The 68843-nt window shown below is 44.0% G+C and overlaps 5 protein-coding genes and 1 pseudogene across 12 annotated transcripts; 2 read left to right on the forward strand and 4 right to left on the reverse strand.

The window, feature by feature from the left end:
- Nucleotides 1-2962: 2962 nt before the first annotated feature.
- On the forward strand, nt 2963-12325 carry APOBEC2 (apolipoprotein B mRNA editing enzyme catalytic subunit 2). Its single transcript, XM_009818346.2, has 3 exons — nt 2963-3340; nt 10562-11109; nt 11692-12325. Exons 1-2 carry the CDS (start codon nt 3213-3215, stop codon nt 11100-11102), a joined length of 669 nt encoding a protein of 222 aa, XP_009816648.1. The 5' UTR covers nt 2963-3212; the 3' UTR covers nt 11103-11109; nt 11692-12325.
- Nucleotides 12326-13694: 1369 nt separating this feature from the next.
- On the reverse strand, nt 13695-16608 carry OARD1 (O-acyl-ADP-ribose deacylase 1). Of its 3 annotated transcripts, none has more exons than XM_059831112.1 (6): nt 16480-16608; nt 16092-16153; nt 15400-15544; nt 15189-15247; nt 14720-14832; nt 13695-14382 (listed from the first exon to the last, which is right to left on the reverse strand). In XM_059831112.1, the coding sequence occupies exons 1-6, from the start codon at nt 16553-16555 to the stop codon at nt 14280-14282; spliced, it is 558 nt and encodes a 185-aa protein (XP_059687095.1). In that variant the 5' UTR covers nt 16556-16608; the 3' UTR covers nt 13695-14279. The 3 variants fall into 3 exon arrangements, with proteins under 3 accessions (XP_059687095.1, XP_009816649.1, XP_059687096.1); XM_009818347.2 differs by having other exon boundaries at nt 16092-16159; XM_059831113.1 differs by lacking the exon at nt 16480-16608 and adding an exon at nt 16251-16337 and having other exon boundaries at nt 16092-16159.
- Nucleotides 16609-17053: 445 nt separating this feature from the next.
- Nucleotides 17054-30043, forward strand: NFYA (nuclear transcription factor Y subunit alpha). 6 transcript variants are annotated; one of them, XM_059831106.1, is made up of 10 exons: nt 17054-17081; nt 20243-20364; nt 22076-22162; nt 24504-24650; nt 25945-26076; nt 26737-26842; nt 27365-27531; nt 28343-28516; nt 28858-28959; nt 29752-30043. In XM_059831106.1, exons 2-10 carry the CDS (start codon nt 20290-20292, stop codon nt 29803-29805), a joined length of 1044 nt encoding a protein of 347 aa, XP_059687089.1. In that variant the 5' UTR covers nt 17054-17081; nt 20243-20289; the 3' UTR covers nt 29806-30043. The 6 variants fall into 6 exon arrangements, with proteins under 6 accessions (XP_059687089.1, XP_059687088.1, XP_059687093.1 ...); XM_059831105.1 differs by having other exon boundaries at nt 22079-22162; XM_059831110.1 differs by lacking the exon at nt 25945-26076 and having other exon boundaries at nt 22079-22162.
- A 9160-nt stretch (nt 30044-39203) lies between these two features.
- On the reverse strand, nt 39204-44995 carry LOC104262219 (uncharacterized; annotated as a pseudogene).
- Nucleotides 44996-47231: 2236 nt separating this feature from the next.
- LOC104262217 (triggering receptor expressed on myeloid cells 2) lies at nt 47232-51307 on the reverse strand. The gene is made up of 4 exons (XM_009818504.2): nt 51241-51307; nt 48288-48632; nt 47878-47932; nt 47232-47448 (listed from the first exon to the last, which is right to left on the reverse strand). Exons 1-4 carry the CDS (start codon nt 51281-51283, stop codon nt 47232-47234), a joined length of 660 nt encoding a protein of 219 aa, XP_009816806.1. The 5' UTR covers nt 51284-51307.
- Nucleotides 51308-54851: 3544 nt separating this feature from the next.
- On the reverse strand, nt 54852-65575 carry TREM1 (triggering receptor expressed on myeloid cells 1). Its single transcript, XM_059831033.1, has 10 exons — nt 65533-65575; nt 64142-64492; nt 60358-60438; nt 58964-59317; nt 58406-58585; nt 57417-57770; nt 56921-56996; nt 55990-56105; nt 55523-55572; nt 54852-55058 (listed from the first exon to the last, which is right to left on the reverse strand). The coding sequence occupies exons 1-10, from the start codon at nt 65573-65575 to the stop codon at nt 54852-54854; spliced, it is 1812 nt and encodes a 603-aa protein (XP_059687016.1).
- Nucleotides 65576-68843: the final 3268 nt, after the last annotated feature.

Consider the following 68843-nt stretch of genomic DNA (forward strand, 5'->3'; position numbering starts at 1 on the left):
CACGGGGAGAGGCCACGGGGCTCTGCTGGAAACGAGCATGGTTTAGCCCTTCCCATGGGGCAGCGAACGGGGAGAGGCAATGCGCTGATTCTCATTCTCCCTGTGCGAGACCTGACATGCATGCGAATCTCTTGTGCCTCTTCAGTGGCTGAACAGCGATTACACTGCACAGGGCTCTTCAAGCAGAACAAAATTCATAGTCAACTAAATAAACCATTAAATCAGTGGGGAGAGGGGCAGGGTGGAGGGAAACCTCAATAAAAATGCTGTTTGGCAAGTGCAATGATTTTAGTTAACCGAAGCACCATCAGGAGGTTCTTACATGAGGCTAGTCGCATCCCTGGCACCTCTCAGCACCTGTGCCCCAGCTCCTTCTCTGAACTAGCTGATGGAAAAGAATTTCCATCACTGGCTTCAGTCATTAGGCCCATGCATGCACGCTCTTGTACACAGGCACGCACTTCGGGGGAACTAGGGTCACTTAAAAACAACCAAACAAAACTGATCAAAGCTTTCATTCCTATGGCTCTACCACAAAATGTCAGATTGACAGCAACTCGGTGGTGTCCCTTTATATTTTTGGCGCAGGCAGACACTGCAGGGGGGTGGATCATGACTATTTAGTGCACTGCCCTAGATGGAGCTGTGAAGCAGCTGGGGAAGGGCTGGATAGAGGTAGCGTCTCAGCGCCGCATTCCCGAGATTAGATTAGAGCTCAGCAGAGTGGCCAGGCCAGTGAAAGCTAAAGGCTGCAGGAAAGATGGGACCCTAGCCATCAAGAGCTTCCAAAAATAAAGAGAAGTGGGTCAGAGGGACTGAAGAGGGGCTGGAATGCTTCTTTAAAGTAGAAGGGTAAGAAGGAAACAAGCTGTCACTCATTAAGAGAGGATTCCCATCCCCAAAAACACTGCCTGAAATGTCAAAGGTGAGAGTAATTGGACGGGGGAGTTGGAATTTGAGCATAGTTACCATGCAAGAGGAAAAACTGGCCCTCCAGGAAAGTATTTGAAGCTTAAAAATAAATAAAATTCTGCACCATGAAAATGAATGATACATGTTCCATGGATAGGATGTCTTGGAACTTGTCAAATCCTTGATTGCGCTGTTGTCACAATACTCTCCATGCCAGCTGTGTCAGTCATCAAATAAACAACTTCTCATCACTAGCAAACAGTGTGGGAGTAAAAGGGGGGGGGGGTGCTCTATCCCCAGAATGACTGCATTTCAATGGTGTTACTAATGAAAAGCTACAAAGGATATTATAGCACAGAAAGGCAGGATGTTGTTAGCAAGGGGGCTTGAAAGACCAGCCAGAACAAATTATCTATGATAATATATTATTTATGATCTCTGATAATAAATTATCTGCCCAATGGCACAAATTTATTTCACTTTGTGATAGCGCAGACCCCTCTAAAGCTGTAAAGAGCTGACTATAACAGTATCACAAAGACTGAGTTTGGCCTGAAAGCAGGTATTCACACCTATTTGATTTCTACGGAATACAGTTTATCCTCCTCAACCCAAGAGCAGGTTTTCCACTAAGTACAGACTGAATACTCAATCAAATATAGCTTAATATTTCATATTTATTCAAATCTTGATGATGGTGGGTTCTGAACGAAGTGCAGAACCCAAGATACTGGAGATTTGATTTCCAATATGCTTTGGCTAAGACATGAATTCTGCACAGCTACACATTTTCCATTTACTTTCACCCTCATGGCATAGCAGGATTAGCCTCTGAGAAAAATCTTACTCAGGTTTTCATTAGGCTTGGCTCACATGGGATTTATACAAAGTTTAAATTATTTAAATGTAGAGTGAGAAATTGGAAGAATTTCACATAATCCTGAAAGAAAAAAAAAAAAAAAGACACAATGCCCCCCAACCCAAACATAAAACCCTCTTTTTAGACCTCATGTGAAAGCTACATTACCCCTGAGTATCCTCCTAAGTTACCAAAGCCTCTTCAAGAAACCTGCTTGATATAGTGCCAAGCAAACCAAACATCCCGAACTGGCGTCAATAAAATCTTTATAGTCTTTCTCGTTTCTCTTTGTATGACAGGCAGATTCCACACCCACCCAGTTCAGGCAAATCCCAGTAAGTAACTTACCAGAACGTCTCCAGTACTCTGTCCTTGGCACACTGCTGACACCAGTCCCAGTTATTACTGCATAACCACACACACTTCACTCTCATCACACCTCCACCACAGGCTCTCATCTGTCCGATTCTTTGGCTCCAGTGCAATCACTCATTCAACATCTGCATCCTCCACTGCAGCAAAGGGGAAAGAAAGAAAGAAATACTGCAAGAATCGCTACGCCCAGGAGTTTTCAAATGCTTACTCTTACCTAGCTATGTTATCGCTTCCAGTATGCTGGGCACTTTTCAAACATTCAGGCAACAGAGAGAAAAAATACAGACCGATGGGCAGATGCTCAGGGCATGCACTTGGAAGTGCCCTGCACCAAAAATACTGCCTCACTGTGAATTACAAGGCTGACTTTGAAACATCTGGGAGAAGGTTCTGATTTGCATTTACATGAGTATGGTCTGACACCAACTTCAACAAGCAGGATTTCACCCTGTTCAGCTCTTGTTTTCAGTGTCCCTGCATGGATAAGCAGGGTGGAAGAAAAGTTAGGTCTCCTGCTGTCATGTTCCAGGTGGCCCATGAGGCCAAATCCACCACCAACGGGGGGTTTTCAGCAAACTAAATGGGGACTGCCCCTTTCCCCTCTTGCCTGAGCCAAAACAGCGGTCCTTCAAGGTCAGCAATATAACAAATTGGCAAAAGAAGATAGATGGAGAAGCTGCCAGCTCTGCATCTTGCCAGCTATCTGTCACACTAATGGATAAATAGATACTTATGCTTCCAGGATTTTCCATCCGTTGCTTAACCCGCCCACAGTGAAGTCGTCACTTAATTTTAAATTAAAAGGGGAGCAGGGGGGATTGTTAAAAAGACCTAGAGAAAGCAAGGGAAGGAGGTGACATCTGAGAGCCCTGGGTCATCCTACCCCATCCAGCCTCTATCATTGCTGCTTTGTTCCGTATTTAGCTCCTGACAACTGTGCCTAGTGCAGGAACTCCCAGCTCTGTTTTTCCTTCCTCCCTCCGCTGTCTCCTCTCCCTTAGAGCTCTCAGAAATTGCTCTTTCTTTTTACCAGTGGCCATAACTTAATACCCCTATACTCAAGAAGATGGCAGAAAAGCAGGAGGAGCCCAGCAACACACAGAATGGTGAACCTGACAACACAGAAGAAGGTGAGGAAAAAAAGAAGAAGAAGTTGAAGCGGGAAGACCTGCCACCATTTGAAATTGTGACAGGGTAAGAGGTTTAGATATAAATATGAGGGTGCAAGAGAACGAAGTGGGGATATTCAAAGGTCTCTGCCTCAGCTCGTATGTTGGGTAATGAAAGATGGCATCTTCAGCCAGTGCACTTCTGAGTATTCTTAAATGGTTTAAGTATGGCTTTCATTATTGTGGGATTTTGTTAAAAGTTTCACCGAGTTTTATAGAGAATGGATTCACACCAGGCAGGCAGATGAATGTTTTATACAAGCACGTCTGTTTCTATAGTGTTAACTGATTCCCTTACGGTTCAAGTAGTCCCACTGACTGTAATGGGATCACTTGCCTGATGATATTGGGATGGAAGGTATTGGCCCTTGATGAGCACTGAATATTGATTTCTTGGTGTGATCAATGGCTCTTGTCTGAAAGTTTCTCTATCTGTGGATTAGGAAAAATACCCCTGCTATGGCTGATTTGCTTTATGGACCTAAGGGATAGATTTTTCAAGGGAGCTAAAAGTCCACATTTTCAAGGGCTCCACACCCACAGCTAGAACTTGACTTTCAAAGAAGCCTAACTCCCAGAAAGGCACCAAAACAATAAGCAGTTTTCAAGACAGCAAAGCAGCAAGCAGCTCCTTTTGCTCCAGTGAGCCTGGCCTTTGAAAAAGGCAGATATAACAGAGATCTACTAGGAAGCTGAACTCTGTCAGACATAATTGACAGCTGCAACTAGGAAAACAACTCTGTAATCTGCTATCTCTAAGCATTTCAAAATGCTCATTGTAGTAGTAGCAAGATGCCCTATGTCGTTCTTCCCTCTGGTCTCCCTTAGCAGTCACCAAGGCAGTGTTCCCAGCGCATAAACCAAAACCATGATTTATTCCAGCTGCTTGAATGTAAAGCTCAGGCCAGACTCTTAAAATCCCACTTGGAATCCTTCTGCCTGTGACATGGTCACTGGTAAGAAAAATTCTGCAAAGAAAATTTGGCTGGCATTTCTGAAAACAATGCATGAAGCAGCACAGCCTATGTCTGATCTCACACAAAGGGGTTACATCTCTGCACAGGGGTGACAAAAACATTTTCTTCTTAAAATATGTCTGCACTGAAAATCACTTCTTGGGCTGGGGTTGTTCACAGCCTTTAGTCTCTGTCAAACACAATCATGGAAATAATACGTGTCTGCTAGAGCAGTGACTTTTAATAAAAGCACATCCCTCTGCTAGGAACTGAGCTAAGACACTAAAAATTGTTTATAATAAACCATTGGACCAACGACACATACGGTAACAACTTCTAGAAACTTAAGACGTGTACTAAAATGAATCTCAATGAGGAAATTAGATTTGTCAGCCTTAGAGCACTCAACTTGCAATTAGAAATTGCTAAGGAATTGGGCAGTGTCTTCAAACTTCCTTGCTAATCCCAACGACCTGGATAGAAATTGATGTGCTAATCATGGATGAAAAATACTTTCTTAGTGTCATCCTGCAGTGAAATTATTTGATGAAATGACAAGGGTGTTGCAGAACTTGACAGGACTTTCCACTCTGGAAAGGCAGCAGCAAGAATGCGAGGGGTGACGTGTGGTTGCAAAAAGGGATAACAATAGGAAAACTTAACCTGCTGAGGCTTAGGAGTGAGCTGTGCTGCTGGAACTGCACTGGGGCAGAGGTACTAGAGTAAAAGCGGCAGGTGATGCAAGGAAGCCTCAAGTTAAAGTCTGTGCTATGATCTACATATGTTAAGCTGGTACCAGCTGATTTTCACATTCTATACACTGATAGCAAGCAAGACAGGAGTTTAAGTTTCTGAAATGAAAGTACTCAGACATTTGGTGAGGGACCATAGAGCTGTCAGCATGCGAGTATTTATACGGTCCTCATCACAATACTATTTGGAAAGTGCTTATAAATATCTGGTGAGTTCCTGTAGGAATCATGACCAAATCTCCTCTGATTATTAGTTTATGACTAATACGCTGGCTACTAAAGGTGAGAATGAGGAAGTAAAGCAGAAATCCTAAAGGACCCTGAAAGAGGTACAGAAAAATCCAGCAATTTTTACTTTCATTTTAAGAAGTACCCTGTGAGTTTAAACTGTGCCTCAACCTCATATGATCACTGTTTGGATTTTTCTAATTATTTACAAATTTTCAGCCAATAAAGCCAGTTATGTGAATTATGAGAAAACACATAACTGCAACTGTGGAAGCACTTAAATTCAATTACACTGCATGTCAGTTTTAGCCCTTGGATTAGGGGCATCTTAAGACACAGAGTCAAGTTTTCAAGCTGTTGCTTATAGCTCTAAGGAGTCTGGCTTACCCAGAAAATACTGGGAACCTAATCACTCTGTTTAAGAATATTAACACCTTTTTTGTCAACATTTGGCTCAACACAGTCATGGATAAATATAAGCCCCATCTGTGTACGTTTCATGACATTTAAGTAGACACTTTTATTTACACTTTCCTCAGTGTGTAAATGAGGCTACTTCTAGCAGTGATAAATCCTTGGTTCCTGTTACAGTTGATCATTACAGACTTTCTGTAATCAATGAACCCAGCAGGAGTGTGTTTCTTTACGAATAGTTGTCAAAGAGCAAGCAAAAGGGCACTGTTTTATCAGCTCAAATAACTTAAGACCATAGTAGAAATAGTCATTGAACAAATATTTAAATCTAAAGAATATGTCCTACTAGTTTACAGCATCTTTTAGAGAATCCTGCATTTTTATTCTCTCATTAGACATTCTAATTCACTTCTCCTACCCAGCGTGCAACAGCACTGGGATCATGCTGGGCAGCTGCTGTATTCCTCCAGCCTACCTTATTTCAGCAAACTTAAAAGCACATTATCTGTTCAGTCCAGTACCATTCTTAGAGATTGAGGTTTCTGCCTCAATGGATCAATTAGGGATAATATTAACATTTGTACACCACCCCTCATTCAAACATGGGGAAATAGGCTTGCCAAGAATTATTCATTTACTCAGGAACAGTCAGGAAGCTATTCAAAGCTAGACCTGAGTTTCCAAAGAAGTTGGCTTAGTTTTTTTGTAGTAGTTGACACAGCTATTTCAGGGTTGTATTTTGATGCTCAGTTGTTTGGAAATTAATCTATCCAAATAAACAATACAATTACAATACTTCACTTTGCAATAAATTATGAGGGTCATCTGCCAAGCATGCTGTAACTCAAAGGTAAGATTATGCAGCATACGGCATTTAAGTATGTATGCAGTCTTATGGCACGTACGGTTTGTTCTTGCCCATTCTTTCACTGCTGAATCACTCGCTACGGGGCTTTCCAATTACTCAGAGGACCAGAGACACCTTGCCCAAATGCCCACTGCTTGGAAGAGTCACATAGCAAGGACTCAGCTAAGGCCTGTTAGGACAGATGTTTACAATTCACACTTGTGCTGAAACATCCTCCCTGCTCTGGTTTACATGGGATTAAGCAGATTCTTTCTAACTAGCACACACAGCTCGTTGGTTGCCTATGTATCCATGACCAGCAAATTTTCCAAGCTCTCCACCAGCTATTTACAGACTTGGAAAATGCCCTCGGCTTTGTTTATATTCTTTATCGGAAACTTACTAATTAAACTGATGCATATTCCACATAGCTAGAAGAACAGATTTAGGTGAACATCCCAGATAATCTTAGATGCCAAGATGATAAGCAATAAAATCCATCTAGAAGGCCTGACTAAATACACCTCTGAGTCAACACATCCTGGAACAGATCACTGCTGTTTCAACAGTTCATCAAAACCTACAGACCCAATCTCATCACTGATGTAACCGCTGTGCAGTCAAGAGAGTTAAATCAGGAATGAACTCCCATGTGACTCTGATGTGCTACATTTAAATACATGATGTTATCTTAAAACAACTTATTGTAGCCTCACAAACTTAGCTCAGGAAGAAGGCAATGGGTAGCTTATGTCAGACCCAACATAGCTGGACTTCAAAGAATCATTAATTAAAGAATTATTAAATCATTAACCAAAGAACCATTCATTATCTAGGATATAAAGCAGGAAAAGCAGTATTCTCAGAAGCACGTGGGGTTTTTTTGCCTCAAAGAACAAGAGAAAGGAGTTCCGGGAATAAGAGGCGCTATGCTAAATTAGAGTCTGATAACAGTCTTTAATAAAAATCAGTAGCAGTCTTTCAATTCATCTTAAAGAAAATGAGACTCGCTCCAACAGGTAACTTTAAGTCATCTAACATAAGGGAACAGAAGTCAAAATGCTACGAAAGGGAAGTTAAAGCAGTCTTTCTGGGTACTTTAGAACTTGTGCAGCCAGCGCAAGTTTCCCTTATCCAGGCTTGTGCAAACTCCAATGCAAATGAGAGAACCATAGACCAAATCATACCAAAACAGCATGATTTATTTGCTCATTAATCAAAATGCTTCCCATCCCTCATTAATACACTGCCAGCTAAAACAGTAACAGCATGGAAGGCTCCCAAACAGGCTTTTCTACTGTTTAAGTCCTGTCTTGTGCAGCTCTCATCGAAGCATAATTGAACAATGTTAAGGGTTTAATTATATCATTTAAGAAGCAGCTGAAAACCTGCTTCTAGCAAAATTTCTAAAGCCAAACTCATACTCTAAACTTCCACTGCCACAAATCAATGATATGTGAAAAGAATTATGGTGCTTCTTCGACTGACAGCAATAGTAGATATTCCCAGTGTAGATGCAATTCTATGAACAAAATTGTTCCGACTCGTACATCTTGTTGCATTTGGAAGACTAATGATCTTCCTCTCTCAGTACAAAGTACAACTGCGCCAACGTAACCACATCAACTCCCACAGCATTTCGTTGGTATAGTACACTGATATTCCCAGTGAAGTTGTTCATCTGTAAAATCATGCTGCTGGGAAATCCAAAACAGAAGTGGGAACTATAACTCAGGCCTTCTGCTGCAAATCTGTGTAGCAGGCCCAAATGGACCCTGGATACTACTGTAGTATCATAAAAAATTAAATAGAGAGGGTGTTCTTTTGAGTTTTAACTTTCTCAAAAGCCAAAAATGCCACAGGACTTTGTCAGCAAGAAAATTCCTGGCTGCATTAAGACAAGTCTGAAATACACACATACCAAAGAGAAATTTCTGAAACTTTGTAAGTGGAATTAAACATTTATGGAAAATTGTATTTAAACTTTTAAAATAACACAGCTAAAGAGCTTGACAATAGCTATGATTTACTTTATGTATTTAGACAGGATACTATTTCCAAATCTTATCTAAGCAAAAAGCCATTTGCTTACAGTACGTAATGTAATATTTGCAGCCAGGTATTAAATGAAGAACTCCTAAGTGCCTGTTCCGTGGTCCTTCTGCTCAGACATTCCCGTTCCAATCCCTCCGATTTGCATAGAATATCATGCTATTTGGGGTGCTTCATGCAGTCCTAGCAAAACCTTATCCATTGCACTCTACAGGAACTCTATAGGACATCCACTGATTTTAAAAGGCATCAGATGCAGCTCTTCATGAACAGTCCTTATTCCTGACCTGCACCCATCCCACATTTTCACTGTGGCCCATACCGGCATTTCCCACCAGCAAACTGACAGTACGTCCACTTGTGGTCCCCGCATTACTAAGCAAGTGTAACATACTGATTTTGATTCTCTTTGCTCTTTTCCATACCCTTCACTTCCACTGTCTCTGGAGACATGTTGTGAGATGTTGCATCACAAATTGTTCTTTCCTCTCAGCAGAACGACACTTTGCCACTTACTCCTGCAGCCTCCTTCCTCTCCCCAATTAAGATTTCCAAGGGTCTGAGAATCTCTCCTGACCTTTGCTCAGTGTACTCCCTGGAGAGGCCTGACATTATAATCTGACTATAGATGAGACAGGGATGAATAAAACACTTACTGTTTTACAAAGATTCATTATTGCCTCACTGGCAATATCAAGGTTATAGGTGCACCTAAAGCTCAGATTAGAGGAGTATAACATGCCAGAAGATTACTAGCGTGTAATAAATGAAATGTTGTGCTACTACTTTTCATTATTTCACTTTGGCTACTCTGTGGAGTCTTTACTCCCATCCTTTGTAGCATTTAGCAGGTCACAAGGCGTGTTGTCAGCAATACCTTTTTCATCCTTCCACTTAACACCCTTCAAGTACTAGTTCTTGTACTGATGTACTCCACAGTTAGATGCTACGGGGGGCAATCAGGAAAGCCTGGTACTCCATTAGAAAGTAGCAGGTACTATGAGATGATGCAGCTTTCCTTGTTCACCTCTTCAGTCAGCAATGCATAAAAGCTATACACAGTATTTTAAGGGACTAATTTTAACTTCCCTAAATAAGAGCAGACTAGCTTATTTGGGTGAAAGAGGACTGCAAACACATTACTCACTGCGATGATTCACTTTGGATTATGCTCATTTAGAAACCCAGAATGGAAGAGGTGCACAACATTAAAAAAAAGTATCTGAAGCTTATCAGTAGTATCCATGAGACAGCAATCAAATTTCAGTGGGAAATACACTTTTTTCATAGCGAAGTGAGATTTGATCTCGGATACTGTATTAAACCAAAGTCACAACATAATTCTACTGAATATTAGTATTCAACTGACACTGGAAGAGCAAAACTACAACACTTAAAAACTGCAACTAGCCAGTCACGCTTGCCTCTACTCAGAGGAAATCCAGACTGCAAAAGCACTGGGGATAAAACACTGATTAGCAATGCCAGAGTTATTATCCTAACGATTTAGGACAACAGATCCTGCAGATTAATATTGCAACACCACACTGAAAGAACTATATTAATGGCCTAGAAAACTGTAGAAGAACAGTTCAGCCTACTGGTGTATTAAGAGTGGGAAAAGGCCAATTGCTGTCCCTCCTTACCAACAGTAAATATCATAGTCTCAAGAAATACATTTCAGAAGCAAGTTCCTCTTCAAATACCTCAATGTAGATACCAGAAATTCGCAGTACAAGTTTGTTAAAATGAAGTGAAAAACACTAGGTAGTGAGAACAGGCCTGGAAGCCTCACCACACAGCAAAACTAGCTGAATTTCTTGTAATTTTTAATGTATTTTTTTATCCTCCTATTAAAAGGCATCTCCTTTTAATACACAAAGAAATACAGCCATTATAGTGCAGCGACTTGTCCAAGACCACACAGGAACTAAACCAATGCTATAACCCTTTATTATCTGCCTCTGAGATGCTTCTCTCCTCTCTACTCTTTATAGGGAGCGCCTCCCAGCCATATTTTTCAAATTCCAGTTCAGGAACGTGGAATACAGCTCAGGCAGGAACAAAACCTTCCTGTGTTATGTTGTCGAGACCCAAGGCAAAGAGTCAGTGACTTCTCGGGGTTACCTGGAAGACGAGCATGCAGCTGCCCACGCAGAAATGGCTTTCTTCAACACAATTTTACCGAAGTGTGAATCAAGCCTCCGCTACAACATCACCTGGTACGTCTCCTCCAGTCCCTGTGTGACCTGTGCCGATCGGATAACCGAGACCCTAAAGAAGAACAAGAACCTGCGTCTGACAATCATGGTAGGGCGCCTCTTCATGTGGGAAGAACCAGAAATGCAGGCTGCCCTGAAAAAAATGAAGTCAGCTGGCTGCAAGCTGAGGATTATGAAGCCTCAAGACTTTGAGTATGTCTGGCAGAACTTTGTGGAACAGGAGGAAGGAGAGGAAGCAAAGGCTTTCGTGCCATGGGAGGACATTCAAGAGAACTTCCAGTATTATGAGGAAAAGTTGGCTGAGATTTTGCACTGAAGCTCACGTGAGTGAGGATTTCCACTTGGTCACCTAGCTCCTTGTATTAGTATTACAGACTCCTCTTTTTTCTTCAGGTTTTTCAAAGGGTACCCCAGAGCCAATTTCAGTTACTGTTACTCTCGTATGTACCTGGCTCGGTTTGCCTGTACCTGAATATTGAAAATAATCCCAGGCAGCAACTCAGCCCTTCAAGGGTAGTAACACTACAGTGAGCTCCTCCACAGGAGACACGTAAGTGATTTAGAGCTTCCCCCCCCCCACCCCCCCGAGTAAACACCTCCAGGAATAAAGAATAAAACGGTACTAGGGTCACTAGATGCAACAAGAATACCTCATTGTTCCCTACATGTATGATATTCAGGACACATGTGGAAACAGTGAGAGGAGTGCAGAGAAAAGGGGATTTCCCCCAACCCCCGAAGTCTAGCCCTCTATAACACAAAGTAACTGTGATTTCCTTTAGCAGTTACCATTGCAGAATTCCCTTCTTTCTTCTTTTTAAGGGATACTAAAGATTCACCTATTTAAGCCATAAAACACAAAAGCATTTGAAGCTTCTAACACATCTCTCTTTTGCCTTCCCCAGGACCAATTCAGAAAAGATCTATGAAGAGAGATGAGACAGACTTGGACATCTGGGACACTCCTGCTTTCCAAAGCTTTGATTCCAGCAGGATGGAGTAGAAACTTCTGGAAGACAAGGCCCTGATGGACTACAAATACATATACAACACAGATCTTTGGTGTCTGGGATTTTTTTTTTTGGTTTATTTTGTTCCTCCCCGCCCTGCCCCAAACAAACCCATGCTGCCTCTGCTGGTAGGAAAAAAGAAGGCAACATACTGTGTGGTTAAAGTCTTGAATGGATTGCAGTGGACCTACAGGAAAGTCTGCAGGCCTCACGTACTGGGACTACTTTACAAGGAAAGATCTTAGAACAAAGCTGCCAATTAGAGAAATGCATTTAGAAAGTAAATACTTCATAAATGTTGAAAAGAAAGGGATTTAACATGAAAAAAAGGTTTTCTTCCTCTGTCCTCCTCAATAATTAAGAGCTGTGATTTAAATTAGGAGTGACTGGTCTATTCCAAATTATGATGGAGCCCTAAGTACTTGATTTCAAATACATCAAACACCTTCTCCCCTTATTCAATGATGTTTGTGATATAAAACTGGGAAAAGCAAACTGAAATAAAATTGGAAATCACTGCAAAAACCTACAGCACTGTTTATTCCTTCTTCTCTATTTGCAAGAGGTCCTAAATTTAATCTGACAAGTGAGACATCCTGGGACACCCACGTATGAAATACTTCATCGCTGAAGTGCAGCATGATGAGAAGGGAGAATTACTGTATGCCAAAAAAATTTCAAGAGTATGTACAAGTGTTGGAGACAGAGAAAGAGAGAGAATATGGGCATATTACTCTCCATGTAAAACAAGGGTCACAGGGATGCTCATCAGCTAAGAAACTGAGTCAGGTAGGGTTTGTTCTTCCCATCAGTTCTTCATATTGGTTTCTCCAGCACCGTCACAAGCTGGAACTGTATTAGACACACACACACACAAAACTGCTGACCACACCCATCTCTTACCTTAGTCAATTGCACTAAATTCTGGCATAAATTTTCAAGGCAGAAAAAACAAGCAGCAATGAGAACACCTTTGTAGAGCCACTGTGGATTTCATCTCTTTGCCACTAGATTTAAAAAACAAACATAAATAAGCATTAAGGACTAAATCAATGAGCAGTCTTGATAGCCACTCTCGATCAGCTCAATATTCCAAGTCCCTATTTGTCTTACTGAGTTGGTTTTTTTTCCAGTTGTGTATTTAGCTACAGCAATTATCCACCAAAAACAAGTTTACAAAGGATGGTCAACCAACAGAGAAGAGTAATAATACGAAGCTCTTAAAGACACAAACAGGATTTGAAGATCTGCATCAACAAAGAAACCACACAATACAGATTAATCCACAATGCTAAGAACAGAAAACGCTCCACCCATTCAATTAATAGTGAAAACCAATTAAGAACCTTACGTTATGCTGAAAACTTCTCAACCGTTATGTCCCATCTTTTAGGTCTATTCAACGTATCTGGCATTTTTCTGGGCATTCCGTATGAGAGAAGTCAAAAAGATTTGTTAATATGGGAGGGTGGGAAAAACCAAACATAAAGGAAATGTGGAGTATATGATAGTTCTTCAGTACTGGAACCAAACTTTCAGAAATCAAGTGTTTACCAATGGGCTGATGAATTAAGTGTGTTACTGATTTGCTTTTGCTATTGGTGACATCAAACACCGACCTACACGTAACAGCTAAACTACAAACGCAGTACAAAATAAATAGGAGTAACAAACCTTAAACTCCCTACTACAACTTTTTACAGCACATCAGTCATTCATACGTGTGGATTGTTAGAAAACAGAGTTCTGCAGACTATACCAATTACGCAGTATAAAACGCACCCATGAGGTTTCTTTACCCGTCTCCAGCATTCCCCTTCAAAACGCAGCTTTCCTCCGGAATACAGCCACAACACATACAGACATAGGTATGTTTTTCAAAAGGACCGTGCTCTGACAGCAGAGAACTGAAGAGCTATTTATTTCAATGACAGCATGATTCTTACTGAGTACAATCTCGTAACAAAAAAATCATATTTGTGGCCAGAAGGTACAAATTAAATTTTTAATCCTATAACAGTAAGTAAACCGTATGCCAGATATGAACATTGCAAAACTTTTTAAAAAAAAGTGACAGGGCTCCACAGCTCATCATCAACAGTAACTACAAACCAACAAATACCTAAGCAACAGACAGCTCCAATTTCACTCTGCACAGGAACTGTCAGCTTTAAGTAGCTCTAATGCAGGCAGGTGCTCCATGGAGGACGAGGGACATCTGGTGGCTTGTTGGGACAGACCAGGGACTCCCCGAGGGTTACAACATCCCTGCCTTCTTCACAGGCTCCCCAAACACTACATCCCAAATTAGCTGTTCTGGAGCTTTTTTTTTTATTGTTGTTGTTGCTAAAAGCCACTGACAACACAAGAGTGAGCTACGCTCAGATGAAGAAAGTGCTCAGCATGCAGTCTCCCCCCTCATCAGTTAACAGGTTTCCACTCCTGAAAGCAAGGGAAATGGGACTCTCTTTAAACTCTTTCGCTCACAGAGTGTAAACTGTGATCTTTATATCTGTGTCTTCAAACACTTCCCCAAGTATCGCTGAAACTTTATTCCACTCCAGGCGGTCAAGTCCACATCCAATCCTGGAAAATAAGACATCAAAACAGCTGTAATGGCCTCTCTTGGAGCATGCTACGAACAACTAGCCCTTCAAGCAGCTACAATTTTATGTGGCACTAACTCAGCTCACCATAAATCAACATAATGCAGTTAAAATAAGGAAACAACCAAGCCTGTATGTTTCACTATCATTTAAACACACTGGGAAATGCAAACTTTATTTGCACAATTGAACAGAGGAGTTGAATAGAAGAGAAGCGGATACTTGAACTTTTACTTCACAGCAGGGGATCATCTCTCAAACATCCTTCTACGCAAGAAACGCTTCTGTACTTACACCGCAGTAACTAATTTTCTTACCTAGGCATGGAAATGTCAGTAACTCCATTGTTTAGACAGTGAGCTTTCATGGCTTCTAAACTCTTTCGCATATTCTCGTATGTCGGTTTGTGAGAAACTTTCTTCTTTGTAATCTAAGTATAAATGTAAAAGGTCAGTTGTGCCTTTGGCATAATCACTGCAAACTACTTTCTTTTTTAAAAAACGCATTCCACCACGCTCTGGAAGTCCACACCCAGACTTGCTACTGTGAAGGGAAAAAGCCCCAAGTTTCACAGCTTAAAATTTAGCAGCTAGTTCTGTCAATTTGAAGTTTAAATATACATACACAAGAGAGCTTGGCGTCTCTTCAACTAGCAGTATTTGAGCAATACATCTCACACATCTTATTTAGAAGAAACTCAAAAAACCCACAACTATTAAAGCCCTCATCATCATATCCAATCCAGTTTAGTTACAGGGAAGTGCCTGAGTAACGTCCCGCTCTTACCAGGTAGTAAATGTATCGGTCCTCTCTTTGGAGAACTGCCACCTCCCCAGTCTTCTTTTCTAAAGTGAAGAAACGAAGAAGGTATTTTTAAAACAGTTACACTCCACTACGTAATAACCCCTGCACCCCAAGTAGCTTGGAATACCCTTACTGCTGGAAATCAAGGTTTTCCCTTCAGCTCCTGCATGTCCACCCCACGTGTATCACTCACGTTGATCCAACAGCTCTTGTACGCCTCCAAACTTTTTCTTAAAAAGAACAGCTATGCCTGCACCCATGCGACAGTCCTCGCTGATGCAATGAGCCAATGAGTCCGTCTGGGGGCACGAGAAAAGGTCCCCCTTAACACACTTGATCTGGAAAGCAACACAACAGAAGGGTAAATAAAAATAAGCTAAGAGTGCAGACTGAGATAATAGAATACTCAGGCAACAGGGAATCTGGCAAGCCTGTTCAGTAAAGAGTAGCAGGCATGAAGTTTAACATGCAGTTCACAAGTAAATGAGTTGGCGTGGATTATGAACCCAACATACAGGTAACTATCTTTTCTACAACATCAGTTACGAGTATCATATGCCAGCTCAGCAGCTAATTTTACAGTATCAGCGCTTAAAAACTATGTAAGAGAGAGTACAACTAGATGAGTGCACGCTTTCAGCACACTATCAGTGTGTCAGTGCTGGATATCCCCAAACATTTAGTTAACCAGGTAAGCTCTGTGCTGCAGTACAGTATCTGCATCACTGACATAAGCACAAAAGCACAAGAAATTTAGCAGCATCGGCCACTTTCCTCCAAAAGCTACATGGTACAGGCAGCTGCCATGTTATTAGGGGGACAGGAAGGTCTCTTTACAGAGACAGGCATCACAGCAGTAGCCCAGATAACCCATTTTCTACGCACTCTCTCCTCCTGATCCCTGGAGAAGTGGGTGGCCATGGTAACGTGGGCTATGGTGAAGACTCCTGCAGCTGGAAAGATGACAGAGAGAAAAAGACAGTTATTAGGAACCCCAAGCAAGGCAATAAGCTGGCGTGCCAGAAGGTGCAAGGCTTAACCTACTTTATCTATCGGACATCTAAGACAATAGATACCCCCTGAAAACAGAAAAGGAGGAGGCCAGTAACCCCAAATAGTGTGATGCAATCTTTCCTGCTGCAGCCCCACAGCTCCAGCCCATGAGATGCAAGGAGGCCCCAGTCCAGGGTCACCACACAAATGGCACCCACAGGCCTTCCATCCTCCTCCAAGTCACCCCTGCCCCTTCAGGAAACCCTTCAGCAGGCCACACCCGCGGACACGGTGTGAAGAACGATCCGCCGGGCCGGGGCTTGCGCAACGAAGACCCTCCCCAGCGCTGCCCACATCGGTCAACCCAACCCTTCCTCTGCTCCACCACTGCAGCCTTAGCGTCACACAAAATGGCCGCCGTCGCGCGCCTCTCTAGGCGGGCAGGAGGAACGCCCTCTCTATGATACTCACCGAGAACATTCCGAGAGCCAACCTACCGTCGCCCCAGCGCATGCGCAAAACGCTCAGAGGCGGAGTCTGGAGTCACGCTAGAAAGGGGTGGTGCCGTAGCCGGCGCTTGCGCATTGCTGGCCACGGCGGCCGTGAGAGGCGCGCGCACTGCCTGGGGCGCAGGCGCAGTAGCCGCGACTGGGCAGGGCGCAGGTGGGTGGTGCCCGGCGCTAAGGGCCGCGACGAGGGAGGCGGGGCCATCCGGGGCGGGCGCCGCCGTGCGCCTGCGCCGCCCGTGCCCGCCCCCTCCCTTGCCTTTGTTCGGGGTTGGGCGCCATTTTGCGCGGCGGCTGAGTGGAGGCGCTGATTGGGTTTCGGGGACCGGTAGCGGAGCCAATCAGCGCGGGACCCGAACCGGGGGAGCGAGGCACGGTGAGTGCGAGCAGCCAATATGGAGCCCCCGAGCGCCGGCCCCAGCGCCGGGATTGGCGGGGCCGAGTGACCAGTCAGGAGGCCGCTCGCAGGGCCGGGGCCGGCCGGCCGGGCACTGGGAGAGGCGAGGGGACGGGGCCCGGCTCCTCCGGGCGCGGGGGGGAACACCGGGAGGAGAGGGCCCGGGGGCGCCGGGTCCCGGGAGGAGAGGGCCCGGGACGGGGGCGGGCGGAGCGTACCAGGAGGTGCGGGCGCGGGGCCGAGGGCGGCAGCGGTGAAGGAGAAGGCGCGGCCGCGGCTGGGGCCGCGGAGGGGAGGCGCGCGGCGGGCCCGGCCTCCCTTGGCGGGGACAGGCCTTGCCCGTGCGGGGCCGCTGGGACGGGAGCCGGCAGGGCCCCGCCCTCCACCGGCCGGGCGGGGGGAGCGGAGCGGGCGAGCCTTCCCGCCGGCCCTGCTGACAGATGGGGCGCGGGCAGCCCGGGCTGCCCCTCCTCCTCCCCCCCCCCCTCCTCCCCGCCTTGCCTGGGGGAGGTGGGGGGAAGCCGCCGCGTGTGTGCCGAGGGCGGGTCGCTGCCCCCCTTTCTCTTCCCCGGGGCTGTCGGCGTGCCGGGGAAGCGGGTGTGCAGACTCCCCCTCCCGCCTCCCTTAAACGCACCTGGACGCCAAATGTCGCCAGCCACGTGCTCCTCTGTGAGGAGAAACTGCCCCTTTTGCGGGAGCGAGGGGCCCCGGTGCTGCCTTGCTTTCCCCTCCGTGAGCTGCAGGGCATTGCCTCGTCCGCCCCAGCACGGCGCGGCGTGCCCTGCCCGCCGAGAAAATCCCCGGGTCTGAGGCTTTCGGCAAGAAAATAAACACGTCCCTGGGTGAACACCCTGACTTGCATGTTTGATAAGGAGGTCGGAAGCAAAACGTGGGTACCACATGTTTTATTTTGACGAACAGCGGGAGATAAGACTGTGGCCTGTCTCTGCTGTTAGTTAAATCCTGACTTCGGCTTCGCGTGGGTGTCTGCTCCGCTGGTGTCCTTAGAGGACAACGATCGTATGGGTAGATTGACAGGGTCTGCCCTAGAAACTTCTGCCAATTTAGTAATGTTGCCTCAGGGTACAACACGTTTTAAAATGATGCTTTCACATGAGCTCAAGTCTTAGCACAGTTTATCGCACTAGTTCGTTCTTAGCGTAGCTTATTTGCCAGGGGAACTGTTGTTGATGTAGCTTCTATAGCCTCATATATGTGTATATATATATGTATATGAGTATATGCTGATAGAACTAGAACACTAAGTCATTTTCAGTGCAGACAAGGGCCTAGTGAGGAGGAGCCGGCTGGTGAGATCAGCCGTGGGAGGAACATGCCATTGAAGTAGATCACTGATCTTTAAAATTTAACTTTGATACAGTAACGTGGGTGCTCTGTGCTTCAATGAAGGGAATGAAGTAATCCCGCGGAGGACTATGATCCAGCGCATGTAAAATCTTCTGATTGTGATTTTGGCTCGCCGCAGCTGGTGCAGAGAGTTAGGATTACAATGCTGATAGTATTTTAAGTAAACAAGTCAGGGGCTTGGTAAGGGGGTCTGCGAAGAAGCATTCCCAAGTAGAAGTACGCTTGGGCTTGATTATTGGTTGTGTCGTTAAGGCAGCCAGAGAAGTTTTTGCAAATACGGTTTACTGGCATCCTCTGCTTGCTATGGAAATACTTCCCTGAAGAGTGAAATGTGGGAACTGTTTTCTGACAGGCCCACAGGCATTTAGGGCAGAAATTAAGTATGCAGTGCAAAATTGAAATGAGAACCTGGGCAGACAGCATCATCTTCAGGAGGAATATTTATCTTCTTTTATGCTGGCAGGCTGTGAAAAACTGGTGCTAAATGGGCCAAGGATAGAGTTAAAATTGCAGCAAAATGTAGTGCTGTGACTCAGACGATCTTCTTGATCTCCAGGGTTAGCAGCATTACATCCTTATTCTGAACAAAAGATCTGGTAGGGACTGAGAAGGTTCTTACATTATTTTGGCTGAGTATTATGGCCCCTATAATGAACATGCTTCTGGTCTGTCATGATACATACCGGTTAATCATTTATTTTTGTAGGTAAGTGACATTTGGCATTAACGTACAAGAAAACAATAAAATGTAAAATCATCGCGTGTTTTCTTAGGTCATGGTGAGGAGTAAGTTGATGAAAAAATGAAGTGTTCTCAAGATAAATGCAAGACACTGAAATACAAAGGATATTTTAAAGTTAAAGAGCAGGAAATGTGAGAGCTGTCATTACAGTAGTAACCACAGCAACTGTTGCAATTAGTTTAAGTTGTGACTAAATTTTGTCTGCATTTCTGTGAAAACGGAAGGAGCCTGGTTTTTTGTTGCTTTAGACTTCAAAGATTAAAGTTATGGGTTGCTTTTTCACTAATGTAGCAGGTACCTGTTCAGTTGTAGGATAAATCTAATTCCTCATTAAAAGTAATAGTAAGAATTCTTCCATTGCTGATCAACTGAAAAGAGATGTGAGGGAGGAGGTGGTAATGGAACTGAGTATTTTATTTCAACAGTGTGTTCTTCATATGTGTAGGCAAGTGTCCAAGAAATGAGAGGCAGTGAAAGGATGTAAGCAGTGAGAAGTCTGCTGGCTGTTTTCAAAATATATGAAAGTAGGAAGAGGAGAAAGATATGAGGAGGGAGTGCCGCGTAGCTGGGGAAGGAGAGACAGTTCCACTTAGCTTTGTTGAATTCTTGAAATGTAGTTTGGTTTTACACCTAAACTTTCTGTTTTATTTTGTGAGGTTTCTTAGCATTATCACCCCTCTCCTCCAGCAATACATAGTGTAGGCAACTGTCTGTAGCCCAGAATATGCAGACTCGAGGGGTGAAAAAGGAAGAGAAACAGGTTCATAGCTACTATTTGATTCACTGAAGATAATGACAGGATTGAGATTGAGATACTTTTTGCTTGTCAGTCAAGGTGTTCTTGAAATTACAATTCTAGTTTTGTTACTTAACGTTATGAAAGAGGTGGGTGCTTGATTAAACAGTGGCTCTTACTGTGCGATTCTGCCCTCAGTGTCAGCAGATGGTTTGCTTTTCAGCTACTGTAAGATAATACCGATCTTCAAACCTTGGGACAATAATCACATGCTTTTTTAACTTGTCTTGCCAGATACACAGACTGAGGTGTGCCGTTTACCGTACTGGAACTGAAGCACTATGGAGCAGTACACAGCGAATAGTAACAGTTCCACAGAGCAGATCGTTGTGCAGGCTGGACAGATTCAGCAGCAGGTATGGAAAGGGGTGATGGGTGAGCTGGCATTGCCAGTGCTGAGTTACAAATCTGTTTGTACTTTCCAGAGTTTCACAGAACCAGCAAGATGCTTCATGATACTGTCTGGATATGTGTTTACCTGACTTCTGTCACCTGATCAGTGGTCAGTGATCTGACTTGACTTGAAGTCAGAGTAAATAAGTTTTCAAAAAAATACTTATTATAAAATGAAATTAATAAAATTGCAGGTATACAAGTTACCAAACATCGGTGTAGTAGGGAGTTTGCAAACTGGTAGTGACGTGAAGAAAGCAACAAATCCTCTCTGAAAATGGAGGAAACAGAATATTAATAGAAACAGTCAGTTGTCCACAAGGAACAATGTAGATTCCCCCCAAAATTGAAATAGGTTTTGTTCAAGCCCATAGAGGCTTTTTCCAGCTTTCTCCAAAGAAATATTCATTGACATCCTTTGTTTTAGAACTACAGGTAGATCAAAATGAATACACAATACAGGAATTGCAACAAAACATGTAGCTTTGGATGAATTCATTCATTCCAGAAGTTTCTAGTTCATGTTATAATGTGCAGATGAGTAGGGCTGGGTTTTTTTAAGGGCTTTTAGATTTGTACTGTTGTTAAGCTTCACCCATTCAGATATAGTAATATATTTTCTGATGAGCTGTGCTGGTGCTGAATTTTTGTTGCATCATAATGTTTGTTATAGTTCAAGGCAAGAGGAGTTTCTTAGTTTGTCATGCAGATGAATGAGCTGCTGGATTATGTTTTCAGTGAGATATGCTTTGCTTTGTCATCAAGCTATTTGAGTGTTTGATAAGTGGCGACCAGCTTCTTCCATTGAATTTAGTTGAAGTTGACTTTTTCAGTCAAAACGAGATTGTACTTGAGGTTAAAAAATTATATATTAAAATTATGAAAAATATGTGCTTCCAGCAGCTAACCAAAGTTATATTTGGTTTTATTGACACTTTATAGGTAAAAGGGAGATAAAAACACACCTTGGCTTGTTTCATTTTTAGTGCGTGCTCTTAAAGTCTGCGTTGTATTTGACATGAAATGTTTTTCTAAAATAAATTTTTTTAACAGGCCTGTTGTAATAGAGCGTTTAATAGAGAGATGTCCTTCATCTCCCAAATGCTAACACAGTTAACACAGATTATTTTGGGACTCTTACTAAAGAGGCTAAAGATAGAGAAGGTTTTTAGATTTAACTGCTCTTGCAACCTCTCAAGATTGTCCTTCAAGGTCAGTGGTGGGAAGACATTGATGCAGGGGTGACATAGATGAAGCTTAGACTGTAGTCATCTGTGCTGCTGTTCTGTGCAGAAAGGAATTTATGGCCTTTATTGTAACTAACAAGTCTGTCAAAAATCTGGAACCCCTTCACATTAAGAAACCTGGGCAGTGAAAGGAAACATTAAGCAGAAAGGTAGCAGTCTAAAACACTGAAGCTGAGATTTTAAATTCTGCAAAATAATCTCTCATGTTCTTTGTAAGTGATTTTTGTTTGGGATATTGAAGCCCGTCAGTATCATATGCAGTTTTGTTGGTGTTCCATTCTTAGGTCTGCTAAATGTATTCACATGCCTTATGTTCCAAGAGCAGTGTGTATGAATTTGAAATTCACCCTCTTCCAGCAAAGTGTCATCGTCTCTTGTCAGAGCTGTGCATTTCCATGTTTCAAGCTATTCCTGTTCCTATTCCCAGCAGCAGGGTGGTGTCACTGCTGTCCAGTTGCAGACTGAGGCCCAGGTGGCATCCGCCTCAGGCCAGCAAGTCCAGACCCTCCAGGTAGTGGTGATCTCTCTAATTGTGTTTGTGAGCACTGCATGACTCTCACCATCGCCACATATCTAATGCTGTGTTTTTTCCAGGGTTTGAAATAGGAACAGGAAGATTTGTTAGCAGTAGTATCTGTGTTTTATGCCAGCTGTAGGATTCTCCATGAAGAGCGTGGGATTATAGCTTTTCATCGGATCTCAGGTTTATGCCAGAAACCCCCAATTCATTCGTGAATTCCTGCTGCTGTAATTCTGAAAGTGAATAGTGGTTGAAATGGGATGTAAAAGGAAAAAACGCTACGATGAGGAAGTAACAGTCAAGAGGTATAACCCAAAGATTTCTTGTGGTTTCAAGGAGATTAGATTTCTGATATCCACTGTGAGTAGTTCTGTGTCTTCACTAGATGAAAGAGAGAGAGGTGGTGGTTGACCCATGAGCTTGAAGAGTGAAACTTTTTCATCTGTGATTAAAAAGGGCACCTGGGGACAATATTGGCTTCTGGGGGATTGAGAGGTCCAATTTCTTATTTACATGTGAATAACACAGGGAAACCCAGGAGAAATATGTATCCTAACAGCAAATACATCACAAATTGGAAAGAAATGCAAGGTTGTTTCAAACCTTGATTTGTTTCAATGTGAATTGTTTTCTGTCTCGCAAATTCATTTCATTAGCTCACGTAGGAGGCTTTTAAAGGAATTGATAAACCCTGGACAGCTGTAGCAGTTCAGTAGTGCATTTTTCACTCAGTGTTTTGTTTGTTTTTTAATTCTTCAGAGGAGGAGAGTTCCAAGAGGCTAGAATGGTCTTGCCAGGTGTAAAGTTGAACACAGCATTTTTTATGTTCGTTGTTTAAAATATGACAAGCTGGCTGACTTGAATTGCTTGGGTCACTGTGGCCTTCTGGTCATTGTTATGTGCCCCTCCCTTCTTTTTTTTTTTTTTTTTTTTTTTTTTTTGGCTTGCTCTAATACATTAACAAGAATCCTGGAATGTATTATTTTTCTTTCTGCTTATTGGATATTGTACTGCTGACTGTGCTTCTCTGTGGCTGACATGAGCATGCTTATCTCTCTCTTTCTCTGTGTTGTAATTCAAAACAAATACTACTGTTTTTTGTTACGGACTTGTTAATGCAATAGTTACAAGGTTGAGGAACAGAACAGTGTTGCAAGGGTATTAGGTGACCTGTAAAGTCACGCTAGTCTATGTAGGGTGTTGATCACTGAGGTACAACTGTGGTTGTTTCTGTGGATGTGTTAGCATATAATTCAGCAAGGTATTTGAACCAGGCAAAGTGAAGCTTTTTTAGGTAGTTCAGTATGTGCTGAAAATCCGTACATCTGTACTGATGTTTAGCCTGGTATTCTACAGCGGTTGAAGCATAAGCATTCGCTGGGGCATATTCTTGAAATTTACAAGTAGAAAACCCAAGAACTCAGTGACCTTTATCATGTTGTGTGCCTCTTTATTTCTAAACAACTCAGAGCATGGTAAAGAGTGATTACCTAGTTCATAAGACTCATTTCGCATTTAAGCTGTGGAGGTGTGGTATTTTCAAAGATATATTTTGGGGAGTTTGGGGATTTAGGGGGTAAGGGTTTTTAAACAGAGAGTTTTTTCCCCTTGCTTTTCGTTTCATTGGCCTTTTTTCTAGTGACCAGAGACATACCTGGTCCAAGAGTCCAGAGATCTTATGCTGTATTTATAAATCTGCTGTAAACCTTGTTGGGCCAAGAAGTGGCTGCTGCTGCTCATTTTCTTCTACTCTTCCTTACTGAACTACATTTTGTGTTGTTACATTTATAATTTCACTTAATAACCATGAAAAGGTTCTCTAAGAACATCACATGCTGTATATCAGTTAGGAAATGGAAATGTTGTAAGCATGTAATTGGAGAGAGTTGAAGCTACCTCAGAATCTCTCTGTCAGAATAGCTTATTTAGAGCTTTCTCATTAGGAACCCCAATTAAAGATTAGTAATAGCGATGTGGATAATGAAGTTTCTTTTATTACGCTTTGCTCTTGGGCTGTGCATGAAGGTAGTTACGGTGTTTGGAAAATTTAGCCATGCTTTTCGTGCTTTATTGCAATTAGACTTGCAAGTTTTGGTTAGACTGCAACAGAAGAAGGTAATTTATTAAATCCAGTAGCACATCACGGAAAAAGTTTTTAGAAATTAAAGGTACGTGATGCTGATTATGAACCCAAGTTAGTGACTGTTGCTCAGTTTCTCTGGTCATCGCATTAAAATAGGTAAGCATTTAGCCTTATGTGGTAGCCACTTTAGTTTCTGGTTTCCTGTCACCAGATTTTTTCATTGTTCTGTTTGTTTTTTCTCCTGTTTCCTAGGTCCAGGGTCAGCCACTAATGGTACAAGTAAGCGGAGGTCAGCTGATCACATCAACTGGCCAGCCGATCATGGTGCAGGCTGTGCCCGGGGGTCAGGGCCAGACAATCATGCAAGTCCCGGTTTCTGGAACACAGGGACTGCAGCAGGTGAGATAACCCTAATTTTATTTAAGATAAATTGCAGAGAATGAACTGTCATGTTCTCACCTTGTCAGATAGTACGTTTGCCTCGGCACTCTTAAAATAAACTGGGCAGAGACGGTTGTTCTCCAGCTATGGATCTGGCAGTGAGCTGCGTGTTAAGAATGCAGTGAAAATTCTTTGTGTATTTGATTTTTGTATTTCATGGGATGGTGCAAACCTTTTAAATGAAGGCCATTAAAATACAGCTGGAGTTGATTTGGGGATTTTTGTTTGGTTTTTTAATTATGATTTTTATTTTAACTGGCCCTTGCAGTATAGTTGGTGATCTGATGCCTGCTCAATTTATGGCTCAGAAAGAGGATTTTTTTTTTCCTATTATTTATTTAAGAAAGCTTCTTGAAAATAACTCTTGTGCTTGAGTTCATCTAATATGTGATGGCTGAAGGTGAATTTAAACATTTCCATTGCACAGAAGGTAATACTGTAGAAGGTATAGAAGATGGATTTTATTAGAAGCAATTACTTTGAAATATTTGTCTAAAAGACAGTTTTTAAATTTAAACAGGTGCTCTAAGTGGGTTTCTCAAAAGCAAAGGGAAGAACTGTAAGAGTGGCATAATGAAAGTGTTCTAGTGATTCGAGAATGGGATTTAGGAATCAAGTTCAGCACAGTCCAGGAAGGCATATGATGCCTCAGTGTTTTGAGAGATTTATTTAAAATTTCTTTTGTTCAAAACCAATATATTTTGTGTTAGGTTCTTTACAGTCTGGTTGTTGGAGGAAAATCCATAACTGGGTTTTTAAGCACAAGCCTCAAACCATATTCCAGTTCCTCTGTTTTAATCTAAGAACTGTTCCACATCGGTGGAAAGACTTCTCTGCAAAGCTGAAGATAACTTTTATATATATCCAGGAGTACTTCTGTATGCTGGATAATTAACACTCTACAGATATCTTAAATCTTAGTCCTCTTTCTTTTACCCGAGTATTACTATTCGTAGCTTCATGTGAATAATTTATTTCTTTTGACCGTTTTATTGTGTAAGCAGTGGAGAACTGCTAGGGCATAATGACACTAGCATGTTATGTTTCCTCTATTCTGTATGGTTGTGACTGCTGTGTCACAGGGAGGAATAAATTAAAACTCTTCATTTTAAAATGGAAAAAGAGAAGCATCAGTGCTTTCTTTTTCTTTGGAACAGTAAATCATCCTCAGAGATGATTTGGTAATGCTGAGGCCAAGGAGGGAGAAATAAGAGGCATAGTTAATGTTCCTTTCTGACTCTTTCTTCCACAGATTCAGTTGGTCCAGCCAGGTCAGATTCAGATTCAAGGTGGGCAGGCTGTGCAGGTACAGGGGCAGCAGGGCCAGACCCAGCAGATCATTATACAGCAGCCACAGACTGCAGTTACTGCTGGCCAGACACAGGTAACTGCACCAGCATGAAAGGGTTTTCTTGAGAGAAATAGGAAGAGAAACTTGACAAATGACTTAAGGTGTGGTTAAGTAAAAAAAGGGAAAAAAAAAAAAAAAAGAGGAATTATTAATATTGAGGAGAACTTGAGAGTAAATTTCATATTTTTGTAGTGCTTTCATACATAACTCTGGGGCAGAATAAATAGATTGCATGTTTTTATCCATTGTGTTTCTGTATTTTATTGGTTCATGGTTGTTTTTGTCTGTCTGTTGAAATTTGAAAACATGAAGTATTGCTAATTTCATACTTGCCTCATTTTGTGAAGTAGTCTAGTCATACCTGGGTTTTCTGCTGATTCTTTTGATTAGGGCCAAAATTAAATTTCTGAGCAGAATAGTTCTTCCTTTAACACACTCATAGTGAGACAGGAAATCTAGAACTTGTTTCTTTCAATATTAAATACTACGCTATTAGAAAAAGTATGTTACATGTGCTTTAGGTATTTTATCTACAGTTCAATCGGTTTGTGCTCCATCCTATTTCTTGATGCTGGTAATAAAGCAAAAGAAATAGATGCTTGAAACACGTTAAGCACCATGTGTTAATTCAGGAATTGTAAAATTTGAAAAATAAGCAATTTGTAAAGTTACTGTGTTCTTTGTTTTGTTTAGACCCAGCAACAAATAGCAGTTCAAGGACAACAGGTAGCACAAGCAGCTGAAGGCCAGACCATAGTCTATCAGCCAGTTAATGCTGATGGAACCATTCTCCAACAAGGTATGAGCTTGGGTGCAAAAAGAGTCAGGACTTCTCAATATCCCTTTGATAGGTTTTTCCTACCTTGTAATTATTGTCAAAGCAAAGATGGAGTTGCAATGCTGGTAGTGTTGTGAGTGCTGTGGTATGAATTGTTGGCATAGTGAATGGAAGAAGAGAGGTTTATGTTGTCATACAGGAATTCAGCCTGTGGTTCTTTCCCCAGAAAAATTAAAAATGGCTCTTTTCTTTGGCAAAGGCTATTAGAATAGGAACACCTAAGTTTGCTTTTACACCTTAGAGTACATGATCTCTTCTCTGATACTGGGATTACTGTGCAGATACAAATGCAAAAAATAGGAAGTATGAGGACCGGGTGATGGAATTTAGTTAATAACTTGCAGTGTTCTTCTGAATCTTTTTGCATGTTATGGAAGGATGAATGAGTAAAAAACAGAAGTGGGACTAACGGTGTTCCCTTCTTTTTGTGTGCGTGTTTTTGGTTTGTTTTTTTTTTTTCTTTTGTGTTTTATTTTCTTAAAGTTACAGTCCCTGTTACAGGCATGATCACCATTCCAGCAGCCAGTTTGGCTGGAGCGCAAATTGTCCAAACGGGAGCCAACACCAATACAACCAGTAGTGGACAAGGGACTGTCACAGTGACGCTGCCAGTTGCTGGAAATGTTGTCAATTCAGGTGGAATGGTTATGGTATGTATTTAACTTCCCATTGATATTTTTAAGGGTTGAGGTTTAAGATGTCTGTACACAAACTGTTGTCTGAGATTCATGTCACCTTAATATGGTCAGTCTTCTCAGTAGCTACCATTAGTTTAAAGTTTAAACAATGTAAGTTTTCAGTTTTAATGGCCTTTGTCCTATTGTGATCTATGTATTCTGTATTTTCTTTCTCCCACAGCAGATTAGAGTTCAGAAATCTAGAAACTGAAATTCAAAATAAGCTGTTAACTGATAAGCAGAGGTTTAAAAGGATTGAATCAACTATTGCTTTTCTTGAGGATCCCTTAGTATTAGTTTCTCTGATTCATAAGAGGGCTTTTTCTGCCAATTCTTATTTCTTTGTAGTGTGACGCCTTTTAACTTGAATTTTATGGTTCGTCCCCACTAGATGTCAGCAGATCTACAAGTAATACTTGCTTAAGAAATGCTCTGAAATTATCATATAAATTAAATAAGTGATAACCAAAAAGAGAGGGAAGCAGTGGGCATGTCCTGTATGCTTAATTGTACAAGAAGCAGTAACATAGTCATAGAATTATATACTGTCTTGAAATTTTACCATAATCAGAAAAAAACCAAGCATGACTGATACGTAATTGATTTGTTTAAATTTGTTCTGCAGTTTGAGAACAACTTTATTACTCCTTTAATGCACCTAGTAGGTGCATTATCTGAACAAAACCCAAACACTTTCCATTTTAACATTTTTTTAAAACTCCTTTTTTGCGTTCACTTTGTGTTCTGAGCTACAAGTACTGAAAACATATTCTTCTCTGTACAGATGGTACCGGGAGCTGGGTCAGTACCAGCTATCCAGAGAATACCTTTGCCTGGAGCAGAAATGCTGGAAGAAGAGCCCCTCTATGTAAATGCCAAGCAGTATCACCGGATCCTTAAGAGGAGGCAGGCACGTGCTAAGCTTGAAGCGGAGGGAAAAATTCCCAAAGAAAGAAGGGTGAGAATATAACTCCGATGTAATACAGTGTTGCTCTATGAGGAAGGCACAGAAAACCACCTGTGCTGGAAAATGAGGACTGGAATCTTAGTATTCTTCAGTTTTGGGTTTTTTTTTAAAGTCCCTTGGTGGCAGTCCTGCTTCCTTTGCATGTTTTTAATTATTGAATGTGTATGTATCTGTATTGCAAATGGACATTTACTGTAAACACTTCCTTTTTGGGGAAGGGGGAAGGATGAGGACTGGGTAGGCTTTTCTAGCAGTCAGGAATTCCCCCTACAGAAAGTACTGAACTAGAAATACTAGCCTGGTCTCTCATTACCTCTTTCATATTGTTGCAGAAATACTTGCATGAATCTCGGCATCGTCATGCCATGGCTAGGAAGCGGGGAGAAGGTGGACGTTTCTTCTCACCAAAGGAAAAAGACAGCCCTCATATGCAGGTAAGTAGGATTTTGTCTGTTCTTTGGACAACTGCCACTTTCAGTTCTTCAGAATACACTTTAAGGGTATCTTTTTGTACTGTTTTGTTTGTTCTTTTTTGGGCTAGGCTGCTGACCTTTGTCCCTCTCTGCCTTTGAGTTTATGTTTCAGGCATTGTAAAGAAACCTTCTGTCTCACTTCTTGTAGAGAGCAAGTGTCTATTTGCCTTGAGTAATTAAATTGTAGTAATATTGATAGAAATGTATTCACTTTATTTTACAAACAGAGAATGCTTGTATTTGTTTCTCCTAAGAAATATAGTCTTCGCAGCCTTACTGGTTGCATACCAGAAGTATTTTTTAGGACATGAATTAAAAGATAGAGACACCTTATTTTACATCTGATGGAAAATTTAAAAATGTGAATATCTGATTCTTAGCTGCATACTGATTTGCATAAAAAGCACAAGACAGGTTTTCAAAGGAAGGGACACAATAGTGTAGAACTAGCCAATTCTGTTGTCGATGAGTGCTTTAAAGCAGTCCTGTGGCTTTAGTGGAGTGGAATCCTTCCCAAATACTAGACCAGTGCTAGGTCTTCCCTATTACCAGAAACCACACATTACTAGGAACTGTTAAGATTTATATATCCCATTCTCTTACACTGGCTTGTAAAACCCAGGAAAAAATATGAAATGTTTAGAGATCAAGGGAGGGGGCAGGAGTATCTCCTCTTGATAGTTGTGCGTGATTCTCTCTGCTGTTATGGAAGAATGTTGAAGTTACAACATGGTATGTATTTTGTATCTGTAGGATCCAACTCAGGCCAATGAAGAAGCAATGACACAGATGATCAGAGTCTCCTAACCACTGCTTAAAGAAAAAAAATAACTGAGTAGAATTCCCGTCCCTTCTGCAAGTCTGTCCTACCTTTCCAGTGTATCAAGCGAGTCTTTCAATGGGACAATCGCCGTATCACAGCCTATCCTTTTCTACAGAACAAGCACCACATTTTCAGTATGTGGTTGAGATTTTAACTGCAGTTGACTCAACAAATAGAAACTTAACAACTTTCTTGGTATACTCTTCCGATCCAGCACAGGGATTTCAGAGTGGCTGCTCATGCCTTTTTTTTTTTTTTTTTTTTTCTTTTTAAAGATCTCTTGCATTGAGATTGGCCATGGGTAAGAGTGTGCCACTGACTCGGTAATCAGCAATAACTCTGGCATGCTGAAGCAGGGCCAGCAAAGACCTCTTGGACTTACGGCCCTTCTGTACAGAGACATAATCCAGTTTATAGCAACCAGCGCTGAAGTGGCTACACCACAGTACTTTGTTTTCCCAGCAGAGACTTGTTATTTACATCCCTTCCTGACACCTTTGGACTTCATCATCAACTGAACTGTTGTTCCCTGTTGTTGCATCTGCACTTCTGAAACTGGCAGAAACTGAAGAGGGTTCTTTTAAGTTCCACCTTGTAAAATACGTAAACAGCAAGCTCTACTTTGGGAAAAGTTCTGCCATCCAGTCACAATGATAGAAATACTTCAAGGTGATTATTTGACTTGATATATTGTGTATCCGTTCCAAGAAGTAAGAGGGGAGAGGGTGATGCGGGGTAAGGATTTAATTAGTAAAAGCAATCTCTGGGTGGTTTTGCTGTGTTTATTGCCAGTAGTTGTTGCTTTGGAAGAAAAGTGGATGCTCGTATAAAAAGGATTAAAACTTCTAAGTGAGTCTCTTCCAAAGGATATTTTTTTTTAATCTTCCTTCTAATCTTCCAGTGCAGTGCATGGTTCCTCCAAAAGACATAAAATCTGCAATCTCAGAGTGATAGCACTTGACCATCTTTGTGATGGTGTTTCTTGATGTCTGTTGTAAATCAGTTCTACAATTCTCTCATTCTACACAGAGTGAGGGATTGTTTCATGACAGCAGAAGTATAGGGCAACTCAACTCAGCTCATCCTGATGTAACTGAAGGACTGTTAAACAAATGAAGGCAGATATTGATGAACCTTTCAGGCTTTTTATAGACTATCCTCTTCAAATAATAAAAAAAAAAGTGGCACTTAATGAAGGAGGAGTACTTACAATTTAAAAAAAGGATTTTTCATGACCTAAAGCTGGCTTCTGGCTGAGTAATTTGACAAAACATATCTTTATCTTTAATTCCATAGCTCATTACAGATTTTAAGCTTACTCCATTCTTACTGATTTGAAATTTGGTGATGGAAGTTGTAGTTCATAAGCATTTTAACAGGTGATACTTGCATCTTACCATGCCCGTCTCTTCCCATCTTGAATGAGTTTTACAGGCTCTCTGTGTATCACCTGCATGCTGTAGTCCCATTTCTTCCAATTTTTGTGCTCTGTAAAACATAAAACTGCATCACGGCAGTTAAGCATGGGATTGGAAATATAGCCAGGCATTGTCATTGGGGAGGTGATTATGAACCTGAATAGGTAAAGTAGCAGAGGGTACAGTGTTTTTGAGGAAAGCATCCAAGGACAGGAGAGACTGATATAAATTCAGTGAAGTCTGTTTTCAAGTGACAAAAAAAGTAAATGAAACTTGAAAAATACAATCCATGTTATCTCCCTCCTGTCTTTTTCCCATTTTCTGAAAGTGTATGACTAAATGCAAAATGGAGGACAAATTAGCAAGTTGTAGAAGACTGGGAGGATACAAAAAGACAGAGCCTTGAAAATTCTATTTACTTTGGATAAAAGAGAAAAATACTAGACCTAAGAGTATGAGAAGATGGGAAGGAATGCAAGAGGAGGGAGCAGAAATGTTAGATTCTACATTGCCAGCAGGCAATCTTGGAGGAAGAGTATGCCTGTCTAGATACTAAGGACGACAATGTTTAGGTCAGCCATCTGAGGAGATACATAGCCAGTGAAAGAACAAAGAAGAAATGCAGATTTGGTATTTGTAGTTAGGCAGCTGGATTTTCCAAATGGAGTTCAGTTCATTTTCTTTCTGAATTTTTAGTTCCATGTTCTTATCCTTACCACAGCTGACATGGTGAACTGAAGCTGAGAAAGAATCTGTTCGACACAGTGACATCTGCAGCTATGGGTGGAGATGGCCTAATTCTTGACATGCAAATAAATCTTCATTGTTTCGATTTTGTCTTATATTAGTAATCGAACGCTCTGCTAACAAATCTAACATTAGGATTTTTTTTTCTAATGATTCAAACGGCATTTGTTTACCTCCATTGCATTGATGGCATCTTTGGTGCCTTTGGTTGCTCCCGCCTTAAATAATTGGCCAATTAGAGCACGGTGCTTATTTTCTTCAGTTGGCGACTATGAAATCCTCACCTAGCATTTCGTGTGAGGTCACCCATTTCAGGAAATATGTAGCTCTTTTAGTGAAGGAATAACAATTTGCTTTAGTTGAATTCGCAGCATTATTGTAAATATTCTTTTAGAGCATCTGTACATTTTGTCAGTGGAGTATTCACGCGCTGGAGGAATATTTCTGTGTTGGAGTAAGACAGCCTCTCCATAACGTTTCTGCTCTTCAACTGATGTCTAATCTCTGTCCTGGAGAACTCCCTCTTGAGAGTTGGAACTTAGGGAAGCAAGATCATTGCTCTGACTTAGGTATTTTTTCAATGAGCAATTACTTCTTTTCTTAAAGAACTTGTAAACTTCTGCAAAACAGCTAGAACTTTTTTTCCAATAAGCCCTTCATATATAGGTTCTCTGATCCATTGTTGTAGAATGTGTAGTAAGACGTATGGATTTGTGTTATATAGGAAGTCTTATTGTTAATACCTTAAATAGTGATGTGAAAGCCTGAGTGCTACTGTCATATTTTTCATTTGCTTTGGGTTATGTGTATTCACTTCTAAAAGTAGTTGTTTGCTTGGTGAGATTGGAGTTATTGGTCAACACCATGTTACCAAAAAAGTCTGCTTTCTTTTCCTGGGTAAATTTGTTAAATTGGAGATGTCATCAAGTTCAAACCTCTCTAGTAATTAAATGAGAATTCTTTGTGGATTGGCTACACTTGGGCAAAAACGCCACTTTGGGAGTGCATAAAAGAGTGGATGAGGGTAAAGGAAGAGGCGTGGGGAGAATGAGAAACGTCGTCGATTGACCCAGAGAGCACTGGAGCAGTGAACTGATCAAAAAACAGTTTTATACAAGCGTAAAGAATGGGATGTGGAAAATGGTCGTCAAGTGATGCTAAATGGCTTTAAGGCCTTGCATGTTAAAAAGGGGGGGGGGGGGGGGAGAAAATCTTTTCTTTGTGAATGGGTGTGGGAGGGTACCAAGATTAACGTAATGTAAGGCAAAGTTTGTATATAGTTAAAAGTTTATAATTTTTTTTATATGATGCATTTTTTCAAGTGTATTTTGGTCTTTAATAGATGCAATTGTAAGTACTGTGTACACTATCCAGCTAATAAAAATTTATAAACCGAGAACAAGCTTTGGCTCTGTTTTTAAGACCTTTGGCTCTGTTTTTAAGACCTTTGGCTCTTTTCAGTCAAGTGGCAGCAGTGACACAGAGTGGTGAGGAGGGAGGGGTGAGGGCAGGCGGCGGTTTTAGCACTGCTGAGAAACACCTAGGCGGCCAGCAAGCTTTCCTGCCCTCCGTGAGGGCAGCTCGGCCTCTACCCTGGGGGATGGCTGGGTGCACCTGCTGCTCTTCTGCCCTGTGGGGAAGGGCCTGGACATCTTGGTGTTCATCTCCATCCCCATCCTGCCATCTTGCCTGAGGGGACTGCTCTGCCCACCCTTCAGGCCTGGCTGCTGCTGAGTGCTGGAAACCGATTGGCTGAGGGAAGCTGGTTTGTCCCACCTTGGGTGCTCATTGGACAGGTGTTGCTCTGGGACACCTCTGATTGGCTGGTGAAGAGGGCCTCCATCTTGCCCTGCTGCTCTTCCTCACAGGCTTGAGGTAGTGCCTCAAGATGGCGGCTGTAGGGCAGTTTGCATGCAGCAGCTGGATTGTTTGAGGAAGGGCTGCAGGAAGCATGGAACGAGGCCTTGCTTCTCGGCTCTGAGCCCAGGGAAGCTGCTGTGACCCTCTTGGAGTTGTGAAATGGCCTCACTGAGCTGGGGGAAGGAAGGAAGGCTGCTCCAAGCTGGCCAGTGTTGCTTTTGTGTGTCCTTCAAGTGTGGGGAAAATGCTCGGTGTGTGTGGGCTGGGAGGAACGAGGATGCACGGTAATTGTTTGAAAGAAAAATTACCATTCTAATCATTAGGGGAAATATGCGTCGTAGTCACACTATGTCCCTTCTATAGCTAGCCAGCTCCTGGATACCTGTTGGCATAATGCTCTGCATGCCTTGGTGACATTTCAGTGTCTTTGCATGCTTGCCGCAGGATTCATTGCATTGAATAATTATCCCTGAAAGGCCATGCAGAAGAATCCAGTGATTATACAGAAGCTGCCTTGGAGCACAGGGGGTGTCCTATGGGTGCAGCGATGGAATCTGTACAGAGTTGCGTAAGCGATGACAATCCAACTTCACGTTACCCAAATGCTCTTCTAAGACATTCATTCCTTTATATTCTTGGTTACCTTCCAGGAAGGCAGTTTCTTCTTGTCCTCAAATTCCCAAGTATCATGCCATTATCTTTTTTGGCCAAATATGACTGAATGGACACCCTTAGAAAGAGCTTATTTCTTGTGTTTTGGCACAAAAGGAAGTTTTCCTCTTAAGAGGATTGGGCAGGTTTTGAAAGGTTTAAGAGATAGTCAAGTTTCCATGCCTGCCTGCTAATCCCTCTCGGGCATGCTGTTTCTTCCACGCCTGCTGCTCAGGATCTCTCAGCAGTATTGTAACTTAAACATTCACTACGATAACATAAATACTACGATAACATAAATACTTTTATCAAGGCTGAGGTCCAGCACTCTTAGGCAATCTTTGTGTGGTATCAAGTAGTTGTATGTTATAGCATTGTTGAAACAGTTCCTGTGTATGTACAGTTTGCAAAACTCTTTGGGTTAAAAGCAGCCATATAAAAAAGCAGAACATTATGTTCTGCCTATTTTTTTTCCCCTGTGTTCTTGGGATGTGCACCCTTTTAGAAGGAAGACACTGAACTTCACAGGTGTTTGTAGCTATACGCTATGTTCTCGAAAGAACAGTAGGCACTACTGCAGTTCCGGGGGCTTGGTTTTGCCCTTGCTGGTGCAAAAGCATCTCTCTGCTAGCAGAGATTGAAAGCACACAGGAATATCACTAGGTGGTAACAAACAGAACAAAAAAGGCAAGTTTTACCCCAAACATGATTGTGTTTCTTTCTCCTGCAGTGGATGCCTTAATGGTGTTTTCCAAGTGAACCGACAGTGAGTGAAATCTTTACACTATCTGTAAAACAGCTTGGAAATACTGGATGAGATGTATTTAGCTACACTGAAGTGGTCCCAGAGCTCCAATGAAAAAGTGGTGTGTACTTCTAATGCTAGTTATAATGGGGTATAACCTTACTGCCTATGCTGTGTCGAAATGAGAAGGATGGTGTACCCATAGGTGAGGTAGAAGTTCCTCCAGCAGGCAGTTCAGAGCATCCAGTTAGGTCCTGCTGTTTGGACATACCATGAAGATGCGTTTTTCCCCTTGCTGCTGAATGTACAGGATCTGGCCTCCTAACTCAGACTCCATTGTTATGTGCTGAAAAGCCCCCCCAGGCTGGCAGGCAGTGTGGGTCCTAAAGAAAGCTGGCCTGGTTTTCTGTCACTGCATTGCTGGCAGCTCTGCAATCATGATGAAATGCAGAGATGCTGGAAGTGTGATTGTTGGCAAATAGAGCAGAATAAATCCTCAAGGACCTCACAGCTGAAGATTCGTGAATGCAGAAGACCATGAAGGGCAGTGGCCCAAGGGAGTAAGCAGGCATTGTAGGTCTGGAGGGAATGCCCTCAGCCCATAATAGGTTATCTGATTACAAAGCCACTCAGATATTGATTTTTTTACAGCTTTTTGCTTTATTCTTAATTTGAAATTCTTTTCAGTTCCATAACAAGAACAGGAGCAGACTAATTTAAAGCAATCCCTCACTTTGTAGAGAAGTTCTTCTATCTGCTTATCTTGGGCTAGTCACAGTTGCCAGGATCTTGTCCTTTATTGCTTAGTTTTCCTTTCTGGTAATCAGTATTTTGCAATTGCTAGGCATGGGAGAGAAGTTAGGCAGGAAGTTGAGAACAATTGAACAGGTATTCTAAAGTGAATAGAATGAATAAAATTTTGTACTATTAATGTGAAGGGTTGGTTAGCTGGGTTTTCTCTTTCTTTAGGTTCCTCATGCAACAACACTTTGCTGATTCTTTGTACTTGGAGGAGTTGAACACAATCATTTGTTCCAAAAATGTTCTCATGTTTCAGTGACTTCCAGAGGAAGAGGAAAGGTATGGATGAGTCAACTTCATTTTGTCTAGCAGGAGACTCCTTGGTCTCTATAGTGTGTAGTATATCCAAAATTCAGTTTACTTTCCCATTTTGCTTTCTGTGAGTCTTTCAAGACATGGAGCAGAACTGGATGGTTTACGTAGTGGCTAATAAAACACTGTCCTTTTCGACTCTGCCTTTTGCTCAATTCTCCCTGGCTTCTTAGGCATATGGCAAATTTTACCATATTTGCAAAACTGCTGCTGGAAGGCACTTAGATGGCATAGTACTATGATGACTTTAGCAGAATGTCTAGAGTATAACTCATTATATGATTGTTATATTCTTATAGCAGACTTAGGGCAAGAGCTCTTGGCAGGGAACAGCAGGTAACAGATGAAGGTGCCCAGCCATCAGTCATAGGGATATTCATTTACTCCCTCTTAAGAGATGAAAAGGGTCCTCTTTGTCTCACTTCAAAAGCAGTAAACACTAAGAAGAAACAAATAACTATTTCAGCATAGGCTGCAGAGAATGTTAGATTTGGAGTGAGTTTTAACTAGACATCCTGTAGAAGGACAGAGGAGATGTCTGGAGGCGCTGGAACGGAATATATTGACTAATAGCCTCAGTCTTAGAAAAAACTCCTGTCCTCTGACATCCTGTCAGCTGTGCCCTGCCCATCTGATGTGCCCAGCTCCTAGAATGCTGCAACTTTATTTCCTGCTACTATCAAATGAAAGATAAGCTGGGAGGATGTGTGAGACATTAGCCAGATACACGTCTACACCACTATTCAACAGCCAGTATAGAACTAGGTCACTAACTAGCTGTCTCTGTCAGGCTTATCTGAAGACATGGCCAGGTTTGTAACGTCCCAGATGTCCGGAGGCTGCTCGTACGTAAGTTAGACCATTCCTGAATGTGGTTCCACAGCTGAGCACAACAGAAGTAGACTGGATGGGCTGCTGATGCTTTCCAAACTTAACTACCAATCATGCCAATCTAAACTGGGTCTTACAATAATTCTTCCTTCATTGTAGGCAGTTCAGGTTACTAGCAAATCTCCATCATTTGCAGGGAAGGAAAATACCTGTAAGATGTTACAAATTTAGAAAGATTTGAGAATAATTCTTGTATCTTTATTTTAAATCAGGCAGTTACATTTTTACATTTTGTGACAGAGGACTGATGCCGTCCATAGAGATAAAGTGTCCCTAGAAATGCCCTCAAATTCATCTTATGATAGTAGGTCATCTTCAGCTTTGTAGGCAGAAAGAAGTGTATACCAGTAAGCCTCTCTCTTAAGTTAGTTATTTAACTTCTATTACTTTAGGATCTGAGGCCCCCAGAGCTTTCGTTGTGCATGCCATTCCACCCAGATGAGGAATTTAGGCATACAAAGCTTTAGGTGGTTTCAAAGAGTCAAACAGGCTAAATAAGGAGTTGAATTTGTATATTGAAGCCTATTACGTTAACCATTTGCCTTTCCTGATGTGTATCATTTCAGACCTTAATGGTATGGTCCCCACACCAACACTTTTGACATCTCAAAAATGACCCAAAGCACAAGGGTGTCAGTCATTAATTCTTTCCAGAGTTCGACAATGCATTGATGATTAAAAAACTTTTAAAAAAAAGGAAAAAGAAAAAAAGGAAATAACAGTATGCCAGAACAGAAAATGGGAACTTGGGACGGGAAGTGAAGAATGCAATCATGCAAGCCTGTTTAGGAAGCCAGAAATTGCTTTCTTCAGCTATTATTAGAGGTTTTTTCTAGCTTTATTTTCAGAGAATTTGTAACAGAGGGACAAAATTATCTCAGGTATAATGGCAAAAAGCCTGCTATCATGTAGCCACATCAGACCAGTCAACAGAATTTCCTTCTTCTCTCCCCTCTCTCTCTCTGTCCCCCCCCCCCCTTCAGAATTGTACAAGCACTCACAGGCAGAGTAGAATTTATATGATTCATGGATGTATCTGTGCCTTTTCATATTCCTTTCCTCCCATGCCACCCACTACCTAGGTTGGAGTCTTCTTGCAATCTTAATACCAAAAAATTAAAACCATTTTTTTATCATATTCAGGATCCTTGGGCTCCAACTCACGGAATTCAGTTTAAAATTAAATTTTGGGTTTTATCCATAATCCCTAATGGATGTTTGCACATATCACCATTGTAACAGGATTCAGTAGTTTGATCAAAATATGTGTAATTTATAATAAAGTCAAGCTAGATTTATACTGTAGCATGGGTGTGGCATTAATAAACAACAAGCACCAAAGGCAAGGGAATACAAAGTTATTTCTTTCTAAAAATAAATAAATAACTTTGGGTGTAAATTCTACCCCCATGTGTTCAAGCTGAAGACATTTTATACTATAACATAGACAAATACTTTTGAACAAGACCCTTGTTTACTAAAACATGTCAAGTGCATTACTTGTCTCTCTGAAGTCCATGAAACAGCTTGTATGTTTAAAATAAAGCAGATTCTTTACCACTTTGCTGATTTGGATCTTATCAGAGTGGGCAATAATTAACATTCTATATATGAGTATTTAAGCGAGCTGTTGAAGTTGAAAGTCTAAAAGGAAGCATCGCATTACCGTATCTCACAGCCCTTTGTTGACTGCGCCGCTGTTATCAGTCGCTACCAGAGAGAACCAGTTTCCTGTATTTGCGTTTATAGTTGCCTGTCATTTAAAAATACAGCATATTTGGAAAAAACAAATACACCATAGCCTTCTGCTAGATTTGCTTACCAATAGCTGAATTGTGATGCTGTACTATTAGAAAAGTGCAGTTATTTTTTCAGGGAAGGTTTGTGCATCCATATGCCTCATCCTTTCAGCTGCTTTCTGCCTCGCACCCCACATGCATCCAACTTCAGCAGTTGGTTACAAATGGATTGTTTCTAAGTGTAGTTCAGCAAAATTCTGTGAATAAGGCCAAGGCTTTGTGCTGCTTTGTTTAGGTGGACTTGGTTTTCTTTTTTCAGTTCCAGAAAGTGGAGTTGTGGCTCTGAAGATAACAGTAGCATATTCCACAGGCTCTGAGGAAACTGAATTGCCTGGTGGTCCTTGAACGTGGAAGAAAGCTTTTGCTGATGGCTGTATGTTGACATATACAACATCTTCAGGCTCCGGCTGAGGTTGGTGCCTTATGACAGCATACATTGTACTATCATTCATTTCCCCATCTGACATTCTGCTTGCTTTGTTTCTTCCATCCTTCTGAGAAACCATGAAGAATGAGAAGTTAAAAAGAACTTCAGCACTTTTTGCTTCTGAGTATTAGTCTTAGTTCATCTACAACCACAAATATTTTCTCCTTGTACCATGAAACTGGGGAAGAGGGGAGGGGATGCACAGGAAAAGGAAATGTGTGCTCAGAGAAGTTTAGAAAACTTCTCTTACGCAAAACTCTACTTCCTCAGATTTAAGGGACTGGGTGGAAAGGTGCAGCAACAGTTAACACACTAAATATTTAGGGCGATTGCAACTAGCACAGTTTTCCTTTGATGAGAACCTTTGGTGATGATACTGAATCACAGAATCACTAAGGTTGGAAAAGACCTGTAAGATCATCAAGTCCAACCATCAACCCAACCCCACCATGCCCACTAAACCATGTCCCACAGTGCCACATCCACACGTTCCTTGAACCCCTCCAGGGATGGTGACTCCACCACTTCCCTGGGCAGCTTATTCCCGTGTCTCACCACTCTCTCAGTAAAGAAATTTTTCCTAATATCCAGATTCAAAGCCAGTTAATTATCAGAGTTATATATTTGTTACTACATTTATTTTTCTGAGTACTATAAACAAAAATATGCAGAAGGGCTATGACTTACTCAAATATCTGAGATTGTGTCTGCTTTGCAACAAGATGTCAGACAATCAACAAACACAGACAGCCAGCTTTAGTCTGCTAGCTTGAGTAGATGCTACGCATCCACTGTAGGATGCATGGCACTGCATGCTTTATAACACCCACGAGTGGTGAACACAGAGCCAGTGTCTGCATGACAGGGATCAAACAAAGCACCAGGAATGTGGGATTTCTGATGATGTCTTACCCGCAGTGCTGCTTGTCCGAAAGAAGGATGTCTGCCGAAGTCCATCCCTTTTCCTGCCGTGAAGGACAGAATTTCCTTTGAGTGTAAAAGCACACCTTTACCTTTTCATTTTAAAAATCACTACCCACACTATCCCTTCCCTGTGATTTAACTCACATCTTGCATTTCACTCTCAGGTCAGTCTCATTGCCTCTCTGGACAACGATTGCTATGAACAGACCTTAATTACATTCAGGGTGGTGGGGCAACAAGCTGTAGGGGCAGGAAAACTAGACAAGAGGATTAGGGAGCTTTACCTGCCCTTTTTCTTCTGATGTAAGTGGTGACGAGGAGTGTAACAGTAGCAATCAGGGCAGCTGTAGGCAGAAAGGAACTCAGCACCAAGAGAGCATAGTGTGTCCTGCAGGGAAAAGCACGATATCTCCATTACTATTTACAGCACCAGAGGCGACTAGGTTAATTTGGGAGGGGATTTTGTGTGTTTGAAAATGGATTATGGTTCCAGGATAAAAATTCAGCATGCAAATATTACCCCTGCTGTCTCTAAACAAGCGTGGTTCCATGAGGTCAGTACTGATCTAGAGCCACAGAGGATCCATCCCAGCTGTATTTTCTTTGGCGCTTGGCAAGCCTGGGGAATACTCAGGAGTTTGAATTCTCTTCCTGCAGTCATTTGCAGTGCTACCAGAGTTCAAAGGCATCCCTCATCAGGATGCAGTAGCCCTTCTCATGGTCTGTCTTTGATCAGGATCATTAATAGGGTCACCTTTGATCAGGCCTGGTAATAACTCTGACATACCATGTGGTTTAGCTGGGATTGGTCTTAGGCTGGTCTGCTTGTACAAAAGGCAGAGTCATTGTAGCATTGCATGGGCCATATAGTTGTCCCTTTTTAACCAGGTAGAAAGGAAGAACACAGTCAAATTGAGCATCTTCAGTAGAAGCCTCACCTAGTGCTCCTGAAACTGATAGGAACCTTCTACAGCTTTTCATGGGACTTGGGGAGGTTGGACCAAACTCTATAGGGGAGAAAGGGAAGCCTGTTTGTGTGTGTACGTGTGTGTGTGCACATGCTTCAGTTGTTTGTCACACCACTCCTCAAATCCTGCAGTGCATCCAGAATGCTATACTTTGAGTCTGGGAGTCTTTGTTTTTTACCTCTGATCCTTATTGCTGTCATCTGTGGGGTTGGCAACATCCCCCTTCTTAGTGGGAAATGAAATGGTGTCTAAATCTCCATCCTGATTCCAATTTTCCCCTTGAAAAAAAAACAAGAGCAGATGATTTTCCCACATCAATCCATCCCTGGTGACTTTTTCTTACGCTAAAAAATCCTGCTTTGCAGATTTGTAGAATGGTCCAGAGTTACTGCTTGCTTGTCAGCTATGAAATTGTGAAGTTGCATAAGAATATCCATCCTGTGCTATTTACCAGTAAAAGAGGATTTATTAATGCAGCTGAATCACCAGTATGGGACCAACCAGTTCCTCAGGAAAGAGCTGGGAGTTTTGTTTAGGTTGTTGGATAGTACCTGTTCTCAATGTATCTAAATGAAAACCTCAACTGTAGGCCCAGCCAGAGAGGTAGGAGTAAGTAGCTAGTAGGACAAGAGCAGACATACTGTGATTCCAGTTTTCTTCCCTTTTGGTTGTTTCTTCCCTGGTGTTTTTTCATTCTTGCAAAATATTTGATACTTGATTGCATGATGCCTTGGAAAACCTACTTATTCAATGATTATATCGTGTGCAGAGGGAAAAATGAGATTTGGTTTTTGCTTTCCTTACAAGTTTGGGTCCTGTGACAGATCAAAGGGAAAGGGCAGCTCCTGCAGGAGACAAGTTTTGTAGAAGGTATAGGTCAGCCATGAAAATTCATACCATTTTAGAGAATTATATGAAAACTGAATTGCCTATTTGAGCACTTGAATGCTCTTAGGAAGGAAGCATCTTAGAAAAAAGATGCATCGTGATTCCCATACACATTTTTCTGTCTCACCAGAAAAATCAAAGAATAGCTTCCACTACGTATCTTCTGTTTTTCTGCCTCTTGTGCTGGCTAAAAGCAGAAAAGGAAGTAAAGTGTTAAATACAGAGGTTTACTAATGAGCAGTGGCAAAGAGATAAACTCAGGTGGAAATTCAAGCAAAGATTCAGATTGCTTGGAGTCTGTTTCATCTGCTGGTGTAAATGTAAAATTTCATTAGTCAATGAAGCCAAGCCAGACTCCCCTCACCAGTTGGCTGCAATTTGTTTATACCATTAATATATATCAAAAATCTGTTTAAAAAAAAAGAAATTCAGGAATTTTCTGTGTCTCAGGAAATCTCCAGGCTCAGAAGAGAGCTCTTTAACATTGGCCTGTAATCTTTCTTGTCAAGTGGTAAGAAATTGCTGACTTTTAGAAGATCATTAATTCTTTGATTAACTCACCCAAAACTTCCAGCCTGATTCTATTCAGTAGTTTGTTTCTCTCTTGGAAATGGCTCTCAAGATGATACTCTCCTGAGTCATTAAGTCAGAGCTTTTTCAGCCACACTCTAATCATTTTCCATGAGAAGTCATTCATCATTTCAGTCCTTCCTACTTTAACAATAGCGTGATCAGAGTTACCTCTGATAATAGGTTGACATCTAATTTGGGACACCATTTTGCACCAAAGAAAATGTTGAAGTTTCCTGATGGTGGCTATCACAGAATAGGAGCAACGGAGGGACAGGGAGTTCTTTTTTTTTTTGCAATTAGCCTTACAGGTTCTAAAGAAAATAGAGTGGTGATTCATTAGAGGGAGAAAAGACAGGAAAAAACAATCTCAGTGGCAATGTACATCTCGCCCAACAAAGGAGCAGAGCTGACATCAGCACAAAGAGAACTTGCAGAAGACAAGGAAATAACCAGCCCCACTCACTGGAGATGAGTTGGGGTGGCAAACGGGAAATTTGGATTACTGCTGCCCTTTCTGAACAGGGCTGTTCTTGCTGTCAAATTCCCCAGGTGCTGGGACATGGAGCCACCTCAGCATATTTCTTATGCCTCATACATGCGTTCAAGTTTAAGATGGTGTTGCTCCATCTCATGAGTCTTCTACGTGAGTTATCAAAGCTTTATGTGTGAAAGGTTTCTGTGACTGTAAACCACTTTTAACAGAATGGGAAATTTTGTGCAAAAGGAAGTATTGTTTTTTATTTTTCATCAATTTACTTGAAATATTTCTGTCCCAAACCCATATGTTTTTGATTAATACAAGCCTACAAAATTGTATTAATGGTTTTTGATGGTAATATATAAAATATTGACTATTTTCTTTTTTTTCCTTTGAAACATTTTGATGATTTCATATGGCAAAAATAATTTCCTGGCCACTTCTGCCTCTAGATACATATAGGTACATATTGTGGTTCTATACTGAGCTATGGAATAGAGTTTTACCCTGTCCTTGATAACCTCTAGTGGGATCTCTGTGTCTAGATACACCATGTTTTGCTGTGAAACAAAGATGGAAATGACACATCATTCTTGATTTATTTTGGCTGTCGCCCACCCAGTGCACTGTTGACCTCGTAGCTCACCCTCAAGTGAAACCACCATCTGTATTCTTTGCAGCAGAATATTCTTCAGATCACCCCACACTGATATGTGCCAGAATTCTCTCTTCAAAGTGCTGTCATGATCACAGAAAACCAGCCTCATCCAAAGTCTATCAGGTCAACTGAACGATGCAGTGCACAGTTAAGGTTAATCCTTTCTTTTAAAGGGGACCTCAAGGCTAAGACGGGACAAGATTTTTCTGACAGCTCCTTGCACCAAAATTTCTTCGCATGTAAATTCTTGTGCACGTCATATGAGCAGTTAGCTCTGGAGGACTCTCTCTCTTTATGCAGAAACACGTGCGTGTCCTCTCCTGCCATGCACGATTCTTCCAAAGAAAGAAGAAAATGATGCTACAACTACTCACAGCTTAGTATGCCGGTTTTTCTTGCATTATACCACTGGGATTCTCACGCTGGGCCTCTGAGAAGAGTAATTGAACTCTGCAGGTTTGCCTAAATAAACATCTATGCTTAGCCTTAGTGCCACTACCTTTTTTCCATTTTTATTGCTATTGTTCCTCTCTGCGGACTCAGTATTTATTTGCAGTAAGAAAGCAAACAGCAGCTAGCCTGTCTATGACAATACCTGATCCATGACGTATCAAGAGAGAGCAAAAACCACAGATTTTCCTCCCCATATGCTAGGTGATTACAGTCTGAGAACTTCACAATAGCGGAAGAGAAAGGTCTCTGAAGGGCAAAAATTGCCATATGTCCCACCATGAAGTTCAGTTTCTGGACAAAATACAGAACTACTATAAACACAAATGAGAACCCAAAAGCTTGTATAATTAAAATAAGCTCATCTCAGGCTGAACATTTCCTTCCCTCATTGACTTCCGGGAATCTCATTCTATGCCTGGCTGTAGATGGCCTGAATAAAAAGTGCTCAAGCAAGTAACAGTGTGCAATGCATGTAACAGCACAGAGAATGTCCTGTTCCTAGGAGAAATGAAGAGTCTCTGAGCCTTACCTGGTAGCGCCAGCAAGAGCAGCAGGGCTGGAAAACCCCCCATCCTCAAGTAGAAAGTGTTTTAGGGCCTAGAGGAAAAAAAATTATCCCAGAGCTTCTTTATCACTGAGCAATTCTCCGTGGCAGAGGAAGCTAACTTGCTCTGTCACTTGCAGTTGTCTGCTGCCTAGAGTGATGATGCCAGTTTGGAATTGCTGAGAATATCTTTTAACCACAATCTTAATATTACTTCTTGGGTAGGAAGGCTGCATAATGTTTAGTGGCTGGTTTTTTGCTTTAAATATATTGTTGTCTAGATAGCCATATTTAGCAATCAGGCTGTGTGGCTGGAAAAGAAATAGGCGTTTTCAGTCTCTAGTGCTACCTTGATATATTACAGAGCAGCTTTCAGTTGGATGTGTTCATCCTTACTGCTGCTTTGCACTTACATGCAAGTTTTACATCCCTCATTCCCAAAGCCCTTGTATAGTGGTGGAGAACCATCACTGGGCCATCACAGAGGCAGTGGATGGCCCTACCTGAGGTCTCCTAACAGGCTGGAGCTGGAACTAGGTCCCAGATCTCCTCGTTAGAGCTGTGATTCCCTTGGTTTATAGCACGTCTAGCTGGGCACCACAGTGCCATTGGGGAATACTGAAGCTAGGTTCGTGTTAGTACAGCTGCAGTGGTGTGCGACTGTGTATGGGCTAATGCACCCTCTGGAAACAGAGGAAATTAGTTGAGACAGAGCACAACCATGCATAGCCTGATCTGGTTTTGGGATCTCAGCTGCTGTTTCTGCATGGTGCTAAATGGAGCTGGCTGGATGTGCCAGTCTGCCCAGCTGGCTCAGAGCATTTCTGTACGTTATAAACACACCAGCATGTTCTAAGCATTACTTCTTCTCTGGGTGATGTGCTGTGACCTGGTGTACTGCAGCTCTTTATCATGAATCCACACTAAGTCAGATAATCAGTTTGATTTTATTTAGCTTTGCAGGCAATGCAGGCAAAAGAAGTGTGAATGCCCTTGGATTTGGGGTCTTTCTGGGAGAGCTAAATGCAGCTTCACTTTGGGGAGTGATGAACAATGACAATATGTTGGTAACATCCCCTTGAGAGGGCCGAAAAAATACAGGGAGAAACACAGAGAGACAATTCATTCTTTGTTTGCAGAATCATTTGAGAATTGAGGAATGAGGCTCAGAGCTGAGTGTAGTCTTCACATGCCTTTCTGTTATGTTCTGCAGTTCCTTATGCCTTTCTACAGTGACTGTAGAAAGTGACTGACCAAGGATCCACACTGTCCAAGGCAATCTTTGGGATTTAGTCTTCATCACCTTAGAAAGACAGAATCTCTCACCTGGCACTGCTCTGAGAGGACATGAAGTTGATGGGTCTCAGTTCAGACCCTGGTGGAATGATACTGGTGATAAGTATTCAGAATAACTCTGCCTGGTGGTGTAGTTGGTGCAGCTACTGGCAGTGACTGGAGATGATAGCAGAGCATTGCATTGCCAAAAGTGTGTCAAAAGCTTCAGTCTTTAGAGAGTGGAATCTCAGTTAAAGAGCTCATTTCTAGGCAAATAATAGTATTAGCTTTCAATACAAACCATCTAGTTCTGGTTGTATTTCATGCTTTTGGGGGAAGCATTTGAGCATTTTGTAGAGACATGTAGGACACCTTGAAAAAAGCTATTAGTTCTTTAACACTGATCTTCAATGAATCGGGAGAAGTTTCTTGGAGATTTGAGACAGAGCAATGACTTTCCATTTTTACGTTATGTGGATGTGTTTGTGAGTTGCTCAACACATGGTCGTTGAGATGTGTTACCTGAACTTCTATATATGTTTACTGGGGTATCTGTAGTTTTATTTATAAGAAAGCATTTGCCAGTAGCTGTATAGAACAGCAAAGTTTTTTCTAGCCTAACAATGAGCTGGGGGAAAACTGAGCAGAGCTCTCTCACCTTTACCATGCCTGGGGAGGCATCACTGCACATCAGAGGTAAGTCTGTGCTGGATCTCTTGACAGAAAGACTTCATATTCCTCCTTTCCCCCTGGCCCACGATCCCATCCTCTTCCATTAGGTTCAGGTGTTGCTGGCAGCATCTTTTCATTTCAGTCGTGTTGGAGAAAGTTGGTCAGCGCCAATGAGAAGAGGTGCTAGATGGTGACATTCCCTCTCTAGAGTGATAGGTTCATCAATACCTATGTTTAGTAGGCGATCCTTTTCTTACGGCAGGTGGCAAAGCTTTGCCTGCAAATGCTTGATGTTCATTTCCCTGGGGATTCTCTTGGGTTTGGCTCTAAGCAGTGCTCTCCCAGGAGGGGCTGATTCCATCATGTGCAAGGTCACCAGTGAAAGGGAGGACCTGCTCCTCATTCAAGTTTGGGTTCTTCTGCTCTGTTTCTCTGCTCTTCCTAGTGTTGCCAATGATAAAGATCAGCACAACCACCATGAACTTAGTAACCAGGAATCCAGCAATGATATAGAAGACAGTGAAATCAGCTTCAGGAGGGATGCTGTGGGGAACCATAAATACAACAATAAAGCTTAGCCATGAAGGGGATGGTTCAATCTTTAAAGAAACTCTTGTAGTATACAACATGAAGATAGTAACATCTCCTGCATAGGCAGTTCCTGCTTGTGCATAACAGAGGCTGGGAGGTTAGAACAACGATAATAGGTTTTAACTGCAAGATCTCACATACGGATAAATTACGATCTGCAGGAGTTGTTTTGCTTGGCGCTGAAGCACTGCATTTTCTGGATTAGGATAAAGCTGCTATTTAGAAACCACACAGCAGCTCTGAGGGTTGTCATGGATTAGAAAGAGGTAGAGAATATGCCTGTGGTGGTATTCCTCTCAGCTTCAAATGGGGTTGCTGATGCTAATCTGCCTTAGTCCTAGGGAGACTAGAGATCACAGCATGAGGAGTTTCATGGCTTACCTGGAGATGCTCTGCACAGCACTAGGCTCCTCTGGCATTTGGGTCTCCACGACAGCTGATGATAGAAACAGAACAGTTTAGTCTGCAGATGTTTCTGGGTGATACTCATCGGTGTCACCAACACCAGTGCCCCAGCTAGGCATAGATGACCAAGGTGAGACTGGGCACTGGGCTGTGTGCTAGGAGATTAATCTGGATAGCAATGAGGGGATGGCATGTGTTAGATGTCCTGTAACAGTGAGGTCATGTTGCTGTAAATCAGGAACTAAAAAGAGGCAATGAAACACAGTACCTCCTTAGAGTAAGAAAAGAGTAGGTGTTTACTAAAGTGAGGCCTTGGCATCTACAGACACATGTGAAATTTAAGTAAGAACTCAGGAACTTATGAAACTCAGAGCCCCAGGACATACCTGTCAGCACTTCCACTTGCACCTTCCTTAAGCTGTTTGTTTCCCCCAGGTAGCCAGTTTTGCACTGGTACAACCCAGCATCCTGCTTCTTGAGTCGCTTCATGGTCACTGTCAGGACCCCTTCATGGACATTGTCGCTGATGGAGGTGGTGCCATTCCTGTTCTTTAGGAATGGCAGCCAGAAGCGTCGGGCGCTCACCACATGTTGGCACTTGGTCTCATCGATCTGCTTGCACCAGCTCTTTTCTCTCCACCGCTGCTGCCAGGGGTTATAGGTGCAGTTGACAGAAATGGTGCCCCCCTCCATTCCGTACACTACAGTGACATTCTCTGCAGCACAGGATGCTAGGAGAGAAGGAGGAAGTGGTGAGCCAAGTCTCTTTCATATCTATCCCTTACCACTATGTTTATGCTAAACATGATTTTCATCTTTTACAGCTCTAGTGATGGTTGCTGTCAACTGTAGGGCTGTAACCTGTCTGCTTCCCCCATGAAAGATACAGTGTCCTCATATTCATAGCCTTAGTTCAGACTTTCTTGAACTATGTCTGTAGTGATCCCTCTGACTGGTGTGTTATTTGGCTCTTGCCAGGCAGCTATTCTTGTGTGTGGGACTGAGGGAAGGAGAAGGTCTCAGCTGCATTAATATTTGCAGATTTTCTGAAGCTCAGGTCCTTGCCTTCCCTTCCAGCCCTGTGGTGGCTGCTCTGGATTGCGGTCTGGACCTCAACCACATCACACTTTCTGTAATCATTGGGCTCCTGCCCAGTAAGGGGAAGCAGTTTGTCAGCACGATTAGGGGATTAAATATAAACTTGCATTTTCCTCTGGTCCTGAGGAGCATGAAGCTGGGCATTCAGGTAGATTGAGTCGGCATCAGGCAAGCTGTCTTGATTTTTAAAAGCTCTTTTTACAAGGCAGCTCATAAAAACATAGCTTGACCCAATAATGACAAATTGTTTCTGTGTAACTAGTCTCACTGTAACACCCCTGCTTTGTAACATCCACCCTGCTTACTTGCATACAGCTGCAGCAAGGTAGTTTGCTTCAGGTTTTGGCCTTGAGCTTGGCCTTTCCACACATGTTCACAGATGCAGATTTGGCTCTGGAGTACCCTGTGCTGCGGATAAGGTCCTTTGCAGTAAATGCCCATGAAGTTTATCCCCATTTTAATGCTCTTTATACAGCCAGAGAGAAGCAACACAGCCGTGGAAAATGCTAGAATCAAAGTGACACCTAAAAACCAGTGTCCAGCTAGCTGTTTAGGAGGTTACTTCTTAATCCCACTCCTAATTTCTAAATCCAGGGGTTTAGCAATTTTTTTCACCCTATCCTATCTTTTTATATTCTACTAATTTTAATCATGTTGACAACTGGTCTTTGGCTGCTTGCCTTTTTTATTTTGCCTTGGTTCCTTATTTCTAATTTCCATTCCTCTTTATGGTTGGCAAAGGCAGAAGGGACAGTCTGAGCTATTAATACTTCCAGAGAGAAGTGCAGTGTGGTATTTGTGGAAATCTGTATTTCTAGTGAAAAAATTCAGAGGCTAGTGCCTTCTGTGAAACCATAAGTAATGATAAACAGAAGTAAATTAAAAAATAGGCTGTTGTGAGGACTTTGTGCTGGCTGAGCCTTTTAATAACACTTCTTAATATAATTTCAACCATTCTGAGTGAACTGCAAAATAAAAAACCTGAAGGTCTTTCAGGCTTGACTACAAGAAGGCATAAAAATGGATCTGTGCTCTCCAAGCGTCCAACACCTACAAGTCTTTATCCTGATATGTTGCTCCACTCAGTTGTTCCAGCCAACACTTACCTCACTGCATGTCCAGCCCAGTCCTGCGCAATCCCTCTGAACATTTTAACTCCGTCTCCTGTTTCCTGTGGACCCCTCCTCGCCCACAGTTTTGCCCCTTCAGTTCCTGGAACTGCCTCAGGGTTTTGTTTTTTGGTTTTGTTTTAAATAGAAACAGCATTGCAAAAAATCTCTTGACCAGAATCATGGCATTTAAAGATGTGCTGATGCCCCTGTGGAAAACTTTTTTGTCATTATCTTTTAAACCAATTCTGCTGACAGATCATTTACTATTTGTGTTCTTCCTCCCTTGCTGTGTGCTTCTGAAAAAAATATAGTGGACTTTTCTCCAAACTCATTCAGATTTTTGAGACAGGTTTCTGTGCTCCCAAAGCCTGAATCTGTTGCCTTTCTGTGCATTGCTGCAGGTATCGGATCTCCAAAGTGTGGCTGGAGAGAGAAGGCTGCCAGCTGGGAGTACCAGCTGGGTCCTGTGCCTTGTTTCTCATTTCAGACGAACATTGCTTTCCAAGCTGAAAATAGTCACGTGCCCAAGATTTCAGAGATGTTCCCTTCATTGAGTTTTATTTTCCTCCTCTTGAACCCTAGCTGCTGCAATTTACTTTTGAGGCCCTACAAATGCAAACAAATAGGATTTTGCAATTTGACATTTCATTCTGAGAAGGCACACAAGACTTCTGTCAGCAGTGTTTCCTGTCTGACTCAAAAGGATCCCTGCGAGAAAAACTGAGCGCTTGGATCTCTGCTGGCCCTTTGTTAAATTAAGAGAAAAGAACAAACTCTGAGGAAGGAATCTGGCATCCCTGCCATATAATTGGGGAGGAAGAGTAGAGGGCAGAACACACTGCAATGCTCCAAGTTCCCTCTGCTTGCATTGCATTGGACCTTGCAGTGTACAGCCAGCCAGTAAGGCTTTTTATCCATAATAACCGTTTGTATTGGTCTTCCAAAGAACTGCATGCTACAATAAAGATGCCTTTGCATCTGGAAAAAGCTACTGTGTTTCAAGACCTGTGCAGTCTTTTCCTGTAGCATCATCAGTAATCTCATACGAGGTGCAGGTAGAGACTAAGTTTTGCACCAATCCTTTACCCTGTTTGTTAACTAAAACCCAAGGCCATGTATGCTTTCTTACCTGACAAGAAGACCAAGAAGATGAGGTGCGTGAGCTTCTCCATATCAGTGGAGCAGAGAAGGGGACAAGAGAGGAGTCTGGAGAAAAGTGAAAAGGGCTCTTGCCCAAAAGCAGCTTGCTTTCCCCCCTCCTTGCTCTGCCGGAAGGAATGGGCAGAGGAACTTGGCATCTTTTTTGTCCTGCATATTGAGCAATTCACCAGGGATGGGCTGAAAATTCAGGCATCAGCATTGCCCACTCACAGCCACAATTTAGTCTAGACAGCCTGAAAGAGAGCATCATGTGATGAGCTGAAACCATGGTACTGGGAGTCCCTCTGAGCTCAGCAATGGGGCCTGTCCACCAGAGCAGGCTTTACGTGCAAGCTTTGCATGGGGTGAATTTCTGGAAAGCCGAAAAGGAAAGGGTGGCTCTCATCGAGGCTCTGCAGGTAGCTCAGTCAACATCACGAGGGTGAAGGGAGGGCAAGGACATAATCTTGGGGTAAAGACAAGTTCTTCAGGGGAAATGAGGTTTAGAAGAGCCTGTGCATGAAGCATTTCTGTTTAATATCTAACCGAGGACAGGAAGGCAAGAACACTGTGCTGGGTGAAGCTGTGAGGTGCTTTAGATGAGCAAAACAGACAATTTTATTTTGTACCTAGCAGAAAAGATGTAAGATCACATGATGGGGGCATAGATTCAGACCCCATCAGTGCCATACTGATGCAGTAGTTCAGGACTGCAGTTAAGGGAGCCTCCTGTAGTGTTAGGAAACTGATATGCTGTGGATGGGTTACTATTATTTCTTTTTTGAATTTATTTACTTGGAGATCTTCTATGCAAGTACAAATAGACCCTGGCTTCTTAACTTGTGTGCTTATCTGCTTCTTAACAGGCAGATAAACCTGCAGGTCTATCCATTCATAAATGTGCCTTCTTTTTCTTTCCTCTAATCAGTGTTTAAGAAAATGGTACCTTACAGTATCCAGAAATTCTCTGTGAGGCTTACTGATTGCAGTTTTTGCTCATTCTTGCTCCAGTGAGCACAAATCTGGATTCTTTTCGATCAGAAGCACCTGTCTCCCTGAAAATGTCTCTCTTCCACTCAATTGTTTTCTACTATTTCTCTTCCAGTGATTGACCCAGTGTAACTGACTGCATGAATAGCAAATAGTTAGGGGAATCTTGGGCTGAATGAACCATTTCCAGAACCATTTTCTTTTTCTTTCTGTCATTTCAAGTTAAACATGTCAACTCTGAAAATCTCAAAAAATGCATCAGCTTCCTTGCTGCAGCCATAGCAAGAGAAGCCTATTGGATGTGACTGGCTTGTGAATAGGGAGTGTGGTTCAGGCCCCTTTAATTTGTCACCTGTCTGCAGAGCTTGGTGCAGCCAAATAAAGAGTTTCCGGTCTTTTGGAGAAATTGAGCTGAGCCCCAGCAAACTCATTTCATATCTCTCACCATATGACTGCTAAATAAAGGCAGCAAATGTGTCATATGGAGTATTTCTAGCAGAGAGAGGGAAGTAATGGTATCACTTCCCAAGGCCCTGGTGAGCTCTCCCATGAAACCACATACATTTCTGGTCTCCTGTGACTTTAGAAGAAGCTACAAAAGCTTGCTTTCTCTGGTGTAGCCAAAAAAATAAAAAGTGCTGGAAGCAGGCATACTGGTTGGTATTGGTCTTCCAAAGAACTTACAAAGAACCAGCTGCACTGGTGAATGGGCTGGGAAGAGCTGTTTAAAGTACAGCACAGTGCTGCAAAAGTGCAGAGCTACATCTGAGACTGGCTGGATAGTGATTCCTGAAGAGATGCAAAGATGCCTTATAACGATGAAGGTGAGAGGCCAAGTGCATTGGAAAAACATGTTTGATAGTTTATGGTGTGATTATTCAGGATAGCAGGGGTTGCTGAGGTCCCAGCCAGTCTAGTGTTCCTGTGGCAGCTCTTGGAAATTGCCAAGCTGCATCAGAGCTGCACTGGAGATCCATAAATATATTGCATGTCTGACTCACTTGGACATTTACATTTGTAAATAATCTACTCTTAATTGCCATTGTGTCCCATCCATTACATCATCTGATGTTGAGACCATCCCTCTTATGCTCATACTTCTTTCTCTGTTGTCTGTGTCATACTTCCTGCAACTTCTTCGCACAGCCTGCCAGTTTCTTGGTCTGTGTAACTGTCTGTACAGACCTTCCTCGTGTCTGTCTCAGGGCTCATCCTTGCAGTTAGCACAGCAAGGCAAATTCTGTTCAAAAACATCCCAGTGCTCTGTCCACTCCTCTAGTGCAGTATCACATATTGTTCACTTCCCTCCTTTCTCCAGAAATACTCATTTTTGGTTCTCCCTGCCTGTCTTGATTCCACACTGCCTTGGTGTAAGCAGCCAGATGGTGTGTTCTTGAGGAACAGAGGGTGTAAGATAGCAGGCCAGCCAGAAGTTGTTGAACAAAGTAAGGGCCTTTTGATTAGGAGGTGGTGAAAGGATGGGGCAGTCTGCACAAACTACACATGGGAAGCCATGCCTGTAACTTCAGATTTCAGCTGCTGCTTCCTTCTGTTTTCAATGTACAGGCCTCAAAGACTGCATAAATATGCTGTGGCTGTGGATGACCCTGAGAGCAAATTCAGCCCTCAAGCTCGGAAATAATTGAGTTGTCTAGAGGGCGCAGTGTTGGAGGCTCTCGCTAGCGTAATCCACAGCAGCTGCACTGAATCCATCCCTCTGTGCTCCATAGAGGGACACTTGTACACGCACTCAGAAGTGACATCACCTTCATTCCTTCCTACCCCCAAACTCCAGCATGCACACTCTATTTCTTGATCTAAAGCTAAACATTTAGTTTTAGTTTAAAAGCCTCTTACCATCTTACTTTTCACCTAAGCAGACTGATAAATTTAAGTTACAGGGGAATTTGCATTAAGTCTCAAAAAGTGTATGTATTACTTCTATGCACTATTGTTGTCTTGTAGTTACAAGACCTTCTGGTGCTCTGGTTCATACAGCACAATCCTCAGTTTGCAAAGTTTGCAATGCAGCATATCATCATGTTGCAATAAACCCTCCAGCTATTTGCCTTCAGGCAGATGCTGGTTCTGCTTACCTCTATAATCCAGTGCTCATATTCCCCACCCATTACGTGGCAAATGAACTCGGTCACAGCAAGGTTAGAGTTTTATCCCTTCAGCACTGGAATGAGTTTGCTTGGCCATAGTAGCTGAACCCTTAGGAGTGGGATAGAGTTTCTACCAGAAAACGTAGTTGAAATACCAAACCCATCCATGTCCAGGTGAATATTGCTCTTTTTCAAAAGGTCAGTCCTCCACACCTGCCTCTCCAAAAGAGTCTGCATTTTAATGGAATTGAAGAAGGCAGATGTGCAAGGGATCCTGAGAATTACCCAGCACCTCTGTCTGAACCAAGAGAATCTGCACGCTTGTGGCAAAATTCTCTACCAGCCTCTAATAGGAGGGAGGTCTTACAATGCATAGGCAACATACACATGGCAACAAATTAGATCTTCCCCCAGTGTCCATCCACACACCTTCTACTGCCCATTTCTACTTTGTATTCCAGTTCTGTTCTCCCATTTCTGGATTGTTTTGGGATTCTGTGCTTCATCCTTTGTCATTCGTCGGTAACTGCTTGAGTGCAATGATCGCATATTCCACATTTTCATCATTGGGTTTCATGTGAGTCTGACTTGGTTCAAGATTGCAATAGAGAGTATCCTCAGGGCTGAGTCGGGATTTAAAGTTCAGGGTAACATATTGTATGTCTTTGCTGTCATCCCTGGGACTTTCCATTCTTTCAGTGCTGTTGAGCTATGAAAAGAAAGACAAAACACTTGTTAGCATGATTCAGTGCCAGGCCACAGCTATTATCAAAAGAACAAGATTTTCGCAGGAGGAAAGGAGAAGCCATGTAAAAACTTACCTTCGGTCATGACAGAGGTGGAAGAACAGACAACTCTTTCCTTCATCACCTCTCCTTGATACAGGTTACAACCTCATCGTCTAACCTTGGTTTCTAGTCTTTGAGTAATTTCTCAGAGATTACTAGAATTTGCTCCACTGTTGTTTTTTCCTCCTGGAGTTTGCTTACGTTAATTACCCCCTTTCTCTCCACCTGGGAACATTCCTCTCTCTGGTGACATTAAATACCATTTCCCCTCCTGCTCACAACCAAAAATGAGCACCAAGGTCCTCAACAGATGGGTCAGCCAGCTCCTCACAGGCTACTGGTAAGGGATTCAGGTACCATATGGGAAATCTGTCATTTTCTTTACCTGTGCTATGTCCTCTGGTTTGTCATAGGTGTCCTCTGCTTGCCTGGTACCTTTGGAATGAGCCAAAATCAAAGGTTTTAGAAGTAGAGAAGTCCATGAAATGCCTGGGCATTGCTTATGCTTCAGGAGTTTTGGGGAAGGCTGTGGCATCACCCAATGACAGAAGCAATGGGTGTGCCAGCGGGACCCATCTACCCTGAATCTGGTGAACACATTGCTCTCACTTTACTTCTCCTCTAATATGTTAGGAGGTGTCCTATGCGGAGACTGGAGGAACATGGATTTGACTTATTGTGAGAGGAGATCACAGCAAGGAGCCTGCCTTGAGGCTTCCCAGGCTGCATCTGTCTTGTCTTCTCCAGGGCACTGTGAGTTGGGAATAAGCTCGCCTGGAGTGGAAAAGTGATGGCCAGAGAAGGCCCTGTTTAGTACAGACTAGACACGAGGCATCACCAGTCTCCACATACCTCTTCTCTTCAGCTGCTTGCGCCGCCAGATGCTCAGTGTTATTGAGCCAGTAAGTGCCAGGATCAACAGGATGCTCAGGACCCCAAAGAGTAGGCTGAAGGTGTTTACATTTGAGCTGAAGCCAGGAGAGCAAAGGAGTTACCAGTGTTAGATGGTAGCACAGCATGATGCTGGCACAGCCCATTACCAAACAGTGAACAAAAAAAAGGGACAGTAATAGCTTTTATGCACTTGGAAGGAGGGTCTGGTTCTCCTGCAGCAATGCTGTCTTAATTTTTCTACCTGGCTGTGCCTTCTGAGCTTTTCCTAAACTACTCTCCGGGCTTTAAAAACAAGCCACTGTTCAAAGTTCAGAGCACAGTTTGAGGCTCTCTGGAGCAGGTACTGCCTTTTCCTCCTGTGTTTTGCTGCACCTGGCGCACTGGAGCTGATGTATGATTGTACTCTTAGGTGCTGCTGTAGTGTTGATGACAGCAGATGTCCAAAGGGGAAGAAAATCCTTTACATTTAACAGCCTGGTAAATAGAAGGATAAAATAGCAGCCAAGGACTACTTCATTGTTAAATATTCATGGACAGGAGTGAGCAAAGTCGAGACAGAAAGGCTTAGGGGCAGAATCTGGGGGTTTCTATTGCTGCAAAGAGCACAGCCCAAAGACATAAGGATAAAAAAGTAGATAGGCATCTACATTCCTGAAGGCTGTGACTTGATGTTATCAATCTGCTTCTTCCTTTGTAATTGCACTCTGGGCAGGAGCTGGAAGTGGAGGGGCCATCTTTGGTAAGGATGCCTGTCATATCTAATTCCTCTGTAAGCAGGAGTCTTCAGAATGCCCAGAGACTGCCTACCCCAGGAAGACAGGCATATTGTGGACAAGACTTTAATAACTCTTGTCTGTGTCCAAGCTCAGAGACTTTCTCTAGGCCTTACCTCGGTGCTGGGGTGTTGCCAGAAAGCGTTGTTTGACTTGTGCCTGCAGTATATGACGAAGTTGTTTCAGCCAATACTGAAATCACAAACATGAAGAGAAGAATAATCACTACTGGGCTACTTTGCATTTACCAGCTAAACTTCCCTGCCATTGCTACGTGGATATAAATCCACTCCTGCTGTGACATCCAACACAGACAACCTGCCCAGGCTGTAACCTGTGTCATCAAGACCTGCCCGTCAGTCAGGGCAGGGGTGAGGTGCGGCAGGACAAGAGGGAGCCGAGAGCCTGCACGGCCAGCTGGGTCTGTGGGGTTCCTTCACACCATGCTTGTGTGAGTGGGGACGGTGGTGGCGAGTGAGGCTGGGGAGCGTGGGGGGCCGTGGGGGTCGGGGGAAGCTGCTCAGCTGTGTGGGAGAGGGGGGAAAGAGTGAGGGAAGGAGTGATTGTGCTTTCTGACAAGACTTGAGTTTGTATGGGGAAAAAGGTACTCACCTTTGAAAACATCCAGTGAGATCGTCCTTAGTGGAATATACCCGTAATAGTAGGAACGGGAAGCACAGGAGTATGTGCCTGAGTCCTCTACCTGAAGGTTAGTCACAGCGATGGACACAGTCCTATATCTGGGGTTGTCCTCTATTGTAACTCTCCCCTTTGTGGCTTGGGTTGTGTATGGGTATTGTGTTGGGAAGGTCGTTTCCACTAAGACCTCGTCACATTTGCCACCTCTCACACGGCACCAGGCTTTCTGCTGGTAGGAGTTAGCCTCTGCTGTGTAAGGACACTGGACAGAGAGAGTGCTTCCTTCTGAGTGTCTCTCCTTGGCATCAGGTGTTCTGGCTTGGAGACCTGTAAATATCAGATGTGGTGAGGGAGAGGGGAGCTGAGGCAGAGCTGCCCACAGCCTCCCAACGGACACGGGCAAACTCCGCCTCCGACCTCCCTCCATGGGCAATTGTGGCTGGAGCAGCTCCGAAAACCGAGATCCATTCCCCCGGCTAAAGTCACCTGCTTGGAAACGGGAGGGTTGATTTCTGGTGGATAGTGTTGAGATTTGAGCTGGGACCACAACTGTGATTTAAAACCCAGTATCTTTGATTTAAAACCCACAGACATGTGGGTGCTAGAGCTGCTGGACCTTGAGCCCTAAAGGGAGCTGTGCATGGTGCAGTGTTTGGAGCTGTCCCAGCCGCCCACCCCATTGTTACTGCCTCTTGGCACAGGTGAAACAGAGACCAACCCCTCCCCACGCAGGGGATGGCAGTGGTGGGGCTCAGCCGCCCCTCAGGGAGCGGCAGGTTTTCCCTGGCAGCTGGTGGCCATCTGGTCTGAAGGAGTCCCTGCTCCACGGCCTTGTCCACCACCACGGAGCGATGAGCTGGGAGAAGGGTGGTGACTGCTTGGGCAGAGGGAGAGGAAGGGACAGAGGGAGAAGGAGAAAGAGGGGACGGAGGCGCGACTGATGGCAACTGTCCCTAGAACACATCTGAGCCAGGCGGACGATGCAGATCGCTGTGCATACTGTGTTGAAGACTGATCTGTGCTCACCACAACTTTACACCCAGTCTGACCACTTCGACACCAGGCTTTTGTCCCTGTGCTGTACCCTGGGGTGCTGTACGAGCACTGCATCAAGAGACTGTCCAACTCCCACATATGCAACTCTGCGAAACAGCAAATGTGGTCACTGACCCACAAGCAGTGGGCACACAGGCATCCACCCCTTGGCCTGAGCTGGGAACCTGAGCCAAACTCTGCCCTGGGCAACTCCCTCACAGACGGCCCGTCAGTCAGGGCAGGGGTGAGGTGCGGCAGGACAAGAGGGAGCCGAGAGCCTGCACGGCCAGCTGGGTCTGTGGGGCTCCTTCACACCATGCTTGTGTGAGAGGGGAAGGTGGTGGCGAGTGAGGCTGGGGAGCGTGGGGGGCCGTGGGGGTCGGGGGAAGCTGCTCAGCTGTGTGGGAGAGGGGGGAAAGAGTGGGGGAAGGAGTGATTGTGCTTTCTGACAAGACTTGAGTTTGTATGGGAAAAAAGGTACTCACCTTTGAAAACATCCAGTGAGATCATCCTTAGTGGAATATACCCATAATTGTAGGAACGGGAAGCACAGGAGTATGTGCCTGAGTCCTCTACCTGAAGGTTAGTCACGGTGATGGACACAGTCCTATATCTGAGGTTGTCCTCTATTGTAACTCTCCCCTTTGTGGCTTGGGTTGTGTATGGGTATTGTGTTGGGTAGGTCGTTTCCACTAAGACCTTGTCACATTTGTCATCTTTCACACGGCACCAGGCTTTCTGCTGGTAGTAGTTAGCCTCTGCTGTGTAAGGACACTGGACAGAGAGAGTGCTTCCTTCTGATTGTCTCTCCTTGGCATCAGGTGTTCTGGCTTGGAGACCTGTAAATATCAGATGTGGTGAGGGAGAGGGGAGCTGAGGCAGAGCTGCCCACAGCCTCCCAACGGACACCGGCAAACTCCGCCTCCGACCTCCCTCCATGGGCAATTGTGGCTGGAGCAGCTCCGAAAACCGAGATCCATTCCCCTGGCTAAAGTCACCTGCTTGGAAATGGGAGGGTTGATTTCTGGTGGGCAGTGTTGAGACTTGAGCTGGGATCATAACTGTGATTTAAAACCCACAGACATGCGGGTTCTAGAGGTGTTGGACCTTCAAGCCTAACTGGAGCCGTGCGTGGTGCAGTGTTTGGAGCTGCCCCAGAGCCCACCCCATTGTTGCTGCCTCTTGGCACAGGTGAAATGGAGACCAACCCCTCCCCATGCAGGGGGTGGCAGCGGTGGGGCTCAGACACCCCTCAGGAGCCTGGTGGCCATCTGTACGGATGTGTGGACAGGGCAGAAGGAAGGAGCAGGGGCAGGGTGCGGCCTGGGGACAAAAGGCTCAACCCGTGGCTGGGCCTGAGCTTGCCCCCAGCAGCCTGCAGCTCCTCCGTGCCACATCCTCCAAGGATGGCCAGCGACTCAGGGGTGCGAGGCTGTGCTGGGTGCAGGGCTGCCTCGATTCCCCAACCTACCACATGCTGAAAGCTTTGTGCTTCCTGCTGGGATGGCAGGGGAGGGAGGCAGGCGGGTGTCCGCGGTCAGCTCTGTCCTGAGCCAGGACCGCAATCGGAGGAGCCCAGTGGGGCCAGGCAGTGTGATGGGAAATGCCGACTGGGGGAGGCGCTGGGACTGCTTTGGAGGCCGCAGCTCCCTGCTGCCAGGTGGTTTGTCCTGGGAGCCTGGAGGAGCCAGACATGTGGTGGTGGGAACTGGGCCTGCCCCTTCCCTCCCCATCCCTGCCACGAGTTGCCCAGCTGAGAGTCCTGCCGATGTCGGATCCCCACCACTGCGGAGCTCCCCAGGCAGTAGGCAGTGGGGAAGGGTGTCCCACTCCCCCTGGGAGCTTGGGAAGCCTGAGGCATGCCCAGCCCTTCTCTTACCTGGGAAGCAGAGCGGCAGCAGGAGGAGGACTCTCAGCTCCATGGCCGTCCTCAAGCTCAGGGAAGGGGTATTGCTGGGGACTGCCCAGCGTGTCCCGTTCAAAAGTGTCTGCCTTGTGAGCCCTCCCGCATCGCAGTGACGCTGCTGGAGGAAGTGCCTGAGGTCTTGCTGTCCCACGGAAATCCTTCACCATGTTTTGCAACAAGACTGATATTAAGATAATTTCACAGTGCGTTTGGGGAAGCGGCTGAGAGCAGACCTCAGCCCGTACTGATGGCAAAGGCCCTTTGCTGCTCTCGCCTGGCCATCGTCACGCTCTGCCCTCACACCAGTGGCAGCGGGACATTCCTTTGGCTGTCCCGAGCCATGGGAGATGGTGCAGGTCCTTTGCCATGATGTAGCCCTTCTCTCTGGGCTCCCCAGGTGTCCTCCACCCCAGCCCTTGCTGGAAAGTCTCCTCAAAGCCAGGGTGGCAATGAATCCAGAACTGTGTCTGCATGGACCCTCCCACGGGCCATGCCTCTTGTGATCCCCGATGTCCACCACCCCAGCCAGTCCCCTCGTGCCCCGTGCCCTGCCGTGCACAGAGCCCTTGGGGTGCCTACCCCCAGAGTGCCCAGCTGGAGAAACCAGACCAGAACCATTTGGCTTTTGCACATTTCATTTACTGTGGGGCAACCTCGCAGAGTCCAGGTCCAGGGGCCCACGGGGAAGCCGAGAGGGTTTTCCGATCTCTGCGGGAAGTATGGGTGCTCTGGGGTGAGAACCTGCTCTGTTGCAGTAGCGTGGCTGCTCCCAGGTGGGACCTGGCAATACAGGAGTGCTGGTGGCAGAGCCCAGCCCGGCTGCGAGGGCAGCTCCCAGCAGCGGATCGTGCCCACAGGTTCCTCCCAGGCTGCCTCTCTCCTCTGCTGGTCAAAAGGAGATGAGGAGGTGAGGCTGCTGCCTGGGCTGGAGATGGGAAGAGTAGAAAGAGGAGGAAGAAAGCGAGCATTAATTGAGGCAATAGGAAGCTGGTTTTTCCCCTCTCTCAAAGTCCCTTTTGACTTTGCTGTATTACACGGAGGAAGATATTTAAGTGCTGGCCTCAGGTGAAGCTGGCAGGGTGGCAGCAGATGGTAGCTTGTGCTCTGGCTTGCTGGAAGACACTTCTTCAACCTGGGATATAGAGGTGCTTTTGGCATAGGGCGTCACGTAAGCTCTTCTCAGAACTTTCTCCTTGGCTGGTATCTCCTGCCCTGGACAGGAAGAGGGAAGAGTCTTTCATAGAATGTCTGTTAGCCTGGATGTGTTCATACTTCAGTCCAGCAAGGGGAAAAGAAGGGTAATGTTTCCTGGTGGGGCTAAACACTTCCTGTGCCTTGCAGAATTATAGGAGCTTGCAGGAACTGGGAACAGATTGACTGGTCATACAAACTGCCCCGAGCCTTGTGAAAGGTAGGCTTTATATATCTGGAGATATTTAGGCTGTGGGAGAGGTTTCTTCTCTCAAGGAAAATGTTTCCTTCTGAATAATATCAGGAGTGAAATTCACACCAAGGTGGTTTGTACTGAGCAACAGAGGGAGAGAAGCTAATACCCTGCCTGCTTTTAGACTGTGTGGGGTTTAAACTACATCGGGGTATAAAGCGATGTGATGCGTCAGCCCTACCAGCCAAGAGTGGTGTAGTGGGAGGAGTTGCTTTTGAGAAATTCCAGAGACATAGGGAAAAAGAGGGGAAACCTGTCTCTATAGAGCACAGGTTTTTTTTCCCCAAGCCTCTTCACCCCTCTCTTCCTTTTCTGTTTCTTATCACTGTGCTGAAGGGCAGCGTCTCAGTGTGTCTGTTGATGTCCATGTCCTGCCTTACTCTATTTCATTGCTTCTCCGAACAAGATTCAATTACATGAGCTTGCCTCCGTGGAAAAGCTTTGGTGAGAAGGGACTTGCTCTGGTTTTGGCTAAAAGCCCACGACTTGCATCCCCACCAGGCAGGTGATGGTGATGACTTGTTCGTTTGCACTGTGATTTTGTTGCTTACTATCATCTAGATGCCTTCTCTGTGGAGTTCCTCTTCCTCCTTCTTGTGAGGAACACTAAGAACACTAAGAACACTATTGCCAGGATCTTACTGGTCACGATACCAATGACAAGCCAAAGGAAGATCTGCAACCTAGAAAAAAAGGAAAAAAATATACAAAAAACCCAAACCAAAACAAATCAAAAAACCCACAGGAGCAGCAGAATTGATCCAGAGAGATGGAGGGGTTCCCCAAGAAGCGTAAGGATTTCATAGAACATGAGCACTTTCTTCATCTATAAGGGGAATTCAGCAGGAATTAATATTTAAGGAAGACTCCAAATGAGTTTAAAAAGGAAGGTAAATCTGTCCCAAGCATCATTCTACAGATGTCAGTTTAGCATTGTGAAAGACTTAGCTCTCCAAACCATGGGGAGTTTGGATTCTGCAGATTGCTTTTGAGATATCTTCCCCACATAGAAAACTGAAAGGAGCTAATTTAACAGTTCATTTCAATGAAGAAAGTGAAAGAGTGCGGAGATTTTTTACACAGAATGTAAGATGTGTAAAGACTCATTGCTCCATGATATCGTGATGCAAGGAGGATGGAAGAAGGTATTAGCTGTGCATAAGTAAAGCTAAAGAGCTACATATCCTCCTGTTTTAGAGGCATAGGTTCCCAGTAAAGATCAAGAGATTTTTCTTTTCCCAGTTTGAATTTATGACATTTCAAAGTTTTGGGGTTTTGTTTTCTCCTTTGTTTTCATCTTAGGAGGAGGTACGGAGATACCCAGCCAAATCCTCCATCTAGTGATATTTCTGGGATAGGATCTTTGCAGCCATGTGCATTTCTTTCGCCGTGTGTGGTGAGATCACAGCTTTTCTATTCTTTTCTGCTTTCTACTTTCTAGTCTGAGAAATGTTTTTCCTTTGCCCTATAACATCACAGCTTCTGAGTCACTTTTTGGTGAATGACTTTATGAAGTAGTTTTGCAGCTGTGAGATAAATTAGATTAGCCAATTCCCTCTTACTTATTTGCTGATAAAGGAAGGGGATTCTTTTGTCACCTAGGGAAGGAGAAGACAGAACCTGCCCATTCCTACCCTCCAGTGTTCAGACTGGCTTGTGCTGCCCCTTTCACCTGGCAGCAACGGACAGCTCACCTGTTTTGTTTTATTTCTTCCTCATTACTGATAGTTGTTGCAGTGGAGTTAGAGGGAATCACTGGAGAAGCAGAAGAAAAGATTCCCCCTGCAAGTAAAACACATTCAGAGAAAGGACTGACCCTTGTCAGTGACAGAAGGCAAACCAAAACAGTATGGCCAGTCAAGCGTGCAGCTGCTCAGGTGGTGTCTTGACAGTAATGCCTCTACAGGCACGACTGAAGTACCGATGAAACAATATGAGACAATGTAAGTCTTGTCTGTGTTCGAACTCAGAGACTTTCTTTAGGCATTATGGGCCTAAGAATGGCCCCCTCACTGGGGCCAAACTCTGCCCTGGGCAACTCCCTCACAGACAGCCCGTCAGTCAGGGCAGGGGTGAGGTGGGGCAGGACAAGAGGGAGCCGAGAGCCTGCACGGCCAGCTGGGTCTGTGGGGTTCCTTCACACCATGCTTGTGTGAGAGGGGAAGGTGGTGGCGAGTGAGGCTGGGGAGCGTGGGGGGCCGTGGGGGTCGGGGGAAGCTGCTCAGCTGTGTGGGAGAGGGGGGAAAGAGTGGGGGAAGGAGTGATTGTGCTTTCTGACAAGACTTGAGTTTGTATGGGAAAAAAGGTACTCACCTTTGAAAACATCCAGTGAGATCGTCCTTAGTGGAATATACCCGTACTTGGAACGGGAAGCACAGGAGTATGTGCCTGAGTCCTCTACCTGAAGGTTAGTCACGGTGATGGACACAGTCCTATATCTGAGGTTGTCCTCTATTGTAACTCTCCCCTTTGTGGCTTGGGTTGTGTTTGGGTATTGTGTTGGGTAGGTCGTTTCCACTAAGACCTCGTCACATTTGCCACCTCTCACACGGCACCAGGCTTTCTGCTGGTAGGAGTTAGCCTCTGCTGTGTAAGGACACTGGACAGAGAGAGTGCTTCCTTCTGAGTGTCTCTCCTTGGCATCAGGTGTTCTGGCTTGGAGACCTGTAAATATCAGATGTGGTGAGGGAGAGGGGAGCTGAGGCAGAGCTGCCCACAGCCTCCCAACGGACACGGGCAAACTCCGCCTCCGACCTCCCTCCATGGGCAATTGTGGCTGGAGCAGCTCCGAAAACCGAGATCCATTCCCCCGGCTAAAGTCACCTGCTTGGAAATGGGAGGGTTGATTTCTGGTGGGCAGTGTTGAGACTTGAGCTGGGATCATAACTGTGATTTAAAACCCACAGACATGCGGGTTCTAGAGGTGTTGGACCTTCAAGCCTAACTGGAGCCGTGCGTGGTGCAGTGTTTGGAGCTGCCCCAGAGCCCACCCCATTGTTGCTGCCTCTTGGCACAGGTGAAATGGAGACCAACCCCTCCCCATGCAGGGGGTGGCAGCGGTGGGGCTCAGACACCCCTCAGGAGCCTGGTGGCCATCTGTACGGATGTGTGGACAGGGCAGAAGGAAGGAGCAGGGGCAGGGTGCGGCCTGGGGACAAAAGGCTCAACCCGTGGCTGGGCCTGAGCGTGCCCCCAGCAGCCTGCAGCTCCTCCGTGCCACATCCTCCAAGGATGGCCAGCGACTCAGGGGTGCGAGGCTGTGCTGGGTGCAGGGCTGCCTCGATTCCCCAACCTACCACATGCTGAAAGCTTTGTGCTTCCCGCTGGGATGGCAGGGGAGGGAGGCAGGCGGGTGTCCGCGGTCAGCTCTGTCCTGAGCCAGGACCGCAATCGGAGGAGCCCAGTGGGGCCAGGCAGTGTGATGGGAAATGCCGACTGGGGGAGGCGCTGGGACTGCTTTGGAGGCCGCAGGTCCCTGCTGCCAGGTGGTTTGTCCTGGGAGCCTGGAGGAGCCAGACGTGCGGTGGTGGGAACTGGGCCTGCCCCTTCCCTCCCCATCCCTGCCATGAGTTGCCCAGCTGAGAGTCCTGCCGATGTCGGATCCCCACCACTGCGGAGCTCCCCAGGCAGTAGGCAGTGGGGAAGGGTGTCCCACTCCCCCTGGGAGCCTGGGAAGCCTGAGGCATGCCCAGCCCTTCTCTTACCTGGGAAGCAGAGCGGCAGCAGGAGGAGGACTCTCAGCTCCATGGCCGTCCTCAGGCTCAGGGAAGGGGTATTGCTGGGGACTGCCCAGCGTGTCCCGTTCAAAAGTGTCTGCCTTGTGAGCCCTCCCGCATCGCAGTGACGCTGCTGGAGGAAGTGCCTGAGGTCTTGCTGTCCCACGGAAATCCTTCACCATGTTTTGCAACAAGACTGATATTAAGATAATTTCACAGTGCGTTTGGGGAAGCGGCTGAGAGCAGACCTCAGCCCGTACTGATGGCAAAGGCCCTTTGCTGCTCTCGCCTGGCCATCGTCACGCTCTGCCCTCACACCAGTGGCAGCGGGACATTCCTTTGGCTGTCCCGAGCCATGGGAGATGGTGCAGGTCCTTTGCCATGATGTAGCCCTTCTCTCTGGGCTCCCCAGGTGTCCTCCACCCCAGCCCTTGCTGGAAAGTCTCCTCAAAGCCAGGGTGGCAATGAATCCAGAACTGTGTCTGCATGGACCCTCCCACGGGCCATGCCTCTTGTGATCCCCGATGTCCACCACCCCAGCCAGTCCCCTCGTGCCCCGTGCCCTGCCGTGCACAGAGCCCTTGGGGTGCCTACCCCCAGAGTGCCCAGCTGGAGAAACCAGACCAGAACCATTTGGCTTTTGCACATTACACAGTAATGTCTCCACAGGCATGACTGAAGTGATTTTAAGTACAGAGGAAACAATGCAAATATTGAAATAATCCATTCAAAGCAGCCCCTGAAATGACTGACTTGGCTCCCTGTGAAAATGGACAGCTAAACGCAGCTTCCTGGCTCTGCATGTCTTCTTGGTTCCCCAGTATGATACAGGAACTGGAGATGACAGGGTTAGGGAACTGGGAGTCAGGAGCAGCCTAGTATATAAAATGAACTGCGGAGTACAGAGAGCATAGAATGGGTGGAGGAGGCGGGGCAGCAAGCCTGGGAATTGAGTTGTTCTGCAAGGAAAATGAAAAGAAAGGAGTTTCTCCAATTTAAAAAAAAAAGAGACACTCACCTATGACAACAGCCAGCTTCATTTCCTTTATTTGGAAGAGGTGAGAGTCATCATTAAGAGCACAGCAGTACTCCCCAGTGTCTTGTACTGGGAGCTTCTCTGTGGTGATGCTGAGGACTCCCCTCCAGGTGTCACCATTTATGGTGCATCTTCCTTTCTGAGTGTTATTCTCATTCTGACTGCTCGTCCTTTCTGTACGGACTAAGACAGCATACTCTTTCCCGATTATCTTCTGCACCAGGCTTTCCACACAGCCTTGTTATCTTGCATGTTGTATGGGCACTCAGCCGAGAGACTGCATCTCCCTAGCTACATATCCTTGGGTTTCTGGAAAAGGTCAAACTGGTTAGTAAGGTCCAGACAAAATGTCCAATCACATCAGTTTCCTGCAATTAGAATAAGCACAATATTGTAATCCAGTTCACAAGCATTTTAGCTACAGGAGGGTCGAATGGAACTGGGATGCTGAAGAAAAAATAAATATCCAAAATATTCTGTCCTTCTGAAGAAATTTTAGAATAATATAATCATGTCCCCAAATAAAGCAAAGCTCGTTGTAACAGAAACATCAGAAGTCTTTGCTCTGACTTCATCAGCTGACTTGGTGATGAGAGAAAAACAGCCAAGACAGAGAAAGATCTGAGGCACCTTATGTACAAGAAATTACTAAAACAACTTTTTGCCTGGAATCGAAATTACAGCGGTGATACTACAAAAGTCTATAAAATCAGGAATAACAGGGAGAGAGAGAATGGGAGCAATAATTCACTGTTATAAGAAGGAAGTCACTGGTTAGGAGACAAGGAGAAAAGGAAATTCTCCATGCATGCATCGAGCATTGAGTTCACTGCCACAGGCTGTTCATATACCAAAAGTTTTTATGTGTCAGCAGAATGAGTAGATGAATTAAAGAGAAAATAAGAATTTAGCCATTGCTATTATAACAAAAATATCCTCTCCAGAAAATCACTGGAGGCTGGGAGAGTATTCTGGAGAGCTGTTTCTATGTGCTTCTCCGTTTTTATACTCCTTCCTAATTATCTGCTTCAGCCAGCGTTGGAGACCTTTGGTCTGACCTACTATGGCTATTCCTTAGTAACCTGGGAGAAGGTAATACAAACCACTGAAAAGGCAAGCAGAGAAAGTGAGGCAGAAATCTACAAAATGCCCCACATTTTCCTTAAAAAGAAATACTCACTCTTGGAAACAGACAGCGTAATCTCAATTATTTGGGAAAAATGAGAACATGTACAGCATGCACAGCAGTACACTCCTGAGTCTTCAACTGGCAGCTTTTGCATTGTGACAGTGATTGTCCCCTTCTGGGTGCCATCAACTATAGTGCTTCTCTCAGAATGAACCTTGTTTTGATATGCTGACTGGTAGCAATCTGTGCTGACCAAGATACCACATTTATCTTTATCTTTCCTTGGAGCATTGTAGTTCTGGACATTATAGGGACATACAACAGAGAGACTCTTCAGCTCTGTAGCAGAGTGGTATTGGACCACTGCAGAACATAAGAACCACAGTATAAATCCCAGCTAAGAGCCATGATGACCCATCTTCCATAAGTGACATATCCACTATGGGCTGAAGTCTTCACAGGTGAAATCCAGACCCTGGCTTCAGCTGGGACCTCAGTCCTGTGTACCTCACACACCGCCTGCTCTCTCTGCCTCTCCCATAACGACTTACTTTCCCACAGTGTCCCAGATACCGACAGGAAGCTGCTGGTTTTAGGTGTAGTAGCAATTTTAAGATATAAGCACTCCATCTCTCCTTTCCTGTTACCACCATCTCGGCAGAGCTGGGAGAAGCTCATCAGTGTTCACAGCTGAGCATCCTCAGCCCATTATCAAATGAGTTAGTATAAAACCTCTGGTAGGGAGAAGTCATTCCCTTTTTCAGACTTTGTGGAAGGATCTAGTGAGCTGGGAGTTGCTGAGTAGATTCTTAGGCTGCCTTATCTCAGGTGGTGGTTTTGGGGGGAAAAGAAAAAGCCTCTTGCAAAAATATTTGGAAGAACATGAAATTGAGGTAAGCCTTAAAATAACTTGTCCTTTTCTCATAGAAATTGAGAAAAAGGAGACTAATGTAACAAATTTTAACAGCATCTTGTTGAATTCTTGGTCTGAGGAGTATGTAATCTAGCAATAAAGTAACAAAAGGTTAGGGAGAAGGGGAGTCTGGGGAACATTCAAATGTTGCCCCCAGGTTTCATGGTTATTTGTCAAGTGCATAGTTTTTATAGCCATTATTTTTGTTCTGTCTGCCTGTT

Source organism: Gavia stellata, chromosome 30 (genome assembly GCF_030936135.1).
Source record: "Gavia stellata isolate bGavSte3 chromosome 30, bGavSte3.hap2, whole genome shotgun sequence".
Lineage (NCBI taxonomy): Eukaryota > Metazoa > Chordata > Aves > Gaviiformes > Gaviidae > Gavia > Gavia stellata.

What these genes read in the sequence shown, in the direction of transcription:
- APOBEC2 (XM_009818346.2), top strand. Translation starts at nt 3,213, where the DNA reads ATGGCAGAAAAGCAGGAGGAGCCCAGCAACACACAGAATGGTGAACCT. An exon ending in CCATTTGAAATTGTGACAGG is followed by an intron (nt 3,341 to 10,561) that starts GTAAGAGGTTTA and finishes TACTCTTTATAG; the next exon opens with GGAGCGCCTCCCAGCCATAT.
- OARD1 (XM_009818347.2), bottom strand. Translation starts at nt 16,555, where the DNA reads ATGTGGGCAGCGCTGGGGAGGGTCTTCGTTGCGCAAGCCCCGGCCCGG. An exon ending in ACCGATACATTTACTACCTG is followed by an intron (nt 14,833 to 15,188) that starts GTAAGAGCGGGA and finishes ATTTATACTTAG; the next exon opens with ATTACAAAGAAGAAAGTTTC. An exon ending in ACTGACATTTCCATGCCTAG is followed by an intron (nt 14,383 to 14,719) that starts GTAAGAAAATTA and finishes CTTATTTTCCAG; the next exon opens with GATTGGATGTGGACTTGACC.
- NFYA (XM_059831106.1), top strand. Translation starts at nt 20,290, where the DNA reads ATGGAGCAGTACACAGCGAATAGTAACAGTTCCACAGAGCAGATCGTT. An exon ending in GAACACAGGGACTGCAGCAG is followed by an intron (nt 24,651 to 25,944) that starts GTGAGATAACCC and finishes TTTCTTCCACAG; the next exon opens with ATTCAGTTGGTCCAGCCAGG. An exon ending in TTACTGCTGGCCAGACACAG is followed by an intron (nt 26,077 to 26,736) that starts GTAACTGCACCA and finishes TGTTTTGTTTAG; the next exon opens with ACCCAGCAACAAATAGCAGT.
- LOC104262217 (XM_009818504.2), bottom strand. Translation starts at nt 51,283, where the DNA reads ATGGAGAAGCTCACGCACCTCATCTTCTTGGTCTTCTTGTCAG. An exon ending in GCAAGTGGAAGTGCTGACAG is followed by an intron (nt 47,933 to 48,287) that starts GTATGTCCTGGG and finishes TTCTATCATCAG; the next exon opens with CTGTCGTGGAGACCCAAATG. An exon ending in GCTGTGCAGAGCATCTCCAG is followed by an intron (nt 47,449 to 47,877) that starts GTAAGCCATGAA and finishes GGTTCCCCACAG; the next exon opens with CATCCCTCCTGAAGCTGATT.
- TREM1 (XM_059831033.1), bottom strand. Translation starts at nt 65,575, where the DNA reads ATGGAGCTGAGAGTCCTCCTCCTGCTGCCGCTCTGCTTCCCAG. An exon ending in GCTGCCGCTCTGCTTCCCAG is followed by an intron (nt 59,318 to 60,357) that starts GTAAGAGAAGGG and finishes TGATATTTACAG; the next exon opens with GTCTCCAAGCCAGAACACCT. An exon ending in CAAGCAGCTGAAGAGAAGAG is followed by an intron (nt 55,573 to 55,989) that starts GTATGTGGAGAC and finishes CTCATTCCAAAG; the next exon opens with GTACCAGGCAAGCAGAGGAC.